Consider the following 72,089-nt stretch of genomic DNA (forward strand, 5'->3'; position numbering starts at 1 on the left):
TACAATGGCATTTTCTCCCCAACAACTGCTCTTGTTTAGTATGCGCTTCCTTTGGTCTTGAGGAGGAATGATCCTCACTCTAATGAACTAGGGCCTGCCACTTGAATGTAAAACAGGATTTAACCCGTCTTCAATGTCAGAGCCCCTCCCTGGGGCTGCTTTAGACAACACACACGCACACACGCACGCACACACGCACACACACACACACACTCACAATTCATGGAGATGCACAAACACGAACAAACCACCAATGTACACACACGGTGATGCATGCCCGCATATAGCTTTTCATAAGTGAGACACTCTCCATGTACTCTAGGTGCTTTTGTGTTCATTTCAGACCAAATCATGGCAAAGTCTTTGTTGAATCTCACACACTCGGAACGATGGCCTGCTTCATGCCAGTGTCGATCTCACCTGCTCAACACTTTACTTTTTATTAAGGATCAATAGCACGTGTGTTATATTGTGTAACATAACTATTTGCAGTGACCCAAACATCTTTTACATTAATTCTACCACTGATTCGTCCTTTGCGTTTATTACTCTCTGCTGTGTGTTGTATGAAGTTATGTTAGTCTGTTAAATACCTGAGATATTGATGTTAGAGAGGAAGAGGATACATGTTAATAACTGACATTAAGACTCGCAAATCTAGTGTATGCGAATTTAAGTGAAGAACAAACTTGTTGAATCACATATGAAACCCTAATTAACTCTATAATAAATTAATTTAACAATTAAGACAATATGTCTTTATTGTTAAATTTATATATTCCACAGAAGCAAGAAAGAAACAACAAAGTCTTGAGTTGTGCTCCTCTACTGGAATATTTTATTGTTATCGTCATCTGTATCACTGTTTTTCTTTTTACATTTGTTCATTTTATTGGATGAGCAGGTGGAGTATTCACAAAGATGGGAGGATAACATTAGATTCACAGTGATGGGCAAGGGGTTAGCTATTTAGTTCAACAAAAAAAGAAAAAACATACACACTTGTACAAGCAACCGCACACGCACGCATTCATACGCACACATTATACCCTTAAACACCCGAGAATATGTATGCACACACTTATTCGTATGTGACAGCTACAGTATGGGTGTGTAGTGCACATCGGATCTGAACAATTAGAAATGTTTTTTTTTTCTTTTTTCCCCGTCAGACATCAGAACATCTGAGATTTCCACATCAACTGAGCCCTCAGATCATACCGTGAACCATAATCTCAATTTGGGAGAATTCTCATTCTCATTCTGAAGACTAATTTTTCAACAGATTATATAAATGTAGGTGTATCTTGATCACTTTGAAGGACTTTATTACAAAGTGCTAGAGAATTATGTGATGTTTATTTCTGAGTACTATTATCATTGATGACTGTTGTTAGAATTTGTCTGCATTTGGCAAAAAAGGGTCACATTTTCATATGTTAAATATACATTTTGAAATGAAAATTGTTTGAGTATATCTTAGACAACCATCACATTTTTTGTGTCTCACTTGAGTTCAAATGGGAGATGAAATATTCTGAGCACTGATTTAAAAAAACTTTTTTTCCATATAAAAGTGTTTTGTTTTTTTACAGTCCTGAGAGGAATTTCAATCAATCAGTGTGAAACAGAAATTTAAAGTGTTTTATGTTTCCACTTTTTAATTTTAAAACTTTATTTCCAGTTGACTGAATTGAACTGCAACCAATGTCAGAATAATTCTGGTTATTTTTTTTGACCTCTAATGGTCGTCTTTTAATGACCACATGTGGTCTGTTTATGTACCTGCCTTTTTAAATGAGCATTTATCCCCTCTACTATGCTGTGGTCAGGCTGGTATTAGTGACTACTCTTGCATTTGTTTTCTGTTTTAACAGGATCACACAGCAAGTGTTAAGTGATGAAGTGCTTCGGGTTCGCATCAGAAAAAATTCCCATAAGTGCTCAGAAAAACACGGGTTTAAATGATAATAAAACACTTCTGTCCAGCACAATTTCCCCTCATAAAAACATTTTCAGAAATATGTTCTTTTAGAGACCAATAATAATTAAAAAAAAAGGTATTTGGACGATATTATGTATCCAATAAAACAATGCCATTTTGTCTGTCTTGACACATTTTTCACACCAGTCTTCCTTCTGTTTTATCTGGTCCAAAAATCAATAAAAACCTTAAAAAAAAAAAAAAAAAAAAAACTAGAATATGGCTTTCATACACAAACACAATCGCAGCATCATAGAGAATATACTATAATTAATACTCAGTTAAACAAATGAACTTCCTATAATCAAAGAACAGAAATAGCATCTAGTCTGCATTGCATTTTCTTCCCTTATATATAATGGAATGTCTGGGACTACATTATTCATAGTTTTGTCCCAACAGTGTGCTTTAAGTATGGCTGACTGATGAATACTTGGATTTTTTTAAAATCATCATTATTATTATTATTATTATTATTAGTTTGAATCTCAATACAAAAACACCAGAGGGCCATCTCCATCTATTTTAAGGGAAACCCTATCATCAAATTCTTACCTGGATCTCAGTGTAAGAGATGATTTGTATAATACTGCAATAAAAAAAAAAATTATATTCCAAAGTCACTTTCATTCCTACAGACAAGTGTCCATCTCTTTCTACTGTCTTTAGGGTTAATTCAGTTAATTGGGGTGACAGTGAGGAGGGTGTGAGCTGAGGGTCTTTATGGTTTTGTCTCTATATACAATATGGCTTCTCTGAGTGGAAGAGACAAAGAAATCAACACAGTCATCTAGAGAAAGACGCAGAGCAGAGTTCATTATTGTTGTAGAGAAGGAAAGTCTTGAGGGACAATCAGTCAAAAGTATCCATGTCCCGTTTTCTTTGACAATTACTGTCATTTGTCCACAGTAGGCAGACACAATGATTCCCTATGGCAGCAACTTGTCACATACTTTAGATCTCAGTTATTCAACTCATTGTCCAATTAGTAATGTCCTTAGAGGCCTAATGTCCTGCCACTTCTGTCTCTCCTGCCCTTTTCAGTGTCTCTCTTTCTGTTCTGTCACCCCGCTCCGTCCTTCATTTTTATCCTCTCTTCTCGCCACCTCCCTTTTGACTCTCAGTCTTCCTCTGAGCCTGCAGCCCCCCTCAGTCCATTCATACAGAAGGGCAGGCCGGAGGAGAAAGGGCTGTCAGACGGGGAGAAACCGCTGAAGGGTGGCAGGCCGGCCAGCCGCTGTAGGTGGGGGAAGAAGGCCGGCGGGGGTCCCTTGTGGTGGTCCGAGCGTAGCTGCAGGCCGTCGCTGTGTCCCGTGCTGTGGTGATGGGACGGAGGCAGCTCAGGTGGAGCGTAGCGGATAGTGCTGGGGGCGTAGAGGCTCTGAGGGCCCTGAGGACCGAGAGCAAGGGGGTGGAAGAGGACCCGCCCTGCAGCGCCACCTGCAGCCAGTCTCTGGAGCAGCTCAAAGTCAGGACCACTACCTACACCGCCACCACTGCCCCGACTGACCACCCCTGACACAGCCCTCTCCTCACGGGGCAGTGGAGAGGACACGGACATGGCGGGGGACAAAGCAGGGGATGGGGGAGTGAACAAACCTTTCGGAGGGGCTTCACTGCTGGAAGAAGAGTCGGGGATCGGGGTGTTAGGGCTGTCACCGTTGAGACTGCTGGAGGGTGTGTGTGCATGTGAGGGTTGGTGCTGGGTGGTGTGTGAGGTGGAGGTTTGTGTGTGTGACCCCCAGCGCCCCCCGGTGGACAGGGAGTCATGTTCAGTCTTGATGCTGGGGCTGCTCGACAGGGGAGACGGGGTCACTACACTCTTCAGCTGCTGGATCACAGCCCGGCCGTTGTGCGCCCTCCTTCCTCTCTCCCCTCTAGTCGGGGTGTCTCCTCCCCTACTCTGTTTGCCTCCTCCCTCCCCGTCTTCCTGTTTCAGTCTTTCACTGTCTCCCCCCTGGTCCCACTCTGTTTCTTCCTCCTCCTCCCCCTCACTTTCGCTTGCCAGGTCCGAGGAGGCCGACACACTCTCCTCAGCGTGACGGAGTTCCTCTAGTCTGCGACGGGTTTCGGGAGGAGCACCCTCGGGGTCGGACCTCAGCAGGCGCTTCCTCCTGTCCTCCGATTGGATAGCAGCGGCAGTGAATTTCTCTCTGCCTTTAGTGTCAGGGTCACTCTTCCCCACTGAGCCCTTCACTGGTTGCGAGCCTGAGGAGGAGGGGAGGTTTTTATAATAAGAAGACACATAGGCAGGTGTTCCTGCGTTTCAGTGGGCATCATGGGAAGGTAGTAATGTGTGTGTAGCATCCTACCTCGGGCCTGTGGGGAGCCGTCGTTGGGTGAGGAGCTAACTCGAAGTCTCTCTGCTCTTATGCTCTCTGGTAGCTGCAGTAAATCCAGGGGAGTGTCGGGCAACTCTGTTCGACTGGATGGATAGATGTGGAAATGGAAAAGGAGAAAGGGAGGGAGAAAAGGTGGACGTATAGGCAAATGATCATCTACCACTTATGGCCACTTGCAGCGTTTAAAAAAACACTAGGGGACATGCTGATTTCAGTGAACACTCAGAGATGGAAACAACATATAATCAGCCTAATAACAACTCCAATAGCCAAACTGCCTCACGCCCTCCTAACCTCCACCTAACACACACCCAGGTCTTCAAACAACAGCCTTACAACACATACACAAGCAGTGACACATGCAAACAGACACATAGGCAGACCCCGCCCTTTAAGACACACACACACACACACACAGACAAAAACACACATACTATGCCCCACTCAGCAGCCCACCTATACACAGTTAAGCCCAGACAAGGAGGAGGCTGTTGGAAAATTTAATGAGCTCTTGTAATTACAGCACTAATTAACTAAAACACCATTCAGCCCCAAAATTCTGACATCCATTTGTTGTAATTATATAGCTTCAGTCCAATTAGCATTGAAATTCAGCCTACTCCTCTTGTTTTTGTCTGACTGCTCTGTAGCTGTGCACATATTTTTGTTATGTTTTTTTTGGGTTGTGTGTGTGTGTGTGTGTGTGTGTGTGTGTGTGTGTGTGTGTGTGTGTGTGTGTGTGTGTGTGTGTGTGTGTGTGTGTGTGTGTGTGTGTGTGTGTGTGTGTGTGTGTGTGTACAACGTGTACGCGTATCTTTTCAGAATATTTGCATCAGTGTCTGAGTGAATACGTGTGTGCACATGTGTATACAAGAGGGAAATAAAGTAGAGCATATTTTTTGAGGTTACCTGCGTTTGTTGTGTATGTGTGGAAAATAAATAAAGCCTTAAACTAAAGTAATAAAACATTACAACGTTGAGAGAATGTAAACTTATGCACAAACCAAGAACACGCAGTCTTGAATTTTCCTTAATCAGTTTCGAAGCCTTATAATAATATTGTGTCTGCTAATTCAGAGTAATAAAATTAAATAGTGATTAAGCAGTGGCGTATTGCTGTTTACAGACAGTTGAACAACAATACAGCACCTGAGAAGCTACTGAAATCTCTGAATGAGTGATGACTTTTACTCAATTTTGATTATTTTATACTGTGTATACTAAATAAAATAAACTGACCATTTGATTGGCCAATAAAGAAATTTAAGTTAAAAAAGTCCAAAAATTAGACTACACATGATAAAATTCTACACTGTGAAAGCTATTAAAGCTCTGGGTTATGTGTGATTATTAAATAACTTAAAAAGGCTGTTAGAATTTGCTGTATATTGATCATGATAATCGTTATAATAATTGGAAAAATTGTCAACAATAACATTAAGTGGGATTCACTGACCATGTCTGTATTTAGGGCAAAAATAAATCTCAAATCAATTTAACATCTGTAAAACAAACAATTTGAAGATGACTAACCCATTTTTTTAGTAATCCTAAATTTTTTAAATTTTCACTAATATTTATATAAAAAGTTACAAAGAACTATTAACTCCTATAGGCCCTGTAGGATGCCCCAAAAGGATGCCACTTTTTTTCACTGTTTTGAAAGTATCCTCATCTGCTTTCTCACATGCTGAAGGGAGTGAAACTCCAATAATCCCTCAGCATTTCGGCATCTATCCCTTCAAAGGATCACTGTACGCAGTATGGTGCCCGCACATATAAACTGGGTTCATATCAGCAGTCCTGGAGAACAGACCGTGGCTTTGCTGTGGTTGTACTGACCTCAGGACATAGTTGACCCAGATGACGTTGCGTTCGTGGGGGGCTTTGTGGTTGATGGAGACAGTGGCAGTGGACTGGATCCACAGGTATCCTCCTCTCCTCTGGAGCCAACGATAGTAACCTGTCACTACCTGGCCTTTCCTCAGCACTGGGAGGAGACCGGCGGAAGGTGGAAATAAAAGGATGTATAGCAGGAGAGGGACAGAAGAGAAGCTCGTTATTGGTTGGGCAGTTCACGATGATGGCAGCAGGGGGCGCATATCAAAACAGGACTGAATGACATTTCAACAGGCTCTCCCAGCCCCCCAGCTCAGACAATGTGTGGAACGCCCGGGCGGTCAGTTTCATACACAACATGTGCCTCTGGATGTGACTCACAGTCCTCGTGGCTTTGCCGAAGGTTTTCCAGGTCTTCTACATGGATGAAGTGGTAACAGGTATGTCCCACCACCTCTGCTGGGGTCAGATCCATATACTCTGAGATCCTGTAAAGAAAAGCCAAAAAAAATCAACAAACACATTTGTCTACTACACAGAAGCCGGCGACTCTTCTAAAACCACCAACTGGCAACTACTCATGAAAAAGAAAAAGAAAAACATAACTTAAAAAATATGCAATGACATACCTCTGATATCCATACACAAAAACCTTACCTGTTCTCACAATATGTGACCTGTAGGTCCATGTTTACTCGAAAGACAAACATGTGGCTCTCCATGCGGACTTCATTAAGCGTGGAAGGCGGGAGCGTGTGCGCCAGTGCCACCAAACCCATCGGTCGACGCACTGAACGCGTGGAGCCCGGCACAAGTGCTGGGCGGCAGCGGATTCGCCCTGTCACATGGATTACCTGACAAACAGACGACAACAGTATGCATTCCTTACACACAAGGCCATTCTTGCAGGATAAAATAAGAATAGGGCGGAAATTTGAATCGGTTGATACATTGCAAGGGAGTTACGCAGCCCAGGATGAAGGAAATAACAGTAACATTAAGAGGAACTCAGAAATATAACATTCACCAATATAAATTTCACATAACGACAATACAAAGTCATATTCTAAACTAATGCAGCAGCACCGGTATTACAGCAGTGAGTGCAGTAAACTGTCTGTTATGTGCAGCAGTCCAGTGTGAAATAAGGTCACAGCCATAAAACACACTGAGAACAACCACCTTGACAGTGCTATGAAACACTGGCAGCGCTAAACAAAATGACATGGGTCTGCTTGTTATTTTACCTGCTCAAGAACAAGCAGGTGAATGCTAAAAGAATGCATAATACAAGGTATGCTTTCAAATTATGATAAATTCTTTCCTCAGACATTCAGTACCTTGTATCCAGAAGACTTGACATGCAGGCCTCTTTTGGTGAGCGTGGATTTCATGCGGATGAAGAAGCCACGGTCAGGAGGGTCGTCAGCAGGAGAATGAGGACTAGACGGAGCTGCTGAGGATCAGAGCAGAAGAGGTAAAACAAAAATATCCATCCAGCAAAATTTGTCATGAATTCAATTATTTTTATAATATTTTTATTCTTTTGATGGTGCAACCTGAGTTCAGTGAGTGTGATTAAAATTATCTTGTTTTTTCTTATATTTCTTTCAGTTTCCTCTCTATAAATCGACAGAGCAATCAGTACCAGGCTCAGGGGTACCAGCCAGGGAGGAGGTGGATGCAGAGCTAGAAGCGCTCTCAGGGGCCGTGTGGCAGCCGGCTTCGGCCCTCAGATGTGGCCTGATTCCCAGCCGCTCGGCCATCTCGACATGGTCCGCCGGGTGGATATAGTCGAACACACTGCTGCCGGTCAGCTCCACCTGAAGAGAAACACATACATTGATCAAAAACAGAAGCTCAGAGCACAAATACCTGCGCATGAGCAAATGCGCGCGCACACACACACACACACACACACACACACACACACACACACACACACACACACACACACACACAGACACACACACACATACACCCACACACACAGGAAAAATCAATAGATGTTATGACAGGAAAATGAAAGCGCTGCTCTGGGTTACAACTCAACAAGGACTATGGAGGTTGTAAGACATTCCCAGACACACACACACACACACACACACACACACACACATACATTTCAGTCCAGTCTCAGAGGACTGAGTGACTACAGTATTACACAAATAAAACCAGGGGAGATAAAAATCAATTGTATTTGCTGATTAAAAACAGGTGAACTCCAAGTATCTCCAAAGGTCACATTACTATTCTTCTTCTTATTCCCCCTGTCCCTCCCTTGCTCCTTCATTCAGTTATAGTCTGTCCCTGCAGGCATAAAGAGCAGTGCAACAGCTCTATATGATCCTATCATCATAATGCATCATAGTCGCATCTCTAATCATTTAAAGGTAATAATGGCGCTGCTCTTGCATGGCATCCATAAAAGCAGCACAATTGGAGCAGGTGTGATTCCATCTGAAGCTGTATAAATGAGCGCGCGTGTGCGTGTATGTGTATGTGTATGTGTGTGTGAGAGGGAGAAACCGAAAAGGGGTTGGGGGGAGCTACAGCATGCATGCTTATACTCGTGTATGCAGCTTCTATTACATCTGTGAATGCCTGTGTGTGTCTGTGCATACGTGTGCCAATACCATTCCATCTGATAAAGCCGTAGCTGCGGCAGCCTCACACCCTTGTCTGTAGGACACAGCCATTTATTACCGGATTAGAGCCATTTACTGCAGGCTTTATGGGAGCTTCAGCAGGCCCTCAAGGACATCACAGCCAGGGAGATGAAGAAGGGGAACAGGGAAGGTGGGAGCGGAGGAATCAGAGCAATGCATGATGAGTGAACAGAGAGGGGTAAAGATGGAGGAAACCCCAACGGGGGAGGAAGGATAAGAGAAGGGATCGAGATTCTTAGTCACGGACATGGAGGGCTTAATCTCTCGGGGGATGCCCTGTTTGTTGGAATGTTGCCACCTGTAATAAAGATATTATTAAATACTAGCTCTGATAGGCGCCATATGGACTAATTTTCCTGCATACCGAAAAAAAATGTGCTACTACTAGACTTTGAAAACAAATGAAAATGGTTATCTCCTGATCTATTCTGATACATATTTCGGCATTTAAAGATACATGTTACAAAGATATGTTGGTCATTTTTACCTGTATTATGTTGTAACAGTAGAGATAACAACAATAAATACAGGAAAAGAGAGGCGTACAGCATCCAGAAAAGGTTCTTGGATGGAAATTAACCGAAGATAATAAGCCGCTGGACGACCCAACATAAGTTTACAATTCTAGTTTTAACAGCCACATCAATTCCAATTCTGAACAAAAAGTGTACATGAAATGTGTGGTCAAAAAGCATATAACGGTTTAAAGAAATAAAAAAATACATTTTCCAAGTTCTTATATGCTAAACATACATTAAGAAATTATTTTATACTACGATTTCTACATCAGAATCTCCCTCTTTTCTCTTCCTGTAAAGCTATTTAAAGTATTTTTAATGAATGCTGTTGAGCTTCAGGATGTTACAGAAATTTATCAAGTCAAGTTGGATTTGGAGTTTAGGCAGCGTAAACAAGTTGTGAACACAAAACCGACATATCATCACATTTTGAGTTAAATAGTCCGCTGTGTTCATGTCTGTCCATTTGGTGCTGAGCAGGCAGAGCTTTTCCACTGAAAACAGCTGCCTGTTGTTGAAAGTGAAACCATGAGCGGTGAGATAGGAACCAAAACAGGAAAGTTGTGGGTAAACAGCTAAACAATGCGCTGAAACTTGTTATACAACACCTTTAAGCCGAGGGGAGCTGTAGATTCAAGTGATAATTCCCTGTAGGTTCATCACGCCAAGCGACAACTTTCATATTTAATACATTGTTGTTATAAAAATAATAATTTTCTTCGCATTACCTTGTATGAAGTGATTTTGGCAGTTATTACAGTGATTAACCACAGATATCATCAATGAACTGAAGTTGGCGGTTGCAGGAAAAAGGACAAAATTAGCACTGTAACTCTCTAATAAGAAAAACAATATCAGCAATTTCTTTTTTACTCAATAAAACGTCCTTGAAATGTACTGGTCCATAATGGCTAAGGCCCGCAAAATAAATCTCCTATCTATTAAAGGGGCTACATGGAAGCTTATCAACATCGGAATCTAAGGGATAAGTGGGTTTTTTTTTTTTCTGATCCCTCTTCTCTTCCCTATGCAGACATAACACCAGCAGTGTAATTACTAGGTGCTGGATTTTTCTGTCACTTTCCTTTTGATTCTGACATCAAGACCAATTTGTTCATTATTGTTTAAAAATCAAGAGTTCGCATCCAGGCATTAAGACGCTGGATATTTGACAAGTAAATGGACTGGGTTTGGATTTCTAAAACTCCGAATGAACCCTGCTTTTGGCATCTTTTAGTAATGATTATACCGAGATGTCTGTGTCTGTCGGTCTATCTATCTATCTGCCGGTCTGTCTGGGGTTAAGGTGTCTGTATTTCATAAATAGCAAATCTTCTGCAAAGGGAATTCTTGTCGTCTTTAAACAAGGACTAAATTTACCTCTGCTCAGAACACTGGACCAGCCATCTGACAGAGACACAATCCCCTGGCCCTGTGGTATTGGAAAACAAGGTAGAGAGACAAACAGGTCCTTATGGGCCTTATCGGGCTTAAGACCCATCCGAATAATATCACTCCATCACAGGCAGGAGGGAGGGAGTGAAAAAAGATCAGACAGAAATGAGAAGATGAGAAAGAGAAGGAGCGATTGAGAGGATGAGTCAGGCTCAGACATAAAAACAGGTATAGAATGTGGCGCGAAGGGAGACGTGAGGAGAGACCAAGATCATTCAAATCCCTCTAAGTGTGCGTGTGTGTATGAGTGTGTGCTGGTGTGTATAAAAGCGCACGGCGCGCCTCCGTTTCTCTGCGTATGCGACTAGACTGTCTGTTTTTGTGTCTCCGTGCGTCATTGTGTGTCAGTGTTTGTGTGAGTAGTTGTCTGTCGGTGCATCTGCGGGAACCTGTGTGTCTGTATGTGTGTGTGGGTGTGCGTTTGTGTGCGCGGACATGCACGTATGTATGTATGTATGGCGGTGTGGTGTGCGGGGGGGGGGGGGGGGCAGTGAGCAGGGGAAGGAGAGACATGATATAAATAATAGCAGGGGGCTTTAATATGTATGAGGCATCCGGGCAGTGGTCCACAACACACTCTCAGCCCTCAGCCCTCACTGACTGATGGGAGAGCAGAGTGGGAGGGAGGGGGAGAGGGGGAAGAGGGGAGAGGGGGAGCGGGGGCTGCATACTAACCATTCCCAGATCAATTCTCTCCTCCCTCAATCTACCATCCTTCCTCCCTTCTCTTTACCCCATTTATCCCTTTCCTTTCTCCTCCCGGCCCCTACGCTTACTTCTCCATCTTTTCCATGTCTCCTCCCTCTGATTCTTCATTTTCTCCAGCCTTTGTCTCCACTCCCACCACTCCATCCATCCTTCTCTAGCCTCCTCTGCTTCCTTTTGCCCTCGTCTGCTATGTGGTGTTCCCAGGTTTACCCCCGTGCTCCCGGCCTGGAGACCCGGTGAGAAGAAAAATGATACCTGCAGGCACCAGGGGAGTGGGCGGCAGGCTGTGCCCTTGGTCAAGGTGCCTGACCTGGGCTAAGCTGGCTAAGCAACACCCCTGTCTGGGGAGCAGCCCAGGGTGTAAACCAGGGCAGAGGGGTCAGACGGGGGGGACAGGAGACGGCAGGGCAGGGGCGTTCCACAGGGGTGACATGCCCTCTAAAACAAACCACAAGTTACACTCTTTCACTAAGAACATTATTTGTTTGTCTGTCCTTCCTCTCTCCCCTGTGTCCACCTCCCCTCGAAAGTGTTTTTGTCCTCTCCATCCCAACTTTCCATTCTCTCTTTTTGTGTGCTTCTTTCTCACCATTTGTGTCCATAAACACACTATATACCCTCTCTCATATATCCTCTAACTCACTCTATCTGCCCTTTCTGGCTGGCATAAACCCTCTCCATCTCCGCCCATTCTCATCTTTTCGGGGAGGTAAACGTGGCGTTGTATGTTCAAGGTTTTGAACATAATCTTCGATCATAAATAATTTCATTAGAATGCTGATGGCTTAGGCCCTGTTTGAGTAGATGTGATGGGTTAGGCCATCTGCTCAGCTGATAAGAACAGCTCTGTTTTATTAGCATCTCCACCAAAGCCTCGGCTGCCTTGTTTACCTAGGCAATCCCAAGGCGAATTTCATTCCTACTGCACATTTAAACTCTATTTACACACAGACTCTCTCTCTCACCTCTTTACCACTGTCTCTCTTTCTCTCCTCCATTGCTCTCGTTTATTTTCTTTCTCTCTCGTAATTGTCTGTCTGGTTCTCTTTATTTCTCTCTGTATCTCCCTTTTTGTTCTGTCTTCCTGCTTCCACAACTCTATCTTGCTGTTTTGGCTGTTTGTCTTCTCACTTTTTTGTCCTTATAATTTCTATCTGTATGTCTGAGTGTGCGTGTGTGGATTATTTGTGTATGTGTCATTGCCAAGTGAAGACCCAAGAAACTCTTGTCCTTATCTGGCATACATATTGAATTCACGTCAGCTTAATGGATAGGTTTGGATTTTTTTCAAGTCTGTCATACATAGTACAACACTCACATGCCCATATGTTATTGGCTGTTGTATTCATTCTTCCTCTCCACATTAGCTGTGAAGTGATCTCTTTCCAATGTGACTCAAGTGTTAAGCTGGATTTATAGTTCTACACCCCCAGCACGGCAGATGGTGGCAACTGAGATGCCACATGGAGACTGCAAGAATTGTGGTCAGGCCACACAGGCTGCTTATGTTTTCGCTTGCAAGTTTCCTATGCTGGTGAAGATTGTTGATAGTGAACATAACATTAAAGAGTAACTTAACACCCCCTGAAAATCTTGTTTTTGCTGACCTCTTGAGGTCTAACTTCGCTCCTTGCTGCAGTGATGTACAGGTGTACTCCAGGACCTTGTGACATCACTGTTGGGTGTGGTTACAGGTGCCATTAGAAGGCCTTTTTCTGACCAACCAGAACCAGCAGGGATGCAAGGTGTGGTCAGTGGTTAAACAGGCTTAAAACTTTTAACCAAAGAGGACAAAATAACACTCTTTTCGGCCTGTCGTTTGGTTATTCTTCAAGACTCCACTGCAAACCTGTTTGCCGTGATTTCTGCTCTGTATCATAGTGAATGAAAGAGTGTAAAAATGATTTCACGCAGTAGCAATTGCAGTAGTCTCCCATGCACTAATAAAACAAGAATGCAAACAATGTTATTGTGGGTATATAATGAAAGAACCATACGGACTGTACAATACATATAAATACAATAAATCCATCTGGTGTTGCATTGGCACCATCAATGGTCGAAATGCAAGGTACAACTATAAAGAAAACCTATGTTGTAGGTGTTTATGGCAGGACTCCTGATAATCCCTTGTGTCAAGTATAAATTAAACATAACAGATGGGGGACAAAAATTTACAGTCCTTATTCCGTGCAATAATGCAATTTAAAGTTCAGCTGAAAATATTTTGAGGCTCCAGGAGTCTGAGTTAGACAACTCAAGTACACTTGGTCCTTGTAGTCACATAATGTCTACGTCATTAACTGGAAACAAACATAACTGTGATGCCAGGAAGTATCCCTCTGCCATGGCTTGGCAAAGAATGCACTGTTCATATTATATCCATATATTGGAGCTATTTCATACTAAAATGACTAACTTTGGAAGACACCAACTTCGTTTGTCTGCTCTGCATTACAATGCGTCTGTACAAGGACTGTGTATTTTGTTCCCCATCTCTTACAGTGTATTCACGTCAGGAGGGGACTGCTTCGTAGCCAGTATAGACAGGGGGAGGATTACTGTGACCAATTGCATTTTCCACATATGGTCTGTGAGTGTTGTACTAAGACAGAGAGTAGAAATATCCATACTTATCCTTTAATACTGCCAAGGGTAGATCCTCAATAACAGCAAATTTCCACATTTAAAAAAAATACTGAATTAGTTCTATTATTGTAGCACTAACTTTCCTCTCTCTCTCTCTCTCTCTCTCTCATGCTGTACTGATTCTTCTTACTTCGAAACATCTCTCTCTTATCACACCTCTCCTCCTTTCCTCCCCCTCTCTTTCTCTCTCCAGCTGTCTCTATCTATCTTCCCATCCCCCTTGGTGTTTTTCCCCCTCCCTACAATCAATGTGGCTTTTAAGATGCCTATCGATTTGTTCCCCTAGACAGGCCCAGCGCGCTGGGGCGACACTTTGATTGCTGGGCCAGTAATTACTGTTATTATTTATGCATCTGGGCAAAATGGCAGGACTTAACATTCACAGTACAAGAGGCCACAGGCAATCAACAGAGGTGAGCACCTGGAGAGGGAGAGAGGGCGGTAGAGAGAGGTAGAGAGAGAGTTGCATTGCCCCCATGAGAGTTGCACTCCAGAGATGAGCACAAAGAGTGCAGTCAAAGATATTCACACACACAAACACACACACACTCATGGGAGGGGATATGAAAGCATAAGGAGAAGATAGTCACATGTGTGCAAATGCACTTGTATACAAAGGATTATTCTAGAGTGTGTGCGTATGTGGGTATGTGCGTGTGTGATGAGGCTGTCTTACCTGCGAGAGTCCCAGATAGATAGAAACTGTCTCTGAGATGTAGAGGAACCGTCCCTCCTGACTGACCACAAACACAAAGCCATCCAGAGACTGTGCACATAAAAAAAAAAACCCACATCACAACCACCGACAAACACACACACCCACACGCATACATATAAAGGCAAACAGAAACAAGACAGACAAATTAGAGCAATTAGCGTGTATCGAACAAATTACAATGAGCTAGAGAACAAACAACCCGTCACCCCTCGGCCTCTTCTCTTCTCTCAATTCACAAGTGCACTCACACACGCACACACTCACACGTGCACACGTACACACACACACACATGCATAAATGTGAACAGACATGAAACAACTCCCATAGATGCAAGCTGCAGCCACACACAACAGCTGTCAACAAGACCTGCATTACTAAACACACACAGAAAGCAGCACAGAGACAAAAATGCCACATGTGCACACACACGTACACACTCACACACAGTCAGACATTTAGAGAAATACATACACAAACATACATAAACAAATAGCGTAAAGAGGCATGAGAAACTGATCTTATAGGCCAGAGCTGTTTCAATCAACGGTAATAAACTCAGACCCAAACCTTCGCCCTGCATCTCCGGCCACACGCACACACGTAAACACACACCCAGACACCAGTACAGATATGGACAGAGACAGAACCAGAGTCATTATAGCCAGCAGTGATTCTAATGAGAAGTGAAAGGTATACAGCCAGCCCATTAGAGAGGACGGCTTCAGAGAATAATATTAATCGTCATAACAAGCATCCAGGAGCGAGCCGACACAGCCTCAGCCTCACACACACACACACACACACACACACACACACACACACACACACACACACACACACACACACACACACACACACACACACACACACACGAGAGAGAGAGAGAGACCAGGGCCACTTTGCTCTAGAAGAATGATTGCTATTTTGGTGGCCCAGTGCTTAAAGTGGCAGTGGTAATTTATGCAACTGACACATCCAGTATGCAAATGGGTGTGGGGCGTCGTGTGTCGTGGCGAGGAGAAACCAGCCGCCTGAATGTCGGAGAACTAAAGTGCAATTATCAGGCTATTACAGAGGGAGGACGGCTGGGAGGAAAGAATCATACAGTTTTTCTGGAGCGTTAATTTGATTTCTATCAGCACCGTTCCCTAAGCCTCCCTTTTTAAAAATGCCAGAGGAGAGCAGACATATGTAACATTTCTTTGTTTTACAACAGCCCTCTCACTTATAAATTCTCAGCTTCTAGTCCCTCATCTCTCTCTCTCAACCTGTTCCCACTCCTACCTGTTTCCTACTTAATCCTTCCAAGTTTTTCTTTATTCCTCTCTCCTCTGGTTGCTCTCCGAGCCAATTTTTTTCTCCCTCAGCCTCCTGCTAGTCTAAAGTACAATCTGCAGTTTTACCTTCTTCACACTTCCTCTGAGTCTTTGTCTCTACATCCCACATTTCGTCATCCCTGCAGCCCTCCTGCCCTAGAATCCCCCCCCTCAGGCTCCATTCATCTGTCAGTGCAAAAGGGAGGCATTCTTTGGCAGCCAATGATATCGTCCGAGCATCTGAGGTTTATGAGATGTGTGTGTGTCCATGTGTGTGCATGTGCTAGGGGTTTGCGTGGAAATGTAAATCTCAGATCGAGGGAGGGGAGACTTGAGCTGACACAGACTGTGGTCACGCACAGCAGCGACAAACTGTAGCAAAATGCAATCACTTATCAGACAAATATGTTCTGTCCATCAAAGGAGACACTTGATCAAACTGACCTTGTGATCTATCCTGACAAGCAAAAGTTTCCTTACATACGCCTAGCTGTCAAAGAAAAGCGTAAACAAATTTTAAACTTTTCAGAAGGATTAAGTGTTCCTTTATGGACTGAGAATATTCTCCTACTTCTCAAGCTAAATAAACCATTTAAAAATCTACTGGACAATCTAAGAAATGCAGACACTTATTCTCACAAACCCACTTCAATGAAAACATGTCAAATACATGATATTAAAACATGTAGTTACATGATATCATTATAATCATTAAAGAGGAAGAATGAAGGTGTGGATGCTGTGGTCTTTACCTGCAGGAGGTGCGCCCCTAGGTGCTGCTCAAACATGTCAGTAGCCAGAGAATGAGATGATCGTCTTACTGCAGAGAGAAAGAAAAAAAGAAGAGCAGATTTAAAAAAAAAAGAAAAAAATCATCAATAGACCCTTTTCACAGCAACCATTTGTCACAGACACTTGTCATAGAAGGAAAGGTACAGGTGTTGGTAATAACATTAACACTGGTTCTGTTCTATTCAGGTGTCCCAGTAAGACATGACAGTGAGCCAGCCTGCACAACACCAGGACCCTGAAACCGAAGCAGCTAAATGGGAATCAGCTATAATTCATTTTCCTATTTACACCTGTGGTTTTCCTACTGTGACATGTCAAAATGTCTTCTATGCAGATCGCCAATAATGCTGACAAACTTCTGTGTTTGAAAGCTTTGACAGTAATGGTCAGATAAAGCCATTGTGAAAGGACGATTTCAAGCTCCCTGGTCACTCTTGCCAGTGACATACGAATTTTGTCTCGCCATTTTAGGAACAGATTTCAGACATTTCCTGTCAGTAGCACAATCCACAGAAGCCACTTATTTGCCCCACAGTTTGATAAATACATTTCTCAGCATCTGTGAAGGAATTTTGCTAGGTTATGAACTAAAATGTAAAAACAGTTTTGGGGGCACCTTTGGGGTTTCAGGCTTGGTTTGAGACCCAGTGTGGTCTTTTGTTGCATGTTGTTCCCCACCCCTCTCTCCTCTGATAGTCTGTCATCTGTCAATTGTCAACTCACTGACAGAAGCATAAAATGCCCCAACAAATACTTGTTTAACTCGTCTTTGAAAAGTGATGTATCTCGTAAACTGTGTGGCTTGTTTTATTATAAACCTAAGCTCAAGTTTCTGGATAAGGAACTAACTATAAGATGTGAAAGAAAAATCCAAAAAAGCTGTGTATTGTAACTCTGTGGACTATAACAGGGACTTAGGGGATGAGGAAAGTAATATTAATAAAGTTGGCAGTTACTCCACTTTCAGATTGGGTTAATACAGCTTCGTCATATTGGTTATTATACAAAATGATCTGTAAATATGACTTTTTCTCCAGTGAGGTTTGTAATAATGTTGCATCTCCATATCGTTTTTAAATCTGGACTGAAATGAAAATTGAAACCTGAACCAATAATGTCTGAAGAATCAACCAAAACGGTTGTGTGTCTAAAACAACTGAACATAAGGAGGGGTGCTATGTGACGCACACCGCTCAATCACCGCCAGACACACAAACAAACGCACACGCTCATAGTGTCTGCATCGCCACTCTTAATGCATCCCAAACACTAGCTATCAGAGCTGCTTCAGTGCCAAAGTGGTGCTGTTTACCAAGGCAATTACAATCCAAATAGAGTTGGAGGTGGTTAGGTGGGAGGGTGGGGGGTGGGCGGCTGAAGATAGGTACGAGAGGAGCAGAAAATGAGAAAACACTAAGGAAGGCGAGAGTGATCACTTTCTCCAAAGCAAATGCAGACGCAAGGGGCCGCAGTGACGTGGAAGATTAATTTAGCAATCAGCCATATTTATTGTTTTATGTCAAAAAGAGTATGTGATGGTGTGTGTGTGTGTACCTGCAAGAGTGTGATTGCAAAAGTGCGGACCATATACGAGCACTAATCTCACTCCAACGGGGCTGCTTTTGAACACCATGTTCCCTATTTGGCAGAGACAAACTCCGTGTGTACACAAAATGCGTGTGTATGTGTGAGTGGTTGTCCAAGAGCATATGGATGTGTGCATGTGTCTGTGAGTCTGCGTGCGTGACTTTAAGGATCATCGGATATGTGCGTCTGTGTGTATGTGTCGCTGCAAGGCTGAGGGAAATCAATGCACGTTATGACAGGAAAATGAAAGCGATGCTCTGGGTTACAACTGAACACAGAGGGAGGGTCGGAACACACACGCACACACACACACACACACAACAAACACACAAACACACACACACACACACGTATATATGGCCCAGCTGCCTAGTTGTGATGTGGGTTCAGTGAATAGAAGAGGGAGGCATTACATTAGGGCAATAGACACACACACAAACACACACACACTTTAGGAATACACACAGCAATGAATTCTCATGTACAGAGTACACAGCAGCAACATTCCCGCCGATTAAACAACACAAATACCCGCGCGCACGCACAAACTCACACACACACACATCCTCACACACACACATAAATACAGACTTGCCGGACAAAGCCACAGTCGCATTGTGAGATTGGGTTCCCCCTGTGTGACAGAGTGTGAATATAAATAAGGCTAGTCCATTCAGAGCTATGAAAGGGGGTCTGGTGCTGGGACCCTTCAGCCTAGCCAGTCGCTGCCTGGAGGGGGATGGGGAGCCCATCTCACTCTCTGCCTGCCTGTCAGGCTCCCTTGTGGGGCAGCGATGGAGCTGTATCACTGGGGAGTCTGGAGGAAGCAACACTCATCATGACTGTATGAGAATGAATGAAAGGATATACAAACACACTCACATAGTGATATTAGTTTGTGATTGTTTCAAGACTGAAAGGCAATACATTTAGAGTGTGTGTGTGTGTGTGTCTGTGTGTCCTGAGTTTCATGCCACAAAACCCTGGAGGCGTGAAGTGATGGTGGGATCAGTAGTACTGAGTAGTGTCAGCAGGGCGAAGGAAACACTGGATGTGACATGAGGCCAGGAGGGCTGACGGATGAGTCTACACACACAGACACACACACACACACACACACACACACACACACACACACACACACACACACACACACACACACACACACACACACACACACAAACAAATACACAGAGGACCATTTATTAAAGACTGCCAGGGTACAATAGGGTGGCCAGGAAACCAAAACACTGGACCTGGTGTGTGTGTGTGTGTGTGTGTGTGTGTGTGTGTGTGTGTGTGTGTGTGTGTGTGTGTGGACGCTTGCACAAACGTGTGCTCATGTGAAGAGAGAGAGTCTCACAGCGGTGTTGGTATCTCACCCTGAGAACAAAGATCCTTCTGTAGTGGTGCTGTGAACCCCTACGTCTACGTGTGTGTGTGTGTGTTTGTGTGAGTGAGGACCTTGCGCCATTCTGTTTTTTTATCCTTAAATAGTATCAATTCTGTAAAATCTAGCCTAGTTATAAATTAATATAGTGGGTGAAAATAAATCGTTCATCGTCAGTCATTTAAAGGATAATTTCGGTTTTTAAAAATTTGGGGTTTTTTTTCACAATTATGACCCACATTCCTATTGAGAATAATAACACTGTCTTCAAATCTGGGAATGTGTATTGCAAAGCCTCTTTGCTATCCTACATACATGTGCATTTTTGTGCACATGCATGATAGAAAACAAAGCAGGGACCCACTGATAAAAACATTGCTTAAAAAATCCACAGGGTGCCTTTAATTTGAGGGTAAAAATTGTAATATGTGTTATTATTTTATTGAATCACGACATAGTTAAGTTATTCAAGTGAGAAAAAACTACCCGCCAGGCTCTGAATGAACCATTTACAGACAGAGGATTTTGGAAGAACTAGTGGAGATCTTTTCAATTTAAAATAAAATAATAGATACTACATTAAAGTGACAAGTCTCAGTTTTAATTTGAGCAGGTTTATAGAAACATGTGTGTGAGAAATATCCCTTTTTACACAAGGTGCATAAAGTCTAGCGGTTCAAAAGTAACTGGACACATGGCTACTAAATGCAGCTGTGTGACGTTTCAACGTTAGTTTACACACACTCTCACACTGTCCAAATACTAACGGTCTGGACTGTAAGTAACGGTACTCAGTTGGACAAAAATCGAATGAGCCAGGACTCTGTACTGTCGAATACTGAAGCACCGGCAAAAAGGGATTATTACAAACTTTTTGACTTGTACACACTTGTGGTTTTACCTCCAAATAAAGTGGATTAGATAGTCTTGTTTACAACCTGTCTGACTGTCTGATGACTCATTCTTTGTCCTGTCTGACTTAGTTTTTGCTTTGTGGCCATGTTCCCAGATCTCAGCGATTACTGTACTGACAGTCTTATCATAGAAATAGCGGAGAAAACCAAGAAAATAAGATTCAAGTTGTAAGAAATTGGAATTATCTTTTAAAATGGTTTATGCGAATATACATTCATCTTTTGCCCTTTTGTTTCTGTGTACATGCATGTAATATGTACATATGTCTGTGTGCAGACCTGGAAGCAGACCTGTGTGTGCACCTGGGATCTTTGATTGCACCTTCCTGTCACACTCCCATTTCATTAGCTTCCCAGGACTCTGCTGCTGCGAAGTTTAATTTCATTGTGGGAATAGGAGACAGAATGGGACGGTGCACGATCGGATACGTTAATTATATTCTGACTCGCAGGTCAATTCTCAGGGTCTCCCCAGCGCTCCACGAGAAGAAAAGATAGAAATTTCATTTGAATGATTTTCATTATACCTCTGTCTAATACATAATTTAGTCCCAGTTAAGTCCCTGAGTGTTGGCCACATATACATGAACACATACCCAAATATCCCCCTACCTACATGCATGTAAGCATACATACACACACACACACACACACACACACACCATCTTCCTTTCCTCCCCCACAGTGTCAACCTTTTTAACCAGGTTAAGATGTTGCCATGGGAACCAAACAACTAACAGATGCAGTGAACCCCTCTTTCTCTCTCTCTCAAGCCCCCCCCCCTTCTCTCTATATTCTTATCCTTCTTTGTCTCTCAAGTTTGACTCTGCCACTGTAGTTTCACCCTTTCAAAACAGGAGCCTGATCACCTGCCAAGTTGTTTACTACCATCCAAATGTGACGTTTCAGCTTTTAGACAGACAGAGAGAGAGAGAATGACCCTAATCGCAGCGTCCTTCGCTTGCGTAATTATCTTCTCACTCTGACATCTATCCCTCCCTTCTTCCCTCCATCCCTCCTCTATCTCCTTCCGTCTCTCCTCCGTCGCTCCCTCGCTCCTTTTGCGGTCGAACATAATTTGAGTGCAATTAACTTCCCTTAAAAGCCCCGGCTGCTTTAAACGCTGTGAATTAAAGGGGAGCCAGACGCAGGGAGAGGGCGAAGAGGCGGGGGGGAGACGGAAGGGAGGTGAGAGAGACAGAGGCAATGAAAGAGAGGAGAAGAGGGAGAGAGAGGGGGCGAGAGGAGGCGGAATGAAAGTCAATGTCACCAACGCTGGGGAGGAGAGAGGTGTGTTTGACCTCACTAACATAGACAGTAAAACACTTCAGCTGGCCCTGTTGCGGGCAGTGAGTTGTCATTGTACTGTACCTTATAAAACACTGAGGGCCCCTTCAGCTTCCGTATTGCACCTGGTAAAGACTGAGTTGCTACAGATTTGTGGAGAGAGAATTTATGCACTCAAAATTTTTATTGATTGATTATAGATAACAGCTTATCATATATATCTTGGGTTTAACGAATATGCAGGCTGATTACCCACTGCTTCAAATATTATGATTATCATCTATCATTATTTTTAGTTTTATTAGTACTATTATTCACCCTATTACTATAATTATTCATTTCATTATTAGTCTCATTATTGTTACACATCTTTACGTTATATGTCTACTGTGCTATGCCCCCCCACCCCCCAACCCAGCTGGTCAGGGCAGACGGTCGCCCACCAGGAGCCGGGTTCTGTTCAAGGTTTCTACCTGTTAAAAGGGAGTTTTTCCTTGCTGCTGTTGCCAAGTGCTTGCTCGTGGGGGAATGGTGGATCTCTGTAAATATAACTATAAAGAGTAGGGTGTAGACCTGCTCTACATGAAAGGTGACCTGAGATTAGCTCTGTTATGATTTGGCACTATATAAATAAAATTGAATTGAAATGAATTGAATTGAATTGATTAGTAACAAAAACTTCAACAGCAGAAATGCCTAATACTGTATACGTTTGAGCTAATTTATAAACCTATTTGGCATTAAATAGTTTGTCCATCAGAGAGCAATGTAAAATGTCCCTCTCTGGGCAAATCTTGGTCACAGTTCTTTAATTACCAAACGTATCCGTATCTCCCTCATCGAATGTGTTTTGTTAAAAAAGGAATCGTGGCCAATATGTCAGTATTGAGGTTTTTCTTTTTCAAATTCTCAAATATCAATATTGATATTTGCCTCAAAAAGCCAACACTGGTCCGGCTCTACAAGAAACACAAGCAGTCAGATGATTAAACAGGTTTTGAAGAGCAGCTTAACAGTGCCAAGAAGTCCTTTTTTTTTTTGCTGACCTCCAGTGGTTCAACTTCTCAACTTGCTGCAGTGATGTAGACGTGTACTCCAGGGTGTGTCAGTGCACTGTGACATCATTGTAGGGATGTGGTCATCAGTGCAACAGAGCCCACTTATGGCCATCCCCAACCACGCCCAAGAGTTTTGCCAGAGGAAAAACACACTTCAAGCTTTTAAGACAAGAGGGTTTTAGCCTGGTGTTAAGTTAGTCTTTGAATAAACCTTAATCTTTTATTATAATAAGGTTTGTTTAAAGAAACCAAAGGTAACAGTAACATTATTAGTTAAACTTACGTCGATAATAGCTATTACAGTTTACAGACTGACTTTCTGATTCATGTTTGATGAATCGGTTTGACGAATAGGTATGACGAGTACAATGTTGTCATAACCAGTAGAAATGATACCCAAAGAAATAAGGCGTCTGGTAAAAATAAAACGGAATTATCCTTTAAAAAGGCATGGAAATAGAAAAAAACAAAACTGTCCCCCAAAGTAAAATTTACTCAATATAGAGAGGTTTTGAAATATAAATGATTTCAAATAAAAGGGTTCAGTCCTTGAATGTGCTGTGCAAATAGTCGCACACACACACACACATACACACACACACACACACACACACACACACACACACACACACACACACGTGGGAATGAACATCATGGGTCATTTTACTTTTCCTCCCTTCAGCCTTTCCTTTTCGTTTGCTCCTACCTTCCATAATCTGTCTCTCTCCCCCCTTCTTTCCCCCCTCTCCTACTCTCTCAATCTCTCTCTCTCTCCCTCTCTCTTTCTCTCTGTGAAGGTCATGCAATTGATTTTCCTCTGTCTATTCATTTTTCAAGACTGGCTTTGAAACGTGGGAAGCAGACAAAAGCCACACCGGCCCCTCCCCTTCGCTCCATCCCTCTCCTCCATCCTCCACCTTCCTTCCCTCTCCACTGCCCCTCACCCGTCCCAAAACCCTCGGACAAGAGGGACTGTGGAGGAATGCAACCTCCCCCCACCTTCCTCTCTCTATACTCCTCTCCTTCCTCCTTCCACCCCTCTTTCTCCCTTTATTCCTTCTACATTTGTCCCTTCCCCTCCTCTCCATCCTCCTCTCCTTTTCAGCTGGAACTCTGACCACATTCCACTAACGGAATTAAAGTCATGCATCACACTTAAAACCCTGCCAATGCATTGTGGGTAGACTTGTTCAAACTGATGTCCAAATTAGCATCGCATTTTCAGCCTTGGCCCTGCTGAGACTGTGTGACCTGCTTGTAAAAATCTCCAAACGTTTAATAAGATACACACATATCAGATCCCGACCGAGTGGAAGAAATGTTGAAGATAATTCAGACCATAATACCGTCCATAGCTAGCACATTCATTGTGTTTGCCAAATGCTTCACAATTTTCCATGACCTTCGCGCAGCTTCTGCAGTGTTCTATATATTTACAGTTATAGTCCAGATTTGTACGAGAAGCGCTTCTCATTTTAAGTGTAAGCAGCGTATCTTGCATCTGTACGTGCAGCTACTACCACAACTACTTGTGCACCTGCTTTTCTAAAGAGCAGGTATTTTCTATCGAGGACAAGGAAAGCCTGGAACACTGAGGCAAAACCATTCACTATGTGTAGAGCACAGTCAAGGCCACGGCTGTGTGTAAGCGCGCTAGTGTATGGATATCACTCAGACATTGTGCAGCGCTGCTAGAAACCTCAGAAGTTTCTAAGTACCAACAAGAGTTTATAACACTGAATACTGAAAACTGTCACATATCAAAACTTAGAACTGGCAGCTTGATGAGATTCTTATGCTGTGTCTCATTTGCTATGCTACTTACCTAATGTGTACAGTATATACTTATACTAGTTGTCATACCGCCTTATTCTGTTTTTGCAGTTGAATATACAAAAAAAAAATCAACGTACCTTACCTAATCATTGTACAGAAAATGATATAAATGATGACAAAATGAATGACGGCTGTATTCCATTTACAGTGGCCGCTTCAGCTTCTCAGTTTCTTCAGGCTCTTTCTGGAGCTGTCTCACCACCTCCCACAATTTCTATACATTTTTTGAACTTGTGCACAGCACCTGCATTTCTTCTGTGCTTTGAATTGTAGAACAACCACTACCAACAACAGGACAATCAGCATTTTTTTGATAATGGATAATAAAGTTTTTTGAGTAAACTGAATTTTGCCATTTCTCCAGTATGAATACAATAAAACCCAAAACTTGCTTACATTACCATTTAGTATCTATTTAGGTAAAATTCTTGTATGGCTTCTTGTGTTAAGACACTATTGAACAGTCATGCACTGAGAAGTTTGGTATACTTTGTAAAGAAAAAAAACATGTTTATATTCCTCAAATTAAAGGTGTATTCAATCCCTCGGTAAAGTTGAAGAACTCACAAAAGACAGTAGATGCCGAAATATTCTTTATAGTCCCTATGGGTCAAGTTCCAAGAAAAATGAATCCTACATTTCCCATAATGCAACCGATATCATCTTTTCATTACAGAATATATCTGGCAAATGCCATGTCTTTCAAACTCTACACCCCCAGTATGTAAATAAGGGTTTCTGCTATAAATTTTTAGGCTCCAAGCCTGCAGAAGTTACACATGTTCAAAACAGATGTTATACTGTAAACTGTTTTTGAATAGATAAGTACAATAAGCTGACCTTTATGTGTAAAATCAATGGAGTGCCCCTTTAAGAATTTTGAGAGGATTATCGTTTTGGTATCCGTGCTTAAAGTTAAATGCTGTACCTAGCTTAAAGTTAGGTATTGATAATGAGTCCAATTTACTATAGCATTTAAACCATTATATCTTATCAGGAATGTGCGGTGAGTATTGTGGTAAAGCAAGCCACACAAGTCACACACAAACATGTTATTAACATGACTGTTTTTTTCACATTTTTCAAATTAAACAAGAACAGGAATGAACACACACACACACACAAACACACACCTCTAATTGTACTGTAGCTGCATCATTTCCCCTCAGTAATAGTAGCAATTAGACGGGCTGTATAATTACACTGTCCTCGTTATATAGTTAATTTCTGTAATTACAAATCGTACCAATAGTTTCCTCCCATTTTGTGTATCATCTATCTCCCTCTCTCTCTCACACACACAAACTCAAATACTGACAGACACACGCAACACACACAAACAACCCATAAATTCTATTCATAATCACACTAGCCTATAGAAAGTCTTTGTATGACTATATGCACATGTATGTTTACAGGTTTGTGACGCATACTCACATACACAGCAGCAGCAATTAGGGTTGCTAATAGAGGACTGGATAATTGTCCTGGTCCGAACTGAATTTTTTGTGGCGTGGGGTGTCTCTGTGGGTGGGAGTAAGTGGGCAGATCAGACTGCTGAGGATTGCTTTTGATTGAGAGAGAGATGTGAGTTGAAAACATTGGATTTCAGCAGTTTGTGTCCATTGGCAACACACATCCGCATATTAATGTCTGCTGTATGATTTTGTTATAGGTTGAACCCCATGAATCCTCAGCAGAGAAATGATCTATCATAGCCATGATTCGTTTAAGACTGAATACTTGCACTTGCATGGAAGGTTTACACAATTAAAAATATTCCCTACCAGGGCTGCAAGATTTTAAAAATACTAATGTCATGAGACCAAGTCTCATCCAGCCAAAGAAAAGTTTGCCCAGATACCAATAAAAGGCCCCATTTTTTTTTCTAGTATTGAGATTGTCATGTTTTATGCAATCATTCACTAATATGTAAATTTAATTACCCAACATGAAGGCCCACTCAAATTTAAGTGCATTGAGTCTAAAGTATACTGGACTCAGCCCATAATTTTTAAATCCCCCAGATTGCTAAAACCTCAACTAAGAGGAAGTACGCACAGACATGACCTTAGTTTTCTTAGTAGTAGCAACGTCCCTGTTTCCTCCTAACTGTGTGTTCAGGTAGAATGCAGAACAAATTGTAGTGGTCCCTTGATTGCATCAAAAGTCAATGGAGAGATGCGCAGATTGACACAAATACGTAACCACACAAGCTGACAATATTTCAATTTGTGTGAAAAGTTTGCACGTATCCCGAGGCTTCATGTATCTGCTTCATAAACGCACAAGAGACAAGAGGAGATACAAGAACAAGAATTTCTGGCGTGTTCTGAAAGCAGTCGGAGGCTGAGCTGAACACAAATCACACTGACACACACAGACATTGTTGGTGCATCTACAGCTAACACACAGTTGGTACATTGGGTGTTTAGGGGGATTAAACACAAATGGTCCAGCTGTCAAATTTGTGCAAATGAAGTGAGGTGAGAATTTGCTTTGATTTCTGTCTGAACACAATTTTAGGATCGTTTTTGGATATGGAAACTTACTCTCTTCAGTTCTAAAAAGGCAGTTTTACAAAAGCAATGAAAATATACCTTCATGCAACCTGAACCTAAGTGAACCAATGCAGTTTGCTTGGCAGTATTTCTTTGCAGTAATCCTTCTTTTTAGGTCTTTCCCTTTCGCTCACCTTTGCTGCAGTTGCTGTCGCCCTCCAGCAGAGGGCTCCAGGGCGGGTCCCCCTGGCTGGCAAAGGTGCGCATGTGCAGGTAGCTGATGGTCAGCCGGATGACGGAGGCTTTGTCCAGCTGGCTGGTGATGGCCCCGGGCAGAGGCAGCATCTTAGCCAGCTCAAAGAACTCGAAATTCTCCTTCCCCCGCCGTGAACGAGCCGCATTGCGAGACTTCTCTTTACGCAGGTTCTGGAGACTGAGGGGGGAGGTTGTATTAAGGGTGGAAAAGACAAGGGAGGAAAGTGGTGTAGAGGGGGACAGAAAGAAGTAAAAAATGGAAGAAATATATAAATGCAGGGAGGAGAAAAAAGGAACAGAGGGGCAGAGATAATAATCTAAATTAGCACTGTGTAGGATGGAAGAAACTGGTAAGGGGTTTCACATAATAGACACTTACTGACAACCTGTTGATTGATTCATGCTCTGTATAAATGACCTGAGCATCAATCTAGAAAACTAATTTCATAAATACATATGATGGTAATGGCTCCTGCAATTCAAGTGAAACAATCTCCATTCTGACCCATCTCTTGCAGACTGGCCTGGTAATTACAGACAAACCCCCTTCTTCTATCTGGCAGAGCAGAGTCCTAATAATGCCATTTGCTCCAAAATCCATATGTGCACATGCGCAGGCACATGCACACGCACACGCACGTACATACGCAAACACACACAGAGTCTCTCGTTGCCTATCTCTTTCCCTCCCTCCTTCCCTCTCCCTCTCTCTCTCATCTGGTCCCAGCCTAGTGAGCTGAAGCTGTGATTGAGGGATCAATAGGAGAGGGAGGGGCAGAGTGACAGAGGGGGGCCGGGGCTCAGGTAGCCTGTCTCTCTGATTGGGTATTGACTCTCCTCAATGAGGCCTGAGTGGTGGAATTATGTTGTCACAGCCACTTCACAATTTGTGTTGGTGCTGCACTGGAATAAAGTGTGTGTGTGTACGTGTGTGTGTGTGTGTGTGTGTGTGTGTGCGTGTGTGTGTGTGTGTGTGTGAAAGAGAGAGAGAGAGAGAGAGAGAGAGAGAAAGAGAGAGAGAAAGAGAGATTGAGAATTAGAGCTAGAGGAGAAAGAAGAACCAGCCTTTCTCCCTCGTGTCTGTGTTGTTGATTCTCATCCTAAGAAAGTACACTACAAGTAGTGTGTGTGTGTCTGTGTGTGAAGGAAAGAGAGAACAAAGAAAAGGACTGCACATAGTGTGCGTTTATATCTTAATCAGCTGACACAGCTGCTATTACACTGCTATTCTCTATTAAGTTTTTCTGTCTTTGTGTGTCTGTGTGTGTGTGTCTGTGTCTCTGTGTGTGTGTGTGTGTGTGTGTGTGTGTGTGTGTGTGTGTGTGTGTGTGTTGTAGACTCATGCTGCCAGCCTCTGTAACATCTCATTATTATACTGCCTCGACCCCAGCCACCGAGAACAATCAATACACACACATTGATTCTGCTTAGTTTTTATATCCGCCTGTAAATGACTGCCCATTAATAATTCTAGCCAAATTTACTTAATCTCCCAGTAAGGGGAGGGGATTCACAGCTCTGACAGGATTGGCAGGTGAGCAACAAAACAGGTAATGTGTAGCACCTTGTGGATTCTGTCCCATTGATAGGAAATTCTTCTTCGGGCTCTCAGTGTGTGCAAGGGTGTTAATGTATGCTTTCACCTTGCAGCAATTAATTCATGGGCATGCACGCAGGCTTATACAGTATCAGCCTGCGTGTGTGTGTGTGTGTGTGTGTGTGTGTGTGCGTGCGTGTGTCTCACCAGGGCAGGGTGGGAGGCTTGGCCAGTAGTCCTTGTAGGAAATCCCACTCCACACTCACACACTTCCCCTCGCTGACAAACGGCATGGTTGCCATCCTTCTTCCAATCACGCGCCAACGCCACTGTTAACGAAGGCTCTGATTGGCTGAGGATGTGACAGACTCGGACCTGGAGATCCATGAGAGATTGCAAAGGAGGAGCAAAAAGAGACAGAGGAAAAATCACATAAGGTTGGTTCATTGACCCTTAACAGCACATATTGAATGTCTGGGATGTTAAATTTAACACATTTTTTAATTAGAAAACACGTTTCTATCAAAATTTATTGCATAATTTATTTCTCAACAAAATACTTTTTAAGCCTAGAGTGAGCATGAAGAGTTTCTTTCAATAAAGGTTGAAAGAAAATGATGACATTTTATCTCCATTTGCAGTTTCCATTTAGCCTTTATAATTTGTTAGAGTATAATTTGCATTAAAGTGCTTGGATGAAAACCTATTTTATGACATCTTACTTCATCTTTCTGACAAATTGCATTTTTTGACAATGTTTGAGGAGACTGCGTGTCTAATTCTGCAGAAAGAAAGAAAGAAAGAAAGAAAGAAAGAAAGAAAGAAGTAGTGAGGTAGAGAGAAAGCTATTAGGTTCTCTATGTACTTCCACATACAAAGGTCAGGGGCCGTTCCCAAGGTAGTAGACATAAGACAAAACACTGAGCCTCCTCTGAAGTCAAAATTAAGCTGAAAATCAGAGATCTCCAAATGTCTCCACTCATCCCTGAGAGAATATTCAGACTTGTCTGTGACTGGGGTTGAAAGCAAATATCTCTAAAGATGAACCACATGTTGTCCACTGTCTGTTCTCCCATGTTTTATGCCACCTTCTGCTTGTCTCCAGCACTACCCTCCTGCAGTGGAAGTTGCCGATATTTTTTCCTGTTGTCAAACCGAGCCCCGCTCCTTACCCGTTTCCCTCCCCACCCTCCCTCCTCCTCCTCTCCGTGCTGTGGTGACATTTAAAGGGCTAGTGTGGCCCCGAGCACCACGGTGTCATGCCCTTGGGCCTGAGATGCCCTCTCTCTCTCTCCCTTACTGCCTCTCACTCTCTGTCTCTTTCTCTGGGCCAGCTGGGTCAGCACAATCAAGTCAGGAGAGCTTTGCCGGGGCGGTAGAAAATGGATTATGTCTCGAGTTTGAGCATGGTTATGCTGACCTTGGCTAAGAGAGGTCCGCAAGAGCTGGGCAGGTTTGGCAGATATCATTTCAGAAAAACTAGGCTAAAACAGCCAACATTAAATGTATGCACGAAAACGTCTTGGACCAGTTTCAAAAGCAGAAGAGTCAATGAGGGATTCAGCAAAGACAGAACGGGGAGATCGGGTCATCCACTCACTTTTAGTAGTTTTTTTTCTGCATTTAGGCAGTGACAGTGAAGCAAAAATGTATGTTTTCTATAGCTAACATGGTCCTAGGTCAGTGATAGAAAGTTTGGCCTCTACAGAAATGGATTCAGTGGATGCATGAGGAATATTTAGTTCCTGATATCTTCTTCAGCCTTGCAAGTGTTTATTAGAACGAATGCATTAATGGAGCTTAAAAAGGGTACTCAAAGCGCAATGCTCACTAAACAAGACTAAGAGTCTGCACCCAGAGCTCTAGTGGTTCTGTGAAGCTAGGCACATGCACAATGACAATGCTAACACAAGTTTATCGTGTTCACCATTTTAGTTTGTTAAGATACTAACATTTAACTAACAAGTCCAGCTGGGAATGTCAGTAGTTTTACAGGTATTTAGCCATAAACCAAAGTATTGGTTAACTGAAGTTTTGACCTGATGTCGAAAAAAATGTAAAAAAGAAGAAAAAATGCCTTAAACGTGGCAATCCTACACGAGATACAACTACTAGGATAAGTAGGACTGGGTGATATCAACTAAAGTCTTCATCACGTTTAACTTTCACATTTAACTTGATGAGGATGAATATAGGCTAATGCTAACTTTTTTTTGAAAACCTACATTATTACACGAATAATTACAGAACAGTTCATTAAAGTTTGTGGACTGTGTGTGACTGATTGTTTGGGTAAATGTCCCGTTACATATCAATAGTTTTTGCAGCTCTTTAATGTTATGTTATATGGGGTTCAAAAAATTTACTTTAAAATTGAGTGCCATGCAGTTAACTAAATTTAAGTCAGTAAGAAAATGATGAACTTACTCGTTTTAAATATCTGGTCGATTTTCCAGCCCTAGATTTAACCTTTTCCCAGGGACCTTAAATTGACAGAATATTTTGTCCTAGGCTTAAGGTTTAAGGCTAAGACTTCAATCGACTATAGTAAACCTATACAGTATATTTTCCCCTCAAGCTTCCAGCCTGCAACGTTGACAGTCCTCTTTTCAGACAGCCTAGTGAAGAGGAGTCAGGGTGGAGCAGAGGGCAGTGCACCTCTGTCTAACAACTTCACCTTTGTCACCTTCTCTCGCTCACCTGGATAAATGCACTACATGCCAAATTAGACTACATACAATAGGACAGAAAGATCAGAAGGAGACACGGCCAGCAAACAATTTACTCTCAAATTTTCACTGCCTCACAAACACGCACGCACACCTTTTTCCATCCAATATCTGTATGTTTATCTCTTAATTGACCCTATCTGTGCTTATCTAATCTCTCCCTCCATCTTTCTGTCTCTACCTATCTCTCTCTTATCGTTCTCTGCGTCTCCCTCTATCTGGGCAGACACAGGGGCGTAATGGACAGGGGCCCCCACAGTAATTATTCAATCAGCCTCATAACCTTGTCGCAGGTTGGGTGGCCCATTAATGCACTCACCCAAATGGACCCCGCCACTTTGCCTGCTAATGCTCCGGCTAGCTAGCAGCACAACAGGCTGAATGTCAGAAGTGTCATCTAGACAGAGAGTGCGAAGCAATCCGCTCAATAGAACTGAGTCGACTTATTCTGTAATGGCCACTGTAATGGTACAGCAGGAAATATATGGAAAAGGAAGGTGTGACTTCTGAGAGCACGGAAAGTATAACTATACCGCACCCACAGCTGTAGAGATCAACCTGTATCAAGTGTGATTGCAGGTGTTCACAATGTGTTCCTGCAGTGCTACATATTCATAAGTGTGGTGTATGTGTGTGTTTACGTGAGTGTGTGTTGGAGACCCCTACCCTATAGAGCCTACTCTCTTGGCATGATCTCAGCAGCAGCAGAGCGGAGGGCACTGCAGCGAGCGTTCACAGCCGCTGTTTGCCGTGTGTTTCTCTCTGGCTGCTCGCTTGGCTCCCGTTCTGTTTATTTTCAGGAGGGACATTTAATTAGGGCCTCCAGCTGTCAGAGGTTCGTTAGCGTGCCCCTCCTCTCCCCGAGCCACCCCTCCCTGTAGGGAGGCAGGGGCATCAGGCAAATGAACACATTTAAGTCAAACAGCACGCAGACAGACAATAGCCCCACTGCCATGCCACCAGCTCCCCTAGGTAGAGACATGGTTGTTTTATGCCTCATCTCCCCAACCCCTGGGGCCCAATACAGAGCCTGGCCAAGATTTTGAATGTGGAGGTGGAGGCAGAGGAGCTCTCATAGCCCACTGGAGACGACATGCACACTGCAATAATGCAAAAGGAGCAGGACCAAGCCTTGCAATGTACAGTTTACAAGACAAAGAAAAAAGAGAATAGATCAGGTTCTGAGGATTTTTATGATTTTTGATGTCCTCTGAAGGACGACAAATCTGACAAAGATCTACGAGTCTGAGTATAGAAAAACTTCTCAAAGGTTTATTTTCCATTCACATGATGAATGGAAAGAATACAGTTGATAAAGCTGCTTTCTTGCTTAAAACCTGACATTTTAGGGGGTATCCTGGTAGCCAAGGGATGAACCGTATATTGCATTGTCCTTGGGGCCTGTTTCACCAAATTCACAACTTGCAAGCTGCAATTTGCAACATTACATCATTTTTCTCCTTATTTGCGACCCCTACGTGAGCATGCATGAGCCCTGTAGGACTCGCAAATTAATCTGCAACTTGCAAGTGACAGCCATTTGTGACACATGATGCTGTCAACATTTGCAATGTGCTTTTAAGCAGTGCTCTCAAATCAGTCGCCGTTTTCGGAGAACGGGACCCTGGTTCCGGGTCTGCGAAGGCAAAACACGGCCCAAAAAAATCATGTGTATAGCATCAAACTGGTTATTTTTCAGGGTTTACTCAAGTAAAATCTTATTAATAACAGTTTTCAGACGCCTCTCCCTCTTTCTCCACCCCCCACCCATCTTTAATTATCTCCAACTAAAGGTAAAAGTACACATACAACAGCGATGTAAGATATTCCTGTGAATAATATTTTATCAAATAGAGAACGTTCAATATCATGGAAGATGTAGAAAACATGGTTGGAACTAACATGAACAGAATATTTGATGTAGCTAGTTTTCTATCTTGCCTTTCATGATGTTGAGTAGTTGTAAATGAGCGTCTGGAGCATCCAGGGAGATGAAGTTTGGTATTCTGGTTGGAGGGCTGAAAACTACTTATCATGCATTACGGCCCTGGTTGGACCTCAGGATTTGGAAGTCAAAAGACTTTTTGATGTACAATTTTCAGCCACTGATCAATCGACAGCTGCTGGACATGAAGATCTCTCCCCCTCCTCGCTCTCAGTATTCCATATTCCGACTCGCTCGGCATTCTGCTTCCGTATCGGAGCGCCGGCTGCGGTTGACCTTGACGACTCTGGATCATTCCCAACCCAAGGTTCTCTCCAACTCTCAAGGGCCTTGGCGTGTCCCCCCCCCCCATCTTTCAACCCCCCCAATTCTCCTAACCCCCTCTTTGCTCCTCCCTGGCCCCTGCCTGGGTCATTAATTATCTAATGGAATCAATATGGTGTTAGATTGGACCAGACTGACCCCGCCCGCCCCCAGGTATCTCTGTGGTGATGAGGAGGAAGAGGAGGTTTCGGGAAGGGTGTAAAGGAATGATGATAACGGCTTGTATGAGTGAACCAGCACCGTAGAGTCACAGCATGGACCGTCCTTAAACTGGAAGAATACAGAATAAAGAGATCGGCGATAAATAAATGATTAGGGAGGGGGAGAGGGGGTTGACGGAGAGCGGATGGGGGATGGAGAGAGCGTAAGTAGAGGCGGAGGGAGGCAAATCACACAGTAAGACAGAGAGGAAGAGAAATGATGGACAGATAAAGACATAGATAAAAAAAAGAGAGAGAAAGAGATTTGCTAATGTTCATCCTTGGTAATCAATATCTTTCTCCTCCTCCTCTTTTATTACAGAGAGCTTTGGTGAGCTTGCTTTGATGTCCACTCCTCACAGGCGTGGAGCTACGCAAAATCCAATCCACGCCTGTCATAATTACCATCTACCTCGGCCTGAGTATACACAAAAGAAATGCTCCCCTTCACCTGCGCTGTATTAAATGCAAAGTTGAAAGTATGAGCGCACGGAATCTCGTTTATTTTCAGTATTACTGGAAAATGACCTATTCTCTGAAGATTGCTCTCTAGTGATGTTTCTCAGATAAACTGGCTTATTCCTCACTCAAAATTGAAAGTGAATGACAAATGATTTAAGCAGCATAACAACTACAATAACTTGAAGAGGGACGCAGACTTTATCACATGAGCTGATTTTCAGCAAAGAGGATAAAGGTGTAACATGGTTACATCTTATTTATCTGCATCTTGATTTTTTTTTTATTTAACCAAAGGCATATGCAAAATGATCTAAACAGATTAGGCAAGTGTGTTAAAATAACATACAATTTGAATGATTTTACTTTTTACTCTTAATATCTTAAATCATTTAACCCTGTATCAGAAGTTGTACAGTAGTAGTAGTACTAGTAGTAGTGGTAGGGTTAGTGAAATAGTCAGGGTAGAAAGAGACACAGAATCGACAAGGTGATAGCATTACAGAGATAAAATTTCAACTTCAATATGAAGAGCTAAACATTAAAATGGTTCACCAGAGCAACCAGAAGGCATAAATACATGTACAAAACATCTAAAAGTAGATCACTTTGAGAATCAAAATAGCAATAAAAAGACTAAAAAGAAATGCATTAAGTAAAAATGTTCAGTCCATCGTAAAGTTAACCATCCCTGACCCTCACGATATCTATGCATGAAAAACAAAAACCCAGGGTCAATAAAATATGCCAAGTCGAAATAATAGCTGTAATCTATACTGACGTTAAATACCCAGACCTCAATGTAAGGCGAGGCTTAGGGTGAAAAGTGGGACTTACAGGAAAGTAGATGAAAAACAGCATCTTATTTTGAGCACTTTCAAAAAAGGAATTCTAATGTGCTTACTTGTAAGGAGAATAGTGATAATATTCATATGTAGTGTTCCTAATTTTCAAATGTTCCCAAGATTGGCAAAAGTTATTGCTGAACAAACAGAAAAGGTAGAAGGGAGACAGAAACTTCTCCCTCCGACTGTGGAAGAGTCAGCTAAGTGGACGCAGCTCTCTATAAGGCTGAGGATGGTAAATCCACTCCCGCAGGCAGAGACCACATCAGCACTGACCTCTAAATAACCACAGGCCAAAGAACAGCACACAGGGTCACTCACTCTCTCCAACACACACACTCCAATTTGTGCACTGAACGCCAGGACTTGAAAGCACTCTCTCGTTCTGCACACCAGCGCAGAGACGTCCACATGCTAATACAGACACATCAATTAGCATGGTGCAGATGTCAAAGTTCAGAGCGGTGTCAAACTCTTGATAAGAGTTGCACAAGTTGTGTAGGTGTCTTGCAGCACACTGGGGAATCAGGGATACCTGCTGGCCTTATACAATATTCCCACACAGTGCTTGCAGTTTGATGCTTTGTTTGAATATTTCAAGATATATTATTAATTTATGTAACTTTTGCTTTATGTCATTGAGTAAATTAGAGAATGAGAAGGAAGAAAAAAATAGGAAAGAGTGATTGTGAGAAAGAGTTGATTCTTGCAGGCTGCACCTGATCTGGTGTTCGATTTAAAGGGAAAGTGGCTGTGAGTGTGGATCCCTATACATGGTGTGCACGTCACTAAGTAACAGCTTGGTGTGTGTGTGTGTGTGTGTGTGTGTGTGTGTATGAGCGTGCGTGCGCACACAGGCTGGTGGATCCCTTCAGGCCGGTGTGTGAATGACAGCGGGGGTTATGTAAGGAGCCACAGCGGGGCCGGAGTGGACAGTCCGACCGGAGATCAGGTCAGCAGAGTGTGACACTAAACACATCTCCCTGACACCGCACTGACACCCTCTGTCACAGACCCACACACTGTCTGTCAACGCTTTTCACACACTCACACACGCGCATGTACACGCAGCGAGAGCAAGAATTGTGTGAGCGGCTGTCTGTCAACACACCAGAAGCTGACCACCTTACTGTGTGTGTGTGTAAGAGAGCAACAGACAATAAATATCAAGAGAGTAATAGAAAGCGGAAAGGAAGGAGAGGTGAGGTGTACGTCTACCTGAGAAGTGGTCAGGAGTCACGAAAGGTGACTGCTGCTGTATACCAACCAAGATAAATTCATAAATTAAGCAATATAAAAAAGTCATTGTACTTCTCCTTTTTGTCATAGTTTTTGTACGCCTGAATTTATGACTTCTATCGAATCATGTGATCATTCTTTACGCCCTCAAGAGTTTAGCAATAAGCCACACCAGCGTTGATCTTTGATGGGTAGAAAAATGAAAGCGATGCTCATGTGCCTGCTCTTAGATCCACAACTCCAATGACATTTTGTTACATCTCCTTCAGCTTCGTTTTGTGTGTAGTCTTTTGAAGGGGACACGCAGTTGCCAACATTTTCAATTTCACAAACTCAGGGTCTGTCACACAGTTGCTGTTCATGTTGGCATGAACCGCAGCTCCTTAAATCCAAAAAAGAAACCTGCATCTGGGTCTAATAAAAAAGGCCTGAAGGTAGGTCACGACCGAGGCGTCCTGCATATGCAAGAACTGAAACGGATGGAGAAGCTTAGTGGCTCAGTGGGGCCGCAGTATAAACTGTACCATGCACATGCAATGAAACAGTCTGACCCTGTTACGTGTCAGTGTTGCTATACAACCTTGCGCACAGTGAAGCAGAAATATTCATTAAAAAAACTGTGAGAAAGATAAAAATATTGCTCTGGAATTAAGTTACTAAAAACTCCATAATACATGTGAGTATGGACAGTAACTCTTTTTACTAATGGCAATATTTCAACACCTCATCCTGACACATGAAAGAGAGATTCTGTGATGCAGGTAGTTATGTGGTTTGAATGTATCTGAAGCACCTGCTATCTCAGCAGGTGTGGGTGCAAATGATGCTGTTGGCGGTGCACGCTAACGCAACACAATTTACAGCAAATGCACAACATAGATTTTGGAGTGACGTTCAGGGAGAGTATGCAAAGTAAACACTCAAGACAAACATCTACACATGGATAGACGCAGATGTGTAAACACGCACAGGGAATCTTGCAGGAAATCATACAACGTACACTTAGTGCATTGATACTTGTACATCCACACACACTCACCCATGCACACACATTTATTTGTAATCATACATATTCTGACTGTGTGACCTGACTTTTACTTCAAGTGACAAGACCTCCAAACACAATACCTGAAAAATTACAAAAAAAACAAAACAAAAAAAACTGAAAACCCGAAATCACTATGTGATGGTTTGATGTTGTTATTTACTGTACAGCAGCAGCGAACACTGAGCGTTTGTCACAGTCCTTCTGCCAATTTGGACCACCTGCTGCAAGAACCCTGAAGGCAGCGAATGTTACTAAGCCAGTAAACTGTGACCAATTCTGCCTCTGCAGGTGGAGACGGACACGCAGCCGCTCACTCTCTGCTTCTATATCTGAAACTCCAGCTCACACACACGCACACACACACACGCACACACACACACAGTTTACAATTTATCAGAAAGTGGTGGGCCATTATTGGTGAAGTCATTCAGCACAACACATAAACGTACATAATTCTTTTTCTTATCTGAAAAGCAAAGATTGGAATATTTGCAGTGAAAACATTTGTCAGTTAAAGAACTTTGCGTAAAAAGCAATAATGGTGCCTTCAAGGGAGAGCAAACATTTACTCTAATTATCTGATCAAATGAAACACATCAGTGTTCATTTATAATACATTCTAAATCTACACTTTTATGCAAAAATGTGCACATTTATCTGTGGATTTTCTGTAGCCAAATGTATATTCAAACATGCTGTCAAAAAGTAAAAAGAGACCCCAGTAAGTAGGGGTCAGTTTTAAAATAAAACTTTTCATTCTTTTTTCCAAATTGTTCATAATTATTATATAAGTAACAAAAATGATTCTGATTTTAATCTAACTGCTAATGTAGTAATTTAGTAAGATAAATGTAATAAATGTGTAACATTTCTGTTCTGTCCTAAATGAGACACAGCAAAAAGTTCTGCGCTGCAAACAGTACATGCTGATGTTTTATCTCAAGGAAAGAACTTTAGGATTAAATTTAACAAAATACAATAAAAAACTTTCACAAGATTTAATCTTTAACGTGATTCGTAAAAAGGGTGTGTGTAGCAACAGTTTAACAGATCAAAATTAATCAATTTTAATCTGACAGCAAAAATATGACAAAAGGAAACAACTTAAGGTGTGTCCCGAAAATCAAGCAAGAGATTGTGAAAGTGTGTTGACACTCATGCGTGTGCGTGTGCGTACTGACCATAAGTTGTTAGATCCATTATCTACTCACCTGACGGGCATTTCCAGCGTTGAGTCTGCTGCTGTTGAACTGATCCACTTTGTCTCTCTCTTCCTCCTCCTCCTCCTCCTCTTCTTCTTCTCCTCCTCTCCGGTGCCCCTGCTCTGCCCTGGCAGTGCCCCCCCACCACCACCTCCTACTCCACGAGCACCTCGAGCTTAAACACAGCAAATAACCACCGTGTGTGTGTGTGTGTGTGTGTGTGTGAGAGAGAGAGAGAGAGCCAAGGGGGCTGGGACAGGGGCAGCGTCAATCCCCTCACTTTCACAAAAGCCGCGGCCGCGCTGCCGGACACATCGTGGACTCCCGTTGCAAGAGTGTGCGTGTGTGTGTGTGTGTGTGTGTGTGTGTGTGTGTGTGTGTGAAAGTGAGAGCTACAGAGAGAGAGAGAGAGAGAGAGAGAGAGAGAGAGAGAGATGTTGTGTGTTTGTGTGTGTGTGTGTGTGTGTGTGTGTGTGTGTGTGTGTGTGTGTGTTTGTATGTGAGTGGAGCTAGCTGATGTAGCTCTCCTTGGCTCTCAGACTCACTTCACTAACACTCTGCTCCGCTGCTTCTTGGAGATGGACTCCGATTAGGACACAGCCAGTGTGAGAATATCTTTCTCTCTCTCTCTCTCTCTCTCTCCGGCCGGCATGCCCCCTCCCACCCTTCCTCTCTCCCGCTCACTCATTCACTCTCCTCCCTGAGCTTCTTTCTTTTCATTTCCTCTTGGGAAAGCCGTGCACACCAGTTGTCTCTGCCTTCAGCTGTTCCCTCTCTCCCTCTCAGTCACTAGTAAATATAAAAGGCATGCTTGTACAGCCCCTCGCCTCAGTCTCTCTCTCCGGCTCTCCCTCCCCAACTCGCTGTGTCTCATGCTCTCGTTTGCCCCCACCTCTCCGTGCCCCCCTCACTTTCTTTCTCACTGTCAAAGCTGCCTTTCAAATGCTGATTAGCAGCCAGAGCAAAAGAGAGAGAGAGAGAGGGAGAGAGGATGACTGAAACAAGTGGGAGATTCCATCACATCCAAGCGTCTTGTAAACTGTGACTCTCGTCCCATACAAACACACGCGCAAACTTGTTTTTGTCACTTAGGAGGATATTGCAGAGACTCGCCCTCAACCAAAAACGTAGTTTTACCAAAAAAAAAAAAATGCAACGTTTTACCTCGTGGGTCAGTCGGCCTTTCAAAATTTTTACAAAAAAACCACCAAAAAAAACATTGATATGACCATTTTCTGATCTGTTCGAGGTTGAGAGATCAATTTAGTCATGATTCAAAACATGAACGTTACGGTGCTCCCATCCTAATAAACCAACAGCAATCTGCTGCCACTATCGATGGTGGATTGCACAGGTTCCGGCACAACAGCTAGCCGCCTGCACTCAGAGAAAGACTCGTGGTTAAAAGAAACCAGTGTTGACTGCCAGTAGGAAACAGGGTGTGACCAGCAGCCATGCAAATTTTTTTTTTTTTACCCGTCCATCCATAATCTATAACAATGTCACGCCACGTCTGCCTCTGCTACTGAGGCATAAAAAGATGTAATTCGCAATGCCACATGATGTCCTTGTCAGGTGCACGTACACATGGGTTGTTACAGCCATTTTAACAAATGGCGAAGACTGTAATTTTTCTCATGAGGACAGCCTATTTTCGTCCTCAAATGGAGGATGAGTCCCCACACCCTGGCCGCGTGAAAGTGAGTAATACGCCTAAATGTTGGATTACTCACAACAGCTTCAAGCAAATGTCTCACACGCACACAGACACACACACACACACACGTAGTGGAGTAATAATATAAAACAGCATCAGGCCAGGTTGCCCCAGCTAACTGTTCGATTGGCAGCGCGAACAGCACGCGGAGGCAGCTGAAACCCTTGTCCGAAGACCCTCCGTGCCTCAAAGTTTCCTGCGCCTTCTGGATCTATAACACCCCTGTTTCTGATCTCCGCTGCCTTCAGATGAGTATGAAGGAGCTTCATCCATTTAATAAAGGTCTCTGTTTAAACTAAATTGCTCGGAGGTGAAAAACAAAAACAGGGTCCCCTTTCCCAAAAGCGCCCTAAGGCTAAGACGTTCCAAGTCCCATTGTAAGTTTATCGGCTAAGATCTTAAGATGGGTTAGGGAGATGGGCCCCAGATATTGCCATTTGACACGGTTGAAGGCCCGCTCCACACAACCACCCACTGCCTTTTGCTAACATATCTGAAACATTTAGCGATCTTCTGATTTTAATGCACAAGCCGCAACCTTTAATAAAGCCTGGCTGGTCTTCTTTAAACGTATGAGGCAAAACTTTGGAAAAGGAATTATAAAGTAGCATGAAATGGAACTGCTCAAAGAAAGTACAAGTGCCTCAAAACTGTACCAGAGTACAGTGCTGTTCCAGTTATATTCCACCAGTGACTGTATGAGCAACCTATAGTCAACATGTGCGCAGACCCACAACCACACACACGAAGGCAAACAACATATACGGTCACATATCCACACACACACACACACACACACACACACACAGACACATGCAAGCGAATACGTGAACAAATAATCACACTCAGAGACTTACTGAAGTACTCTCTCTCCCACCAATCACCCTCCCTCCTCCCCCCCTTCCCCCTCTCCTCTGTTCGTTCCCCTTGCCCTCAAACACTACTCAGAATATTGATACATCACTCCCTCCTCCTTTTTCTCTCCCTCTCTCTCTGCCTCTCTCTCTCCTTCCATCACTCACTTTCTCTACTGAATACTGATAGGCTGTCTACTCCGTGGTCTGAGTTTCAAATCTATCCCTCCCTCACGCTCCCTCCATCGCTGCACCCGCTCCAAAAAAAAAAAAAAAACCAGCAACATAAAGGAGGAAACAGGAGAAGTTAATGCACTGAGGTAGACATAAATTCACTTAAGTACCATTTCAGATTATGTCAAGCTCAAAATGGGCTTAACATTGTGGAAAGGAGGGGAGGAGGGGAGGGAGGTGACAGAGGAAGGGGGAGGAAAAGTGCTGCTTTGGTTGGCTGTCTTGCCAGCGGAAACTGGCCGAGCGGCTCGCAGCACTGTAGTGAACAGGCAGCCGGCAACAAAAGGGGAAAGACGTGTGAAAAGTTCAGGCAAATGAAGACGCATTCAGTGTTTTTTGTCCGACTCCCACCCTACCGTCTCATTGTTGGGCATGTTGGCTATGGCGCGGTCGAGGGGGAGAAGAAGGGAGTGAATGAGGTCATTAAAGAGTCCCAGTGAGCCTCCCCACCCCACCACCACTTCACACACACACACACACACACACACACACACACACACACACACACACACACACACACACACACACACACACTCAACAGCTTGAAACAGCTGAGAGCAGGACAGAGTCACAATAAGAGAAACAGAAAATGTCCTGCTTTTCTCAAATGGAGGGGAAGGTTGAAGGGCCTTGCAGGGTATTTTTTGTGTGCAAGTGTGTGTAAGTGTAAGTGTGTGTCTGCGTGGGAGAGAGAGTTTGTGTGTGCCTAGTCTCTTTGGAGGAGGTTTTCTGTCTGAATTAGAAGTGCAGCGCGTCTGAGACACTGGGAGAGGGAGTGTGTGATTTTGTCCTCCAAGTCTTCCCCAGGCGTCCTTGAAGGAGACTTGCAGGGAATATCTGACTGTGTGTGTGTGTGTGTGTGTGTGTGTGTGTGTGTGTGTGTGTGTGTGTGTGTGTGTGTGTGTGTGTGTGTGTGTGTGTGTGTGTGTGTGTTTGAGCCCTCACAGGCTTAGTTTAGTACCGGAGGCTTGCCTTGCGGAGCATTATTACAGGTGTTCCCTTCACAAATCAGGGTGCTCCTGGAAGTAACAAAAACCACAATCTGAGGCTGGAGAATCAACCCGGCCTGATGAAAATAAAAACTGAATCAAGTGGGTAAATGAGAGTAAAAGTCCTTAGTCAGTGCGCGTGTGATTCTGCGTGTGCATCTGCACATGCATGTAGAATAGCCTGTGACGACTGTTGCAGTCAGCGAGACTGTCACACCCATGTCTGACCTTGTTTCTCCGCCTGTCTACACATGCTATCAGCTATCATAGTGAGAGAAAACTGCCTTTTCAGAAAGGAGGGATATTTTAAACCCTAAAATCTTTAAAGTGGCAATAAAATATGTAAACATACTCAATTACATGTAAAGGTTCTGAAAATTTTTAAATATATGTATTAAAAGGAAAATGACCCCTTCTACATTTTTTTAAAATTAAGGTTGTTGTTACTGATTTACTATTGATTAGGCATCACTTTAATGTAACAACTGGTCAAGAAGGAGCCAGTTTTATCTCCATTACATACTACTGAGTACTTCAATCTTCATCAAATATCATATTCTATAAGCTGATCTATTATTTTACATGGTCTTGTATAAGTATTTTGCTGAGAAGATACTAGTAACGCAAGCTGTCAAATAAGTGGAGCCGAATATAAACTACAATATTGCTCTCTCACATGTAGAGGAGTACAAGCATAAAATAAGAGTAAAAGAGAACAGATACAGATTAAGTACACTATGTACTCACTATCTTCAACTCCACCCCTGAAGTACAGCAGGCAAAGAACGACACTGAGATTAAAAGAATGATTGGAAATTTGAGTGTAATTGTTCATTCATGTTTTAAGTCTTAACTCAAAGTCCTCTCCATCTGCTGATGAAGACCGAGATGTGGTTGCAAGTTCTGAATAAAAGGCCAGGGATCACAGGTGACCACTATTTACTCAAACACAAAAGAAACTGAAATCACTAAACAATAGGGGCGACAACATGTGGCAGTTTTACGTTGAAGACGGATCAGATTTATAATGGGTCACTACACAACTACCCAAGACTTTTCTGTTTTCTTATGAAGTAAACACTGTGAAAACTGGCTGACTCTTTACAGCTAAAACACACTGTGAGCGTGCAATGAATGTAAATGAAGTTGCTCTGCTGAAATACCTCCAAAAATAAACCTGGCTACATCAGACATATACATATTGAAATTTGATTTCAACATACAGTGTCTGAATGTATAGATCACCCAAACAAGAACCAGTGACAACGGTCTCCTTTGGATAATAGTGGCTGCTAAATATAGTAATTAATTGACATGTACTAGAAACTAAAAGTGAGGATAAACTGCTGAAATACCCTTAAGTCAGACAGAGGAAACCCCTGATACAATTCTGTCTAAAACAATATTTGTTTAAAAAAATATATATACTGATGGTATTGATATGACGCAGTCATCTCTGCAACACTGAAAATTATTTGTCTTCTTCTGACATCCTTTTCTGTCAAGAAATAAAATACTCATCCAGACTCAAGTAGCTGTCAGCATAATATTAAAGACTATACAAATTTGGTATAGCAGAGCACAACATTTTCTTCACCTTCCCCTATAGCAGCTCACATGGATGATAAGTATGAACGGCTGTTTAAAGATAACTGCCATAGAGTAGATAATATTCCAAATCTATCAGACAATAATTCTTTGAGGGCATGTGGCCATTAAGGAGTCATTTCGCCTTTTGTTGAGTATGCTCCTCCATATTTCATTGAGATGCATATCTGCTGTTCACACTGACTGCCTGTTCCACTATTCTCTATTCAACAGTGACCCATTGCTCCCTGCCATACAATCCCTCACCTTTCTGGGCTTAAAAGTAATTACCACTTTAATTTGCTGTCCGCTTTTGTGCATGACTGAGTGTATCTGTAACTGACTGGAGTGCTTGCTCTGTGTGTGTGTGTGTGTGTGTGTGTGTGTGTGTGTGTGTGTGTGTGTGTGTGTGTGTGTGTGTGTGTGTGTGTGTGTGTGTCTGGGTGGAGGGGTACACGTACGCATACAGGAGGCAGTAAAGTGCATGTATTCATATAAATGTGAGTAGAACTGAAACAGTTCATCAATAATTGATAAATTGATAGACAGAAAATGAACTGATAACACCTCTGACAATGAGTTAATTGTAAGTTAAGTCATTTATTAAACAAAAATAAAACTACAGTCACTGCATCTAGCATCTCAAATATGAGGATTTGCTGCTTTACTCTCATTTATATCTTTATAAACTGAATGTATTTTGATTTTGGACTGTTGGTCAGACATAGCAAGCTATTTGAAGACGACACCTTGGGGTCTATGAATTTGCAATGGGCATTTCTCATTATTTTCAGACATTTTAAACATCATATATAAATTTCTTAGGAAAGAAAGTGACTGACAACAAATGATTGAAATCATTAGCTGCAGTCCTAAATATGGGTATATGAAGGTTTGTGTGTTTGAATTTAGTGTTTCTGTATATGTACATTAATGTTACATGCATTCGTGTGTGTGTTGCATCAGTGCTTGGTCTGTATAGTATGTGTGCATGTGTTGTTCAGATGTGAATGCATGAATGTTTTTGTACGTGTGGTTTATGCATGTTTCAGAAATTTTGTGCATAATATTGTGTGTACCTGAAAGTGGAAATGAACGTGTGTTCTTGTAGTTTTTAATGTGCGAGTGTGTGTGTTTATGGTTATCCTCCCATTGGCCCAATTACTCCAGAACCAATCCCCCTCTGCTTCCCTGCTTCCCCCTAAAATCCCTCACCCGTCTCACCTCACAGTCCCAATGGTGGACCCCCCAAACACCCCAACCTTCCAACCCCCCTTCCTGCATCCCTCCATGGCCAGATTGTCCATCACAATACCCCCAACCCCTCATAGGACCTCCACCACCTCCACTGTACCTTCCGTTCCTTAAATCTCCAAAAGTCCCTATAAATCATCACCAAGGCTCCCACTTTGCCCCTATTCTACTATCATCTTGTCTTTCTCCTCTTCATTTACCCCTTAAACTCTTGCTTTTGCCCCCCCCCCATATCTCCCCCTTCATTGCTCCTCCATTCTTTCCCCCTCTGCCCTCCCCAGTCCCAGGTGAGCTGACGACACAAGGAGAGCAGAAACACTTGGCGAATATTAATGGTTTGATCTGAATATTAATAAACCGTGCATCTTAATGATCTTTAAAAAAAAACACAAAGAGCCACAGTCAAGCACTATACTGCCAGGCTGCAAACACACACTAACACACAGACACACACACACACACACACACACACACACACACACACACACACACACACACACACACACACACACACAAGCACACACACATATACAGAGAAAAGCCTATCCAAACCCGCATTCACACACACACACACACACACACACTGAGCTGAACTATCTGTCCTGCACTGTGTAGATTAGTTAAAACAGGGCCTTATCCTCCAACCTGCTGTTTAAATGCTGAGCATCACATTCAAGACAAATGCGTTGTCTTTTTTTTGCTCTCAGTAAATGAAGACACCTCTCCTTTCCCACGTCCTTCTCCTCTATCTCCTCCTGTTGCTCTTTTCATTTTCTTTTTATCTCCTTCTACTTGTTTAGTTCAAGCAGCCCCCCCCACACACACACACACACACCTCTCAGGGTTGCCTCATTTCACTCCACCCCTCTTTCTCTTTACCCACTCCCTCCCTCTTCTTTTCCCCCACTATCTCACCCTCTCTCATTCTATCACTTTCTTACTAGATTACCCCATCTCTCCCTCTCTCCCTCTCTCAGCCTCACCTACTCGATATTCCAGCCTTGTTCTCCTGCAGTCTCCAGCACAACTTTCTGACCCACTTCCTCTCCCCTCCCTGGCCCCCTGATCAAAGCCTGCAGGACGGCATTGCCTTGGGCAGAGGAGAGGGAGCGCGAGATGGGGGGATGAAGGGATCCGAGCTGAGAGAAGAGAGGAGGAGACAGATAGAGAAAGGATAGAGCGGCACGAGAGAGAGGGAACAGAGAGATCACAAGGACGGGAAGAGGAGCCAGGTGCCCTCTCAGCCCAAGGACAAAAGCTCTTCCTGGCTGATCACACACACACACACACACACACACACACACACACACACACACTCACAAACACATAAACACACACACACAGCGAGTCCTGTCAGTGCCTTCATTCCTGGTCATGTATGTTTTGTGTGATGACGGCGTTGACATTAATGTGGTGTGATAAAAAAATATCTTTTTTTTCTGCGGCTCAAACCACCAAAACAGCTCAACTTTACAAGTGGTGGCCATTAAAATTCAACAGGATGTTTAATAAATTACACTTTCAGATTACATGTTGTCCCATCTTGTTATTCTGTTTTACATTCAGGCGTCGCACAGGTGAACGCACTGACAATGTGTATCTGTATCTCAGCAGGTGTCAGTCAGGGTGTAAACTCTCCTTCTTATTAACTCAATTTTGTCTTAAAGTTTTATTTTCATAAAAACGAGTGAATAAATCTGTGTGAAGTAGGATTTTTTTTTAAACTTTGTTTCAAGTAGTTTCTACAGTCGAGCTGTAACATTTTTTTGGTTCTATTGCAGAAAAGTGCTTTCTCCTTCCTTGTTGTAAGATACAGACACTCGCTTCCAGAAAATTACTAGAGCTCATTACAAAATGATTTGCACTGACTAGTTCTAACACAAATAAGGGTTTTAGGACTCGGTGATAGACAGAAATGACTCGATAAGATGGAGTTTTCTTACAGTGTACAGCATTCCTCTCAGTGGAGTCATTATAATTTTAAGAGTCTGCATCTGGGTTTGGGATGTAAGATCTGTCCATCCCAGTGGCCGTGTCAGTTGGGCAGTCAGGGCGGGCAGAAAGGATGGAGGAACACCAGCCCATTTGTACCCATAGCGAGGTGGCGTGTACTTTAACATTCCCCACGCATCCCGACAAAGAGCACTAATTATAAATAAATTAGGGACACGACACGGTGTGCCACAGGGGGACCAGCCAGAGCAGTCACAGAATAGAGACTGATAGAGAGAGAGGATGGTGTGTAAAAGAAACAGAAAGAGGTTGGAGGGAGGGAGAGAAGAAGACAGAGAAGAGCAGACAGAAGAGATTTTGCAATGATATAGAGGAGCAAGTAGGAGAAGAAAGTAGATAAGAAAATAGAGGAACGGAGCATGGGGAGGCCTGGGGATAGAGAGAGTGGAGGTGGGGGGGGGGTATACAAGGCCTGAATCCTCAAAATATAACTTGAACAAACATCTACTGCCAAAAAACTGACAAGATTCTCTCTAGATGACAGAGGCGGTGCAATATGTTTGGAAAGAGATAGAAAAAGGTGGCAGGGAAATTAACAACCAAAATGAAACAGAGGGAGGCAGCGCCTGAAAAAAAATAGACCTGATACAAGATGAACTCTACAGGAAAAGCAACACTGAAAAAAAAGAATCAGTTCCATATCTTTTAAGAATGGATTCCTGTTATTTTAGAGGCAAATAGTACAAATCTGATTAAATAAATACTACACAATAATCATAAGGTGGCGATATCTAACAAAGTGTTCTATACACACTAGTAGTCATGACTCCCTACCTGTCACTCAAGCTTATCTGAGATGACTTGTCAACCCAGCAAGTGCATGTCAAGAGACTGCCACGTGTGTGTGTGTGTGTGTGTGTGTGTGTGTGTGTGTGTGTGTGTGTGTGTGTGTGTGTGTGTGTGTGTGTGTGTGTGTGTGTGAGTGTGTGTGTATTTTTGTAAAGAAGAGAGATCTGTTTCTGTTTCTTCGTGTCCGTGTGCACACAAATGCACACGAATGCATGGTGTGTGTTTAGAGTAAGTGTGCATGCATGTGTGCGTGTGCGCAGGGAGAGCACCTCGCCGCTATCTAAATGGATCACACTTCAGTGTGCCACCATTTCTCAGAAGCTACCATCTCCGTGCAGACAGACAGTCACACAGGCGGACAGACAGACTTGGGAAGGGGTCGGTGGGGTGCGGGGGGCAGGCTCAGCCGGCTTGCTCCACTCAAGGTTATGTCCTGCATGAAGTTGAGAACTGATGACTGTCGCCACAGTAGGAAAATGTGTCGGAGTTCAATAGGAAAAATAACCATTGTCTTTATTTGCGGGCATTTCTCCATGTGATGTGAATGTGTTAAATGATGGTAGAACAACCTGCCTGGGCGTTAAAGCCAGGAGACATTTATCGTCTCCAAACAACTGCTTTGTCTCTCTTGGTCGGGCTGGGGCTCGGAGCTGGGGGTCAGAGGTCAGCCGACTGTGACACAGACAGAGAAAGGTCGACTGACTGACCTGCGATTGGCCCCTGACATGGCGACCCCCCCCACTGACACCATGGTAGCCATGGCTACTGAGCTGCAGACAAACATGATGTCAGTATAAGACTTGGGGGGGGGCGAGGTTTGGGAGAGAGGTCAAAAAATAACTAATCTAAGATCCTCCTCATCACACACACACACGCACAAACATTCACACAACTAACCTCCCATTAAAATCATTATCCAGCAATGAGAAGACACTGACTGCACCTGATTTGCAGAACCAACATTCACAGACAGATCTGCAAATTGCAAATAATATAAAAGCGTCAGGGTCATCATTATCAAAGTCAATTCTTGTGTCTATAGTCTCTAAACTTTTTGCACAGAGGAGAGTTAAAGAAGAAGAAAGGTAAAGAAGGGAGGGAAGACAAGAGAGGAGCAGCTTGTTGCATTAGCATTCCACCAGCAGAGAGGCTGTCTGTTTGCCTCTGGCAGCAGCCGAGAGAGGGGGACACTCTCTGCATCCTCACACAGCCCGTCTATCTCTCCGTCTGTCACTGTCTATCTTTCACTCTGTCTGTCTCTGCCTGTCTCTCTCTCTCTCTCTCTCTCCCCCGCTCTCCCTGAGTCTGTCTGTTACATTTCCCCCTCCACTCTGCAACCGCCCGTCACTGTTTTTCTCCTCTCTGGACAATTTTCCATTCCATCTTCTTGTATCTCCCTATCACTCTATCTCAGACTGTCATCTTTCTGTTTATCTTTATCTCTACCAATTTCTATTTTGCCCCTTTTCTCTTCACCTTTTCTTTCATTCATGACCTCATGTGACCCCCACAGTCTCCCCTAGAATATTATACTATTCGCTACTGAGGAAACCCAACGGCTCCAGCCTTAAGGGCCAGAAATAAAGCATGAAACTACATACTGTATCATGGTGTTGGCACTTCAAACTTAACTTTCACATATTAAATAACACATCTTATTTATCTATAAATAAATGCAGAAACAGCGAATAAATAAATACATATTCACACACGCGAGAATAAGCATTTTGTGCCCGGTTACTTTGCTGCTATCAAACACACACTCCTGAAACATGCTTGTACAGACGCTGTTTAACATTTCATTTCTGCTACCATCCGCTCATTAGATCATTCCATTAAAATGGTACATGTCATATAGACAACTTGAGAGGGCTAATCTGAATTTGAATTCAAAATTAAATTGTATGAACATGTCGTAGAGCCACACAAGGGTAAATACAGTTATATAGGTCCAGTGTTGCAGGATGTCAGTTAAGTGCAAGGGCAATCTCCCCCCCTTGTTGCCATGGGGATTTTAATAAACACAAGCCTTGACCATTCCACACATGCAGATGCATCAAAAGCAATCCATTAAATAGTATCATGTTCTTTTTCAATTATTCATTGAATGTATTAAAGGTTGTATTTTTGCATTCATTATTAAACGTAATTCCCGCTGTAAATGAATACAAGAAGGAAAAAATGGAGGCCAAACCAATACATTAAATTTCATCTTCTTCTCTCGGACTGTACATCAGTTTGAAGAAAAAAAGATGTTCACTCACAACCTTATCTTTATTGGATGACAAGAGCATGTGGACAAATGTACTGTGTAGTCTATAAGTAGTAGGACAGTGATCACACTGTTTTGGTTCTGTATTCAAAATTGGATCTGAAATGAGTTTCAAGTGTTGACCTTCAGCTTTTAGCTTTCAAGAATGTTTGCGGGTGTTTACATCCATATTAGGTGAAGTGTCTAGGAATCGTAACCATTTTCATACATGGGACAACACAGCAGCAACATGATTATAAATATACAGGCAGTGTAAAGTTTTTTGGGCAAGCATTGGAAAATTTTTGACATGGTCTGGCCCAGTGAGTCACCTGCCTTCGATTCCAACTGATCATGTGTTTCCCTTGCTGAAGGCTGAAATCAGAAAGCCTCTGAAACAAACACAAAGTGAAGGTGGATGCAGTAAAGGCCTAGAAAAGTCTCCCGTGGTTATTATAAAATGTCTGAGGTCCATGGTCCAACACAAAATTCTTAAATAGGATGATTTCATTCACATTTAAAGTCTCCCACCACTCAAAAATGTGTCTTGCTGATTTTACCTGAATATTTAACCTTCATGGTGCAGAATGATATATTTGCTGAGGGTTTTTTGTTTGTTTGTTGTTTTCTGTGCTCACCTTAAATCTGAGTTTAAGGCATGTGCTTTACATACAAGATAATTTTGTGCCATCACATCTTGTTTGGGAGTTATCCAATATGCTTACACAAATGTAATGTAAAAACATGAACCCTCCAGTGACACATTTAATGAGAATGGACTTCAGCAGTGAATATTTGCATATTCACAGATTCTGGAGAAGGAAAATATAATTTTAAGAGTTTTTTTTAACTCATTAATTCACCTTTTTTTGTTGAAAAACTATATCAGAATGTTTTCTGTATGTCTTAAAACATGTCTGGAGGGGATCTTCAATTTGGGCTTGTACTTCCGTCCATCACTAAGCAACCACATTATGTACAAAAAGGGGTACACTTGTTACACAGTTCATTTGACTTGAGTGTAAACACTTAAATTAAAGTTGAAATAGCTCCGATCAGATACTAAAAATATTTGTTTTAAAAAGTAACTTAAAATCCAATTTGCTGTATTAAGTAAGTGAGTTTAATACAGTGCGTTTCTAGAACTGACGTGACAAGATGCTTTACAATAAAAGTAAAAGAAAAAAGCAACAGACATATGACCCAGACACGACATAAAAATGAAATATAAACAAATAAAAAATAAAATCAGTGCAGAGCCAGAACAACAAAAATATGTCACTGTCCTACTACTTACAGACTGCACTGTTTGTACAGGTGTGTGCACCCATTTGACTTGAATTCTCAAGGAAGGAAAAGTGCTTTTCGACTTGTCAAGATCCAGTCCGTCTTCTCTGTCACTGAAGAAGTCAAACATTTAGAGAACTCATCGTCTGTCAGCATTTTCTACCAGCATGTGCGAGAGTTGTGAAAATCCAGCACTTTACTGTCATTCTCTTCCTGAAAACAATGAACATTTTCTTTACTATCAACCACATACTGCAACAAAGTAAATAAAGCTTAAAACACATTCAGACATGAATGAAAAAAAACCCTTATTGAAAACATTCAGTCACAATAGAACAAAATCACAATATCAGTGTGATGAGTCCTCGCCATAATACTCAGATGATTACTCTGCTTTATCAAATTTAATTAGATTATAAAGGCTTAGCCTGCAAATAGCTGTGGGTATGTAAATCACATGCCGTTCAGTAGCTGAGCTAAAGCCAAGCCAACTTTGTACTGTAGCCAGAGAGAACAAAATCCATTCAAACAAATTAATAGTCCATTAAATAAAAGCAAAACTCTGCCAACTAATAGTCCCTTAAAAGCATATTAGCATTAGAACAGGAAAGACACTCATTTGTTTCATAGAATAATGTTTTAGCAGTGAGAAACTGAGTTAGCAGCCTCGTGATTCTTTCTTTACATACAGTATATGTGAAATCTGGTGGAGGTCTTTCCCCCAACAATGCTGTGAGTGATAGTTCGACCTAACCCTGACACAATCAATTCCTTCTTTTTTCCTTTCTTTCCTTCTTTTGCATTGTCACTGAAACTCATCCTTCTCATTTAAAAGGTACTGTATTTCCCTTGTCTCAATTAATCTCACTCGCTCCCTCTGTTTGCCCTTCTGCTCTTCCTCTCCCTGCATCCCTGCATCCATCTTGTTCCTGCCCTCCCCCTTCCTTCAGGCCCAGCCAACACACTGGTATTCCCAAAGTCATCGGCAATCAGACATCTTCAATGGATTAATTACACTGTCCTCACACAGCTTGATTGAGCATCTAACATCTGCACCCCACCTCCTCAGACCCTGATGCCCCCTCCTCACCTCCACCCACTGACAGACCTCAAATGCCTCAAATGCTTTCTTCTCAACCTCTTTTCATCTCTTTCCTGCTTCCTCCCCTTCTTCCCTTCCATCCTTTCTCCGCATTCTCCTCTAAACCTCTACTTTCAACTCCAGACCCCACACCAAACCTCCAGTTCTCTAAAATGACCACAGCGGTCGTCCCCCTCTTCTCTGGGCTACGGAGCCTTGCTAATTGGACATCGATTGGCGGGGCCCTCTCCATGATCTCTCCTGAATATTGGGATCGCACTAATTGAAGAATTAACTTAGGTGAGACTTGGACCTGGAAAAGGGAAGAGGGAGAGAGGAAAAGACAGACAAATTGCTTCAGCTTAAAGAAATACGATACGGTACACAAAGGATTGTATCGAGGTGCATGCATAGGCACTCATGTACAAAATGAGGAAAAGACATGCAAGGAATCGGAGCTCCTTCAAAGATAAATAGTTATAGACATTTTTGCCACATGGTAGGATTCACAAAATGCTGCACTGATCATTATTGTCTGATTTAGAGTAGCTTTAACTAGTGGAGCTCCCATTAGCTTCCTTAACAAAACATAAAAAAGAGAAGGAAAAATTAAACAAACTCCTCCAGAGTAAGAGTTTTAGCAACAGTCCTATCTTTACTTATTTTTAGCACAAAAATACACAGAGTCTCTTTTTCAGTCCTACCTCCAACACACACATCCACTTCACATCAATCATGGATCCCAGACCATAACCCCAAAAGCAGAGTGCTGCTTTGAGTCATTCTAAAATCATGATTGATGACAACTTCCCAAAGCAATCCCTCTGCGTGCCAGCTTCATTTAACTAAAGGCATCAACCTGCCCCAGCCAATACAACTCCTCTGCTTCCCCAGCCTGAGCGCGCCGGACTCTGCCTTTCAAAACCCTGACATGATTCCGAAAAAAATCCTCCAGAGGAGACATATGAAGGCTGCCACAGAAGGATGAGCTTCACCACAATTCCTGATCATGAATCTGTATTGTTTTTCCCCCCTTTCACGAGCCGTAAAGACGACGAGAGATGAGACTGTGAGGGGGTTAATCTGACCTCAGGCTCACGCTTTGGAGCAGGCTTACCCTGGAGTGTGAGATGACAAAACATTTAGCCCGATCTCACTTGCAGCTCACTGACAGGCTGAAACAAAAGAACAGCCTCGGAGGAATTTAAAATCATTGAATGAATGTCAATTAATTTCACAGGACGGAGTTGAATTGATTAGAATATAAAACAATCTTTCTTGAAAGCAAAAGGGAATTGATGTCCAAGGCCTTCAAAAAGCAAGAGTGGAAAGACAGAAAAACGACAGAATGAAAGAAAGACAGCTGATTTTGTGCATATAGGTGCATGTGCTTAACATTGTATGTGCCCAGATGTAATGTATGCGTGCTTGTGTGTGTGTGCGTGTGAGCTCAGCAGTTGCGTTATACGCTTGGTTGGCGGGGTGTGTGTAAAGTAATTAACATGATAGCCTCCCTCTCAGCTTGATAGCCTGTTCCCTGCAGCGAGGTCGTTCAGCAGACACCAACAGACACCTGAGCTGCGTCTTAGACACAACCCTGGAGCGCATCTCTAATGCAAACACAAACACGCACACACACAAACATGTTCAACCCACATATGCCTGGCACTAACGAATAGTGAGGACATACAGCTACCAGAAGAAATGACATGGTACAGTAGCATATTGCATGACAGCTGACAAGCAGTTGATTCAAAATAAACTGACATCTGTTAATTCACCTCGACGATCCTACAGATGCAATGCACAAAGATACATTAAGAGACATTGTGGAAGCAAGAAATAGAGATAACTAGAAACTAGTGACCTCATACCACTGCCGAGGCAGGACAATGCTCTAAATATTTTACTTTAGTTTTTAATGCACATCGGGAACTGAACTAAAAAATATATTCTGATATATGTCTTTTCTTTAAAGAAGCTTAATCGATAGTTGGATATTAACGTTATGTGTCAAATGACAAGGTGAAAACAATGTGACAATGAGAAAGGGGTCGCTCACAGTGATGAACCCGTAGGGTACTTTCATGCGAATCTGCTCCCCTCGACTTTATGGAGCTTTACAGTGAGTTTGAGCTCATTGTTTGGCCTTGTTTGGTTCCCTCTCACGGCTCTCATGGCGTCGTTTTTGGACATAGTAGGCAGCTGTTTTCAACAAAAAAAAAAGGCTAGCCTGTAAACATAGTGGAGCAGCTAGTTTGCAGCTAAAGAGCTACATATTGTCATAACCTCGCTCAAGGCAGGACAAAGGATGGGAGACATTAAACATATGTTGTAACTAAAAATAAGTTAATTTTACATAACTCAAAAGGAAACTAACTTATAGGCAATCAAAATACAACAGATCCAAAAGGGTGGAAGCCATGGGAGATAGAGACTGGCCAGGTGCGCTGAATCTCCCTGACAAAACATACTCTGCCCATCAAGCTCCTGCAGGGAGAGGCCCTGCTCAGACAGAGACATCACAGTATTTACTTCAGGAGTTGTTAGAGACCAAATATAGCTAAAAGAGATTTAATACTGGACTTATACTCAGTTGACCAGAAACGCGATTCCAAATTAATAATGTTGCTCCGTAACTGTTGGGTGTGTAAATAATTTGCTAACAAGTTCAGCATATTACCTTAAAAAGTGATAATATGGCATTGCTACGTTAACAACTTGTTTCCGCTGATCCCCAGTGACAAAAAAAAAAAAAAAAAGCAGTTATTGCAGGTTTAAATCATGTTGATATTTGGAGATTACCTAAATGAGTTACCCAATGAGTTATTGCTAATTAAAAGTATTAATTCCTTTATCATCACCTAGATTGGATGAAATGTGTAGGAAGAGTGTTCTGTTCAGTCAAAAATGGGCAAGGCCAATATAGAAATATTTTTCTTGAACCAAGGAATATAGGAATTTTGCTTGTTCACTAGATGGTTCTGTGGTTGTGAGTCAAAAGTTATAGTGTTTTATAAATTGCCACACAGTTGACTTATAAACATCAAAAAACAATAAAGCCTTTTTTGGACTACAGTATAACTTTCTACCAGTGTCAATGAAATCTGAAGATTTTGATCCTGCTAACTAAAAAAAAAAAAAAAACAGACAAACAAACAAAGATGAGGGGACCAAAAACATAACCTCTTTGGTAGAGGTAAAAAGACATCCCATATGACCACCAGTGGCCAACACAATGCTGACAATATCTTTCCTTTTTCTCCAGTACAATCTATTGTTTCCCTCTTTTTCATCCCTCATAACCCAAAGACCTTCACTCTGGTCCTCTAATCCTAAGACTGTGGCTTTGTGGAGACCCCCAAATACCCCCTTCAGCCCCACACAGCCCTCATTTGCTAAAGGATTAGAGTGAGGGCACCAAGGTCAAAGTAGGGCCACCACCAGAGACCCTAAAAAAGAAGAAATGCACACACACTGGGGACCACAGAGCCAGGGATACACAGGCAAACACACACACACATTAGCATTATGTGAACTCTGCACACATGACACTGCTTGAAAGCACACACAGTTTGAGGAGCAGAACAGCATTATGTATTCACATACTGTAGGTGTAGGCAGGACCCACATCCCCAGACACAAACTGAAACAGAGACACAAATTTGCATGAGCATGTGCAGAACTAAATAAATTGACCTTAACTCTCTAACTCAAAAAAATACGAACACATATTTGTGCGACTTTAAAAAACCAGGGTCAAATAACAACTTCAGACAGAGAGGGGGACTGCCGATAAATCGTAGGAGCTCTAAGACGGCATGAAGAACACCTTCGAAAGAAGTCTGAGTGAGAGAGAAAGACAGGAGGGTGAGTTAGCAAGAGAAGAAAAGTGATTGTCAGGGAGAGAAGAAACATCACTCTGAAAACTTCTAAAGAAGGCCCTGCTCTGGGTTTTAAATGCTCTCCTCCCTCTATCACTCCCTCTCTCTTCCCACTTTCCTCTCATCCCTTTCATGAATTAAAAGCACGGCCGGTCTGTGGGGAGAAGCATAGTTAATTCCGATCAGATCTCCTCCTCCCCTCTCTCCACCTCCCCCCACCCTCCTCCTCTCCTCCCTGGGCGACGGTTGCCGTGCAGGCTGACAGACGGAGATGGGATCTGACAGTAAACAGGCGTGTGGATGCCCGGCGCGTGATTGACACGTAGGCAGGTCGGCGGGGGCCCGCCCCCCTCCTAATCCTGCCCTGTCAGCTCTAATTGGGGAGGTGGGGCTCTATGTCACCAAGGTGACTGATTGACAGGACCCCAGCTTTGCATAGATATGAGGGAAAGGTGGGGAGGTTCAAGCAAGGCATAACACTGTTAACACTACTATACTGCTAATAGAGATATGTGTGCGTGTGTGTGAGCACGCGTGTGTGGTTGCTGTGCGCTCAAGCACATTCACAGACGCCCAAATGCAGGTGAACACACTCAAGAACATGGCTGAGCACACAAATAAACCAACAACAATAACCATGAACATAATCAACATGCATACAAGATGTCTGAATGCAGAGTGCATCTACACACATGCACATACACACACACACACACACACACACACACACACACACACAAACAATCTGTTGACAAGCTGCGATGAAGAGCAGAGGTTGTAAACGCTACGAGGGTTGAGATACGGGATGCAGGGATTCAAAGGTCTTCACCACGTCAAGGCCAATGAACGACAACAGGGCAGGGGTTAGACACCTCGCAATGACACTTCAAACCCGGGACACGCGCATTGGACACATTTGATGTTCTATAGGACAGTGGTTCCTATTTTGGGTGTCACAATATGATTAAAAAGATAGAAAGGAGAAACAAGCCATGCTATTACTTTCAATGACAATTTTAACATGCCATCATTGAGCAGGTATAATGTTTACAAGGTTCACCATCTTACTTTAGCGTGTTAGCTTGCTGAGCTAGAAACACACACAAACTACAGCTGAGTCTGATGGGAATGTCCTTTTTTATTGTAGGTATTTAGTCATAAACCAAATCATTGGACAAACTGAAATGCTGACCCAAGCCAAAGGTTCACCAAAGTCTTTAATATTCATCCTCTGGCTACAGTGAATAGTTGTAAAAAATGTCCTAGCAATCCATCCAATAGCTGTTGAGATATTTCAGTGTGTATTAAGATGTGGACTGACCAACTGACAGACCGACATTACATAATACTTGCAGTTACCAATTTATTAGTTAAAACTATGCAGTCTAACAGAGGAGCCTTGCAATAAATCCAATTTTCATAAAGGGTATAATGTTTTAGAGATGTGTTAATTCAACTTTATGATCATTTTGGAGTTAACTGAATTCTATTGAGTGATATTTCTTGTCTTTTGTGTTTTATAGCACATTGTCTCACTGTCCAAAGAGGGTATATCAAAGAGGGTACACTAAATATAGGGTAGGTTTACCCAATAAACTGGAAATACTGGAGTGTATTTCTCCTTTTCAAAATTCAGTTTTTCTCTAATGTTAGCTGTTTCCTTGTGAAATTCTGGACAATTTTACATCCTCAATTCTCTAAAAATGATCAAAATGTAAAGATCTGAGAAGGAAAAATTACTGGTTAAGCTGCTCACAATCTCACAGTTATGTACAATTAATGATGAGGGGTCACAAGTGGACATTGCTTCATTTTAATGGATAACAAACCCAAAGGATTGGGAACCACTGCTGTAAGAGACTGTCAAATGATCTGCTCCAGGGCATCTGAATTTGTATGGCTAATTATAAATTGTTAACTGACACACAACATAGCTTTTATCTTTATGTATGAATTTATTTTAGTGTTAGTATGTGTGGGTGCATGCGTGCACGTCAATACGTACGTGCGTGTGTGTGTTTTGTGTGTTTTGATTGACAGCTGCCACTGACCTGTGCCAGTCAGAGTGCCATGCTGCGGGGCAGTGGGGTCGATCGCTACAGAGACGACCTTCGCCCTCATCTGCATCCTGCCTTCATTAGCAGAGCCAGGCAAGGAGAATAACAACCCAATAAATTAATAAAGAGAAAGAGGGAGAGAGGGGAGACGGAGGGGAGGGAGTGAGGGAGCGGACAAGAAGAGAGCAGGGAAAGCAAGGGTAAAATGAGAAGCGAGAGTGAGGAAAGGAAGGATGCAGGCATGAGGAAAGGGCAGGGGAAGCGTGGTATGAGAGGAAAGAGCGATGCACTGAAGTATAGAGGGCTGGGAGTGAGGACATGTAGAGAAAAGGTGCAAAAATAGAGTGTGTGTGTGTGTGTGTGTGTGAAGGCTAAGGGTATGCAGTCAGCTCAGGTAGAAAAAAGCTAATGATCGAGAAGTATAGAGAGGCTTAAGAAGATGGGAAGAGTGAGTAAAAGGTACGTAAGTATTTCATTTATCCCCTAGCAACAAAATCCAAATGAAGATAAAAGAGGAATCCACAGCACCGGACCACAAGTCAACTGAATTTGTAAATTTACCCAAGAAGGACTGGAAACTGTTATTGCCAAAAATATCTCTGGGGCTGATTGAGAAATGTGGCTTGGAGCCCCGTTTAAACAGAGTATTGATACATTACCATCTGTACTGGCTCTTAAATGTCAGTATAGATGGAGATGCTATAACATTTTGACAGGGCCAAAAGTTCCAGACCGCCCCCCATTCATGATTGGGTTGAATTTAGCATGTCAACCACATAGCCACTGTTTTAATAAAATATGAGGTTTAATCATCTACTATTTTACTGGATACACAGCCTTGCTGGTCTGGTTCACAAACAGACAGTGATACAGGAAATACCTCTCGAATGCCTCCACACTTCGAGTAAAACACACACAGCAGAGTCCAGGGGAAGCTTGCCGTGTAAATAAATTATGAACAAGTATGTTACGCGGGATAGACTGTTGGTTGGGAGCTTTCCCAGGTGGGCTCTAGTAATGATGCTTTTTCATCTTCCAGCAGAGTTGTATAGCATACATTACCTTCCATTACTCCATCTTCATCACCATAATGGATGGAAATATGACCTATCTTTATGCCAAGAGATCTGTGTTTTAGATTACTCAAATACAAGCTATTTCCAACAATGTTCTGCATAGTAAAGCAGTGGTTTTCATCTTTTTTTTTTTCCTGATATGTCACTGCCGACCCTTTCAGATCAGCTCAAGTACCCTCACACTGACACTGCCAGTCATGTTCCCAACTTCTTAATTTCAATTGATTCTAAAAACTGTTAATTTAACACTATTGATAATATAAATTGGGATAATGTAAATATTTTTCATTCAATTTATCCCTTACTTTTATGCTAACTATTCCAACCATTTATCCCTCACTTCTAGCTGATTATTTCAACCATTTACTTTTAGCTAACTATTTCCTTTATACCTTGCTTTGCATATTTCAAATATTTATCCATTACTTTTAGCCAACTATATAAACTAAATATTATTTTTATTGTTTTTACCATTTATCCATTAGGCTACTTTTAGCTATTTCAGCTGTTTTTCCATTACTTTTAGCTATCTATTCTAATCATTTACACATTACCCTTAGCTATTTAACCATTTATCCTTTTGCTAACTATTTCAACCATTTATCTATTACTTTTAGCTAATTGTTTCAACTTCTCTGCTTGCTTGCTAACTAAGTCGTTTTCAGACACTCTTAATCGCAGCACATGGTGCTCAGGTGTAATTTCTAGTTTTTCAAATTAGTTGAACTACTCTGCAATCTTTCAAGTACCCCCTGGCAACTGCAGAAGCTCCTCCTGGGGTACTACCCCTGGTTGGGAATCACTGTAGCAGAAGTATACAAAGCAAAGATCTAGACCACTTCTGACTGCAGCTTGTGTTAGAAAATACTTTATAGATAGCTCAATTTGAAACATTGAGAGATTTTCATTGAGCCGACCACAGCCAAGCCTATCTAAATTTGGAGAGGCAACAATACCAGCACTCTCAGGTGCAACGTGCAGCCTCCTATAACCACCTAATAACACATATCACATCGACAGGACCCATCTGTTAGGAAGACACAGGTAATGTGCCTGGCTGTACTTTCTCTGTCTCTCTAACTGAGAAGTGCTGGCTGTTTAGGGTTGAGTAGTGTGAGCGCTGAGGAGCGGGGCCTGCTGTGCTGGGGAAGAAATTCTCAGGGCGATCGATGAGGAGGATTAGGGCCGGCTTTGGGGCTCAGAGGCCTGGATCTGAGCAGTATTCTCAGTGGGGCCCCTGGGAGAGCTGGAGAGGAAAGCTGGAGGGGAGAGGAGAGGAGGGCCAGGGGAGAGAGGAGAGAGAGCTAACCTGGAACTGTCAGGAGGCTGAGAGAGGGTTGGCCAGGCTGGGAATAGAGGAGAAGCCAGGGTCCCAGTTAACATTATGAATGGCACGGAAATCCTGCCACCCACTCAGATAAACACACATTGGCCAGTCTGATTGGATAAGCTGCAGAGCACAGGGGAGAGAAGAGGAGATTTAATGTAACAAGAGAGAGGAAACAGATTGACAAACATGGATGAACTTGGTTATTTTGTCTCTTTACACTCCATCTTTTAATTTTCTTCAGGCCAAATCGGTAGTTGTCTTCTAACTTGATGAGTGCAGCGCACAACAAAAGGCTCCCTCCGTCTGTGTGTCTGCCTCTGATGCTCATGATTGGTCAGCTCATTCGCCAGTTCGCCGCTCTCCCCCGGGTACAGACGGTTGGATCCATGATTCATTTTGCAATGAGGAAAAAAAGAAGAGAGCGCATGTGAGAGAAGAAACAGCCAAGACCACTGGGAAATTATACGGTGGAGCGGCGTGGTGGATCTGGAATTAAACGGCATAATTAATCAAGCAAAAAAACAAGCACGTTGCTCATACATTTATTATTTGCATTTTTTCCACTTCAGGAGATGTAATCAGCAGATATACATTGGGGTCCCTGATCTGTGTCACAGGGACCTGGAGGCCGAGCGCCCATTTCAACCACTGACCCTAAAAGCGTAAAGTGGGATCAGTTCTGCTCAAAGCTTTATTTTTTTCTGACTGACTATTATCTCCACACAATGCCCTCTGCCTCCAAAGTAATCTCCACAACAAGCAGAACAAGTCCCACAGAAACATGTTGTTGTCTCCCTGTCCTTTAAATTAGGGTGTCTGCAAAATTGGGTTCACAACTCTTAGCTCTCTGTGGAGTTGTTCTGCATTATGCATTTTGTGCACTTGACCCAAAAAAAAAAACAAAAAAAAACTAGCCACTTTTAGAGAGGTACCACAGAAATATCAGAAATATGATCACACAGAAGTAAGGGGCTGACAACACCATGTAAACATCTCATGAAAACCTATATAATAACTAAATCACTATTGCAAACACGGCTACAAAGGTCACATTAGGTTGCATGCCAATTAACAGCACTTGCTAAACCCCTGCACACTACTGTATATCCATCATACTTTAGCCTCATGACAGCTCTTCCTCCTTTAGGAGGAAGAGCGTTTTTCTGTGTATGGCATATGTTGTGATGATTTTCAGGACTTGCTCACTCTAAATCATTTTGCAGTCTCTTTAACAATGTACCTGCAAGTTGGGCACAGATGATTTGGCTGGTTTGAAGCTCTGTTAGCTGCTTTGAAAACTCATTTATCAAAGTACTGATTGCCAGGTCTGTTTTTTACAGTCTTGTTTTGAAGCTGACAAATGCTGCTGATTGACATGCAACATAACATGACCTGATATTTGCAGTTTTTAATGCAAATGCACGATCAACTACCTTTAGGAAACCCTTTAAAGAGTGTTTCAGCCAGAGTTTCGCCTTTCAGACTGATTCCATTTAATAGTGTTTGGACTATAGCTCTACAGTAAAAAATAAACAGAAACGATTTTAGAAAAGTTTGTAAAAAAATAAATAAATAAAACAAAAAAAGTATAACTTTGTGTGCTGTGTCTATTTTTTTTTTTCTACCTAGTTGATCATCTCACATCCTCTTAGATTTGTCTTGTGTCACATCAAAGGGTTGGGAACCAGAGACCTAAAAGACAAGGAGTCTCTCTACCTGAGGCATCAAGTAAATCCTGTAGAAGCTAGATAGCTGTATATGTTTTTTTTCTACTAATCTGTATTATACCTACCTCACTGGTCTGTTTTTGTGCTGCTGTAGTACCTAATCTTCCTCCTGGTGATCAATACATTTTTATCTTATTTTATCTTGTCTTATAATAAGGAATGGTAAAAATGTCACTATCAGCTCCCAAATGTGCAGCACTATGTAGTAAAAATTAATATCTAAATCAGTAGTGGTGGCAATAAGAGTAACAGGTTGTTGTTGTTGTTATTGTTATTGTAAGAATATTGATGTGTTTTTTTTCACAGGATACCCATCATTGCTGAATTTACTTGCAGATTATGTTAGCACATCGTGCACTTCATCTTTCATCTAGATCTCCTGTGCTTCTAACCATCATTGTGCCCATTATGCATAAATACATCCGCCAGACAGTTTGAAACATATCACTTTCCGGCTGGTCAATATGGCTTGTTCCTGGAGCGCCGTCATCCATCGAGGTATCAATATGGAAATACCACTGTGACCCAGACATTAATCAATTGGGCTCCTCCGGGAGGAGTGGGAGGGCAGGGGCACCTTAAATCATCAATGAGACGGATCGGCCCGCAGTCAGACTCGGACAGTCCGTATTGATAAGAGCATTTCCACCTGTAGTGGCCGGAGCGGAGAGAGGGGGGGCGGGCATCTGAATTCAATACCCGCCGCCACAGCTGCGAGCTCGAAGCCCAGAAAGACACGGTTGAGCGGAGATACGTGCCTCGACTCATCATAAGACCAGTCTCTTTTTCTCAATATTGCCTATGTCCCCTTCCTCCTCTCCTCTCCGTCTACCTCCCAACTTTTTTTGGTCCTGCCTCGCACAAAAGAAGCACATCACGCCTCTAATACTTAGCAACAATGACTTCAGCCTAAGTTCTTTGTCTTTATTCGGCAGCTTACTTTGCCGACAACCCCCCCACCCCCAGTCTCTGGAGTTCAGTCAATCCTATTTCCTCCTCCAACTTCAAACTGTCAGAGGGGAAATGGAGCTCGAGATCAATGAGAAAAGTCCTCAGATGCATTCATCTCACTGCGAGCGCAGGATTAAAGCGTCATCTCACTGTTAACATCCGAATCTTGACCCAATCAATTAGGTCCAGTGATCTGCGTTTGCCTCTTTTACCCAGATACAGCAGAGCACTGGTTGATGGGTAATGTGGGACAAGTCAGCCTCCTTGTGGCGCGTTCGTGTATGCACAAGGTAAAGCAGCAAAGTGCATGTGAAGAAACATTTTAATAAATAATAAAAGGGAATATAGGCTAATTGTGATTTAGTTAAATGGTTTAATAGGCACAATGGAGCTCTAATAGCTGTATTCACTTGTTTCACTTTGCAAATTGTGCAAATTCACTTCTTACTCGTGACTAATCCTGGCTTTCCTGACAAACGTGATTAGTTTCAGACCCAAATTGGCCATTCAAGCAATGTTAATAATCCCCGTATTTGACTTCCATTCAAACCCCACACCACTCTCTCCCTCATGACGCTTCTTAAAGGTTAGAGTTCAAGGGTCGTGTGTCTTGTGTGCACACAGGCCTGCCCTTTTCATTCCCAGTAAGCTGCTCTTTTTTTTCCTTCCTGTGCCAAAATGGAGAGATGCACCACAAAGGTCATGAACATGGATTTCCTTTGGTTTGACTCAATGAAAAGGTCAGATGAGGGCACCATGAAATGGCAGTGAGGCCTTCACATCACCCTCACAGGGACCAGAGTCCTTACATCACCCTGAAATGGCACAGGCTGAGCCCTCCTCGGGCCGCTCTCACAGAAAACAGGAGGGGTCCCGTGGGCCACTGTGACCTCGTCGAGTCCCCCTGTGGCTTTAGTGTCCCTCAAGTGTGGCGAGAGAACAGAGCAGCAAATTGTAGTGCAAAGATTATCACATGTAGTGTGAAACTTTGTAGAACACAGTGTGGAAGAAATTAATGAACACGCCTTCCTATGACTGTGAATACTTCCATATATATTATATGTATTAGAATGCAATATATTTTACCAACAACAGTGTTTCACAAACTGTACTGCAACCGACAAAAGTTAATGGTAATTGCTCTTTACCTCCTTTTCTTGTATAGACGTGTTAATGTTAATACGTGTGTTTCTGGGTAAGTAGGACCTGTCTTTGTAAAGGTGTATCAGGGTCACTGTGTATTTTGCTTGTGCTACCAAAAACAGTTTCTGGGTTGGTTGTAGCTTTGTCAGTGGAGCAGATTGGCCATTAATTCTAAGATCTGTAGGGTTCCCACTGTCCAAATGTGGAAGTGTCCTTGAGCAAGACACTGAACCCCAAATTGCTCCCAGTGTTCAGTGGCTTCAGAAAGTATTCAGGCACCTTCACGTTTTGCACACTTTATTCTGTTGCAGATTTAATTGTATTTTTTGACCTACAGTCTACACTCAATAACCCATAATGACATAATGAAAACATGTTTTTTAAAAATAAAAACTGATATTTCTTAATTACAAAAGTATTTAGACCCTTAATTCAGTACTTCGTAGAAGCTCCTTTGGCAAGAATTACAGCTTTGAGTCTTCTTGTGTAAGTTTTTACAATCTTTGCACACCGGGATTTGCTCCGTCAGATTGGATAGGAAGCATCTGTGAACTGCCATCTTCAGGTCTCTCCACAAATGTGCTATGGGGTTTAAGTCTGGGCATTGGCTGGGCTGCTCAAGGACAGCAAGAGACTTGCCCTGAAACCACTCCAGGGTTCTGTTGGCTGTATGCTTTGGATCATTGTTGTGCTGAGAGGTGAACCATTCCCCCAGTCTGAAGCCACTTGCACTCTGGAGCAGGTTTTCTGAAAGGACCTCTCTGTAATTTGCTACATTCATCCTTCCCTCAATCGTGACCAGTCTCTCTGTCCCTGCCACTGAGAAGCATCCCCATAGCATGATGATGCCACCACCATGCTTCACCATAGGGATGGTATTAGCCAGGTGATGAGCAGTGCCTGGTGTTTATCATACATAGTTTTTGGAGTTATACTCAAAGAGTTAAATTTCTGTCTCATCAGACCAGAGAATCTTTTTCCTCATGCTCTCAGAGTCCTTTAAATGCGGTTTGGCATACTCCCAGTGGGCCGTCAGACACCTTTTACTCAAAGTGGCTTACATTTTGCCACTCTACCATAAAGGCCTGATGGATAGAGTGCTGCTGAGATGACCTACCTTCCAGCAGGTTCTTCTCTCATCTTTAGAGAGGACTTCTGAAGCTCTCTTAGAGTGACCGTTGGGTTCTTGGTCCCCTCCCTGATCAAGGTCCTTCTTGGCCATTTACTCAGTTTGGCTGGATGGCCTCCCGGGAACACTCAGAGCTTTAAAAATGATTTTATACCCCACCCTGATTTATGCCTTACCAGTTTTCTAAATGTAGATTGATGGCCAAAAATGGTAATTTTATCCGTTTAAAATTAAATCTACAACACAAAGTGTGCAAAAAGTGAATGGGTCTAAATACTTTCAAAAGCCACTGTATATGAAAGGGGAAAAAAGAACATCTGCAGCATTAATGTAATGCATCTTAGCTGGAGACTTAGCAAGGATTTTAGGATTTTTTTTAGGATCATCTGATGGTGGTTTAACTGTTGTTAATGTTTCTTACATCAGTTTACAATGCTATTGCAGAATCAAAAATTGCCTCTGACTTTTATGTGTTTGCAGGGACAGATTTATAATTTAGTATAAATTTAGCACAAAATCTACATAATACCATATGTAATATTTACATTTTTTTTTTTTTTTTACATTTTCACACCAACTTCTATACTGCTTATGCCGTTTTGTATAATTTCGATTCTTGGCAATTTTCAACATCAAATATCTTATTTTTACGCTTTTTCAACTATCCTGTTGTGCAAACCAGTGGTTCCCAACCTGGTAGTCAACTCAACTGACAGGAGAGGAATGAGAATAAACATGTTTATGTTACACTTAAAAAAAAGTTACCAGAATTTCCTCTAATTTGTACTTTATTTCTAATGAATTACTGTATAATTTTAGCTCTTTAAGCCTTTAAAATATTGAAAAAGTAAACAAACAAGGAAAAACTCTCCCTGGTAATTTTTTTCACTGGTATAGACCATTACCTGTCCTACCTGCACGACTTTCTGATTTCAAAACTTGGTTTTGGAAATTTGTGTTGCCTCATTGGAAAAGTTCTCAGTGACTTGGTTTTAATAACCAGCTTTTTATAAGCTATTTCTTGATGTTGTAAACATTGAACACAGTCTGCAGTAACTGCAAACTGTGTCCTGGTAGTTTCACTTTTCTCCTCAAATTCGATCAGCATTTCCATATCTGTTACACATGTCAACAGTTAATCACGTCTAACAAAGAGACAACAAAAGCAGAAGTTTTACAAGATTTGATTTATTAACTATAATACAGATCACATAAGGCCTTGCTGTATACACCATTCCCATTTAGACAAATTACCATACTCAGCAAATAATGTTTTTTTTGTTTGATGTTATCTTTTCAGTTTACAGTACTTCATTTATTTATTTTTTTTAATATTTTCTCCCCCCAACCCCCCCCCCCCCAATCATTTCTTAATATTTTTTTATCATCTCTTTAAATAGTGAGAGTGGTGGAGCCCTCTTCCTTGGTCGGGAAGAAATCATGCACTATACTGGGCTGGTCTCTCAGTCGTTCACAAAGAAATTGTTAAAAAAATGCTTTGTAGTTTTTAATTATTAAAATAAAACATAAAAAGAAACTTTTTTCTATCACCACTGACTAAAGGGCAAAGTGTTAGACCCCCTAAGATACCAATAAACAACCATTTGAATATAGTTTTGCTTGTTTCTCATTTTAACTTAACAGACATCTGTCACCATTGTTGCAAAAAAAAAAGAAAAAAAAAAAGAAAAGCAATGCAGCCACATATTATCGCTGAACCAAAGTCACATTTTTAATTCAATTGTTCTTCTAAACTGTCACTTAGCTTCCCATCTCTCCCTCGACCCTTTTTTCCGCAGTCTTTGGCTGCCTCATGGTCAGTTCAGTATTAACACATCGATATACACAGGGAACGCCACTGGCTGGCGTTCACACACAAGTACCAGTGGTCCCCCCTCCTGTCTCCCTCCGTCTCCCAAATAATGATCCCATTCACCCATTTCCTATCTGTGTCTCCCCCCTCCATCTCTCTCAAACTTTCTCTGAGGATCAGTGTGTGTAATCTGGACGAGCTAACGGTTACACAGTGGGGTAATGACCGCAAGGAGAGCTGCATTCCTCTCCTTTGCGTTTGTTTGGGTCACGCTGGTGTCTGGCCCTCTGCCAAGCACAGCTTGCTAGTATGTTAGCTCAAACCCACCCAAAGACTCACTCTTAATTCCTCTATCACACGCGCACACACATACACACGCACAAACACGCACGCACGCCCGCACGTAAGGTAAATAGGTAGTGTAGACTGATAAAAGCTCCCTTAAGAGTTCAGTGATTGGTTAAAAGGGTTTTTTTTTCCTTTTGGGCAGAGAGGGCAATCTGGGGAGACATGCAGCGATGCAATTCAGTGTCAAACTAAATAGGTGACCTTGGTGAGCATCTGCTTAACGTTAACACGTGGAAGTTCACATGCGCACACTCTTTTCTCGAGCTCACACAAACACAGAGACACATATGCGTGCACACACACACACTTAAAAAGCTTCGATCCGGGCTCAGCAATTCTCCTCGAGCCCCATCTCGCTGGTTTCTACGGTAACAGCAGGCTGGGCCGAGGAATTCTGTGATGCTCCATTCCAGTCATGCAGACGGATGAATGGACTGTCTGTTCGGTCTGCTGTCTCTCCAAGACCCAACTGTCTCTCTTGGACAGGGAATCACTAGGGGGGAATCTGGTGTAGTGGTTACACTCTTGCAAATTATATTTCGAGTCCACTGACGGTTTGAGTCTCTTTTCTAGAGGCATAATGCTGTGTCCTAAGAGGACAGCGTGCTGATTCCTGGAGTGGTGGTTGCCAATTATTTCCAACGATAAAAAGCCTCCCACCTGTCAAAGCTTGAGCCTCGCTTCCAGCTCTTACTCTCTGGCCTGTCATGCTACATTGTGCCTCAATCTTGTAAGACATCATTTCCTCTTTTTAAATATGGCAACGTGGAGATGGTATGCACTCCTTTACAAATGACTGAGTGCTTTGGTATCCATAGGGAAGTGGAAACTAACAACAAGAGACAGAGAGGCAATTTCATTCACTGCATGTCCAACCAACTGCACTGTGGCCACATGCTTTGTGGCTACAGAGCCTGGATCTATATAATCTCAGCTGATCTGTACCAAATTTAAAAATGCTGTTGTTCTTTTATTTACACTCTTAAACTTCATGATCTCTAAAGTTAATTTTACCAGACATACAATGAAGATGAACCTTGACAATTGCACCTATAAGAGAATCTGACGCTACAAAAACAGTAGGAAAATGGTGCTACGCCCATGCAGTAGTGGAAGTGAGGTTATGGCTGCAATATCCATTTCTTCCTCTAGATGTCAGTGGTGTGCTCCCAGAGAGAGAGAGAGAGAGAGAGAGAGAGAGAGAGAGAGAGAGAGAGAGAGAGAGAGAGGACTGACAATAAAGTGAAAGGTGGCTGTCATGTCATGGCAGCTCCAATTTAAAATGTGCCTTCAAAGTGCTCAGGAAAGTGCTTTTTGAACAAGGTCCTTACTATGAAAACTGCAGCACCAACTCGCTTGTAAAACCACCACCGCGTGAAAGAAGCAACATGACAGGTGAAGTCCAACACTGGAATTATTCCCACTGTCCACCTAAAACAGTTAAATTCAAAACAAAAAGGCATGGATACAGGCGCAGGTCGAAGCTCAAACCAAGAGAGATAGAGCAAACCAGGGAATGGGAGGAGTCTTCCCAGAATGCCAAGGGTGTGAGACCACCCATAATCCTTTGCTCCAATTTGCTGCCCAGCAGATCCAGTCGGTTGAGATTTTTTTTTTTATTCTGTGCTTGGCATACTGCCTTGACTGAATCCGATTTTGTCAGTGTGTGTGTGTGTGTCTGTGTGAGGGGTTGACAGATAGGAATGTGTGAGTCGCGGAGGACAGAACATCCTGTCAGGTGAGTAGTAACACGTGTTTCTTGCTTAAGTCCTCTCTGTACAGTGGTGAAATAAACAAATGTGTTCAGGACTTGCTCTTTGCTCCACTTTTTGTCCCAGCCATGGCCTCTGGGTAGGTACAGCAGGTTGGCAAAAAAAAAAAAAAAAAAAAAAAAAGCCACCAAATTCCCAGCACAGTTCGAGGCTAAGGGATTGAGGAGAATGGTTGTCGGAGGCACACTGGCCACTGGGTGTGTGTGTCAAGTGTGTGCCCTGTGTGTGTCTGTGTGTGGTGGAGAAATCCCTACATAACAGAGTTCACATTCCCCTTGCACTTTACTTCAGAGTCCCTCCCTGAGTCCCTTTAACAGTTACTGACAACATCTCACTCTTCATTGGTGTGTTTGTGTGTAGGTTCTATATAAGGCAAGGAGGGTAGGTCTAGATGAAGTGAGACTGAGAGACAAAGTGATAAAGTGGCGAGGAGGGAGAAAGACTGCCAGTTCAGAGGCTCTTCAGTGTTCCTCTTTTCTGCCTTGTGTGTGTCCATTTTTCTAAAAGCAATGGAAGCTCAAACACCCCCTTCTTCTCCCAAACATGTAGGTTTCTCCCAGTACATACTGCATCTCACTCAATCTCTCCCAACTTCTCCTTCTACCTTCTCTTCTCATTTCAATTTATCTTCTTCAGTTCCTTCCCATACTTCTAGATCTCTTATTCTGATCCCTTAAAACTCTCTGAATCTCGTTATCTTCTTTGTTTTTTTTCTTCTTCTCTTTCCCTTGATCCCTGGTTCACAGCGTGTGTTGTTCCGTAGGGGGGTGATGGGGATGCAGGGAGGGTGGCAGCAGGGCTGGGATCGGGGACTGCGGAGTTGGAGGTGGGGAATGGGGCGGGGACTGATGTTGATGTTGATGGTGGTGATGGTGGTGGTGGTGGTGGTGGTGGATAGGAGGGCCGTAGTGTGGAATGACAGGAGGGGTGGCGGGGAGGACATAGGGAGTGGGGGACGGAGTTGGCGAGGATGAGTAGCCTCCAGCCATGCAGGAGTAGGCTGAGGTTCCTCCCCCGGAGGACAGTGTAGAGGTGGGGGAGCCGGGGAGGCCGTCTGCCAGCGGCTGATTGTAGAAGAAGTACGCGCACTGGTGGATGAAGCTCTCGATGATTGTCTGATAGGTGCGGGTGGCAGTCAGGGCATCCATGGTGGTGAAGTCTGGTCTCATCAGTGTGGGCCAGAAACAGATGGACAGGTTCTCACTGGTCATCAAGTTCACCTTGTTGTTCTGACTCACCCTGGCAAACACAGAGAAACCAAAAAGTGAAACGAATTGGCCACAATTCACTACTTTGGTTTCCACGGGAAACTTCAGAAAAGGGATGCTTCAAATGATTTGCTACTGACAAAACCTAATGGTATCCTCTAAATCTCCACATAAGTTGATGCGATTATGTAAGATAAATTATAGAACATGCAATCAAAAGAGAAGGTGTCTCTTTTTACTAAAAAAAA

The 72,089-nt window shown here is 42.6% G+C and overlaps 2 protein-coding genes across 2 annotated transcripts in view; both read right to left on the minus strand.

Moving 5' to 3' along the window:
• Nucleotides 1-3,104: 3,104 nt before the first annotated feature.
• On the minus strand, nucleotides 3,105-29,658 carry npas1 (neuronal PAS domain protein 1). The gene is made up of 11 exons (XM_040131353.1): nucleotides 29,564-29,658; nucleotides 27,759-27,997; nucleotides 16,952-17,019; nucleotides 14,841-14,930; nucleotides 7,814-7,988; nucleotides 7,506-7,618; nucleotides 6,823-7,019; nucleotides 6,547-6,653; nucleotides 6,169-6,316; nucleotides 4,296-4,409; nucleotides 3,105-4,200 (listed from the first exon to the last, which is right to left on the minus strand). Exons 1-11 carry the CDS (start codon nucleotides 29,656-29,658, stop codon nucleotides 3,105-3,107), a joined length of 2,442 nt encoding a protein of 813 aa, XP_039987287.1.
• Nucleotides 29,659-71,259: 41,601 nt separating this feature from the next.
• The window catches only part of arhgap35a (Rho GTPase activating protein 35a), a 21,438-nt gene continuing 20,608 nt past the window's right edge, over nucleotides 71,260-72,089 (minus strand). The window contains exon 6 of the mRNA XM_040130216.1: nucleotides 71,260-71,872. Within this exon, the coding sequence (XP_039986150.1) occupies nucleotides 71,374-71,872 (499 nt within the window). The 3' untranslated portion in view covers nucleotides 71,260-71,373. The remainder of the gene's footprint in view (nucleotides 71,873-72,089) is intronic.

This window comes from Xiphias gladius, chromosome 7 (assembly GCF_016859285.1).
Source record: "Xiphias gladius isolate SHS-SW01 ecotype Sanya breed wild chromosome 7, ASM1685928v1, whole genome shotgun sequence".
Taxonomy (NCBI): domain Eukaryota; kingdom Metazoa; phylum Chordata; class Actinopteri; order Istiophoriformes; family Xiphiidae; genus Xiphias; species Xiphias gladius.

Excerpts from the sequence above, each read along its gene's own strand:
- npas1 (XM_040131353.1), bottom strand. The coding sequence starts at position 29,658 with ATGGCAACCATGCCGTTTGTCAGCGAGGGGAAGTGTGTGAGTGTGGAG. Across the intron at positions 14,931-16,951 it reads TAGGGGCGCACCTCCTGCAG|TCTCTGGATGGCTTTGTGTT; the intron begins GTAAAGACCACA and ends TTATGTGCACAG. Across the intron at positions 6,654-6,822 it reads GTCACATATTGTGAGAACAG|GATCTCAGAGTATATGGATC; the intron begins GTAAGGTTTTTG and ends TTTTCTTTACAG.